The sequence below is a fragment of the Mercenaria mercenaria genome, chromosome 18 (assembly GCF_021730395.1).
Source record: "Mercenaria mercenaria strain notata chromosome 18, MADL_Memer_1, whole genome shotgun sequence".
Classification (NCBI taxonomy): Eukaryota; Metazoa; Mollusca; class Bivalvia; order Venerida; family Veneridae; genus Mercenaria; species Mercenaria mercenaria.
Window position 1 is genome coordinate 44,949,047 of NC_069378.1, and position 72,089 is coordinate 45,021,135.

A 72,089-nucleotide genomic window follows, 5' to 3' on the forward strand; every position below is an offset into this window, starting at 1 on the left:
CCTGTGACGTGGAAACAACCAAAATGGGATTACGACGGTTCTAAGCAACGTTAATAATGCGATTATATGTTCGCATTTTGATCAATAATTATGGGTAATTTACCAGTCATAAGTGATCTCCGTATCAAATCTGATATTAGACCAAAGCATTCTCTAGTTACTTGGCAAAATATCTTCTACTGTTCAGGGTTGATGTGACCATGTCCTTTGACCTACTGACCTCAGTAGGGATCATCTGGTAGTGTTGATCGAAGTCCCTTTCTAATTTCGTGATCTTAGGCCCAAGTGTTCTCAAGTTATCATCTAGAAACAGCTATACTGTTCTGGGTCAATGTTACCTTGACCATTGACCTACTGACCTGAAAATCAAGAGTCATCTGCTGGTGGTGACAAACCGCCATATCAAGTTTCGTGATCCTAGGTCCTAGCGTCCAAAATCGATTTAACTGTTCCGGTCACTGTGATCTTGAATTTTGACTTACTAATCTCAAAGTCACCATGGTTAGCTGCTGGACATTATCAACCTTCGTATCAAGTTTCGTGATCCTAGGCCTAGGTATTCTCAATTATCGTCCAGAAACCGTTAAACTTGTCTGAATTACTGTGACCTTGACCTTTGACCTACTGATCTCAAAACAAAAGAGGTAATTAGCTGGTCATGTTTACCTCCTTATCAACTTTCATGATCCAAGGCCTAAGCATTGAGAAATTATTATCTGGAAACTGTAGGCCTGTTCATGTTTCATATAACCTTGACCTTTGACCTACTGATCTCAAAATCAGTAAGGGTTATCCGTTGGTAATGGTCAACCTGTGTATCAAGTTTTAGAGACCCTAGGCTTACGCGTTCTCAGGTTATCGTTCGGAAACCGTTGATCTGTTTCGAGTCACTGTGACTTTGACATTTAACCTACTGATCTCAAAATAAGTATGGGTCATTTGCTGCTTTTGTTCAAACGTCCTACCATGTTTCATGATCCTAGGTCCAAGCGTTCTTGAGTTACAATCCGGAAACTGATTGGTCAACATAACGACCGGCAGACCGATCGGTATCTGCAAAACAATATACCCCTTCTTCGAAGGTGGGGAAGGGAGCATAAAATAGGGTTTCACAACCCATAAGCGTGTCCTGTACTACTTATAACATCGTTTTCGGAAGGATAGCCGAACAAAACTATTCAAAAAATAAACTTTGAAGGTACCACTGTAAGTGTTGTCCAATTTTTCTATAATCAGACAAATTCAAGGGCCTTAATTATCTTATATGCAGATGTTTTTCATTCCTGAGTATCCAGGCTGGTTAATAATTTCCTCCGACATTAATTTCGCATAAAATGATGGGACATTTGTATTACATATATAAGTTTATTGGGGGTTTTGTATACCAAGGCATTTTATAGATTATTTCAAGGGACATAATTCTGACCCTTATAATTTACCATAAAAGGGTGGGTAGAGATGGTATAGGTTAGGTATACGTTCTACATCTAAAATATTTCGTTATAGATAAAAGCAATGTATTAGATAAAGATCCAGACATTTCTAAAATGTGCACATTTTTTTGCGATTTTTAAGTCTTGTAGCCTCCACAATAAACACATGTATGAAATGTCGTAGGACTGAGTGCAGATACGTTAAAATAAGATGATAGCTATAGAGTAAATGTTTCCTCGGCTATAATTACCAGTAACCGAATAAAATGTTCGCTGACTAGCTTGCTTACTTACACTACTATATTTTACGTGTACAAACAACAAAATTTCTAATCGGTCAGTTTATGATGTATTACTATTTTGTTGATAATGCATGTATTCACAAGAAATTTCACATAACAACATTTGAATATTTGTGCACATGTCATGCACGTGTAATATATGCTATATTGGTCAAAACGCATAATGAGGTTACTTTGGCCGCGTGTCAGCCAAAAATAATTTAATAATTAGCAGCAGTACTTATTCAAATGTCGTTATATGAAATTCCGTCTGAATAAATGCAGTATTAACTACAAACTGACCGATTAGGAATTTTGTTGAGTGTATGCTACTAATTTACTAATGAGGGGGTTCGAATATAGAATATGTGAGCATATACAGTCTTATATGTCAAAGTAAGTAACCTGCCGCATATATCTGCATTCGCTAAGTGTTTTTTAAAGCTGAAAAGTTGTATATTAAGATTTTGTCCAGATTTGTTATATGGGTAACACAAGAAAGAACTAGGTTTTCCTTTCATACATTTCATTTATTCCACAGCTCTAAATTCTGTATTCATTTCTTAGTTTATAAGAGAAAAGATACAAAAGTAACTGTAGGTAATAATATGTTTACATGTGTATCTGATAAAGTGATCATATCCGAGGATATGTTACTTACTGAATGTCTATGTTTAAATGTCAATGTTCTACCTCGCCTTGAACAATTTTGTAACTCCTTCAATAACATTAACAAAACCCGCTTTTCGTTCATTTTTTTTTTTGTTTAGAAAAGTCTTTGTTACTATTTCACTCCAAAAAGAAAGTTCTCTCAAAAAGTTGTCGAACTTTGTTTTCAGCCGAAAATATCGCTAATGAATAAAATGATTATTAAAGACTGGACGTATTTTGGAATCTAACGGCATAGAAATCATTTAAATAATTAAGTAATAAATATAAGAACAACCAATACCTACATGTAACTTACATTGTTCAAGCAGTGACCACGCACGGTTGCAAACTAACTTAGACATGAATGAACTAGATAAATTACCATCAAACTTTGCAGAAATACTATGTCATTATTATAAAAGTTCAGTGACAAGATATTCTGCCAGACTGAACAAACATAGTTCAACTACAAACTCCGTGACAAAATACATAGTTTCTCCTGTAACATATGCATCGTTGATCGATATATGAAAAATAACATACATAAACATTTACCATTCTCTTGATATAAGCTATGTCGGCCATAACAACTATACATGTTTCATATGTATTTTTTATGTAAAGTGCTGTAAAAAAACGATATCTCATCTTTGCTTAAAGAAATCAATTTCCAAGCGCCTCGGGCTATGGAGAGAGCATCGCTCATGTACAACAATCTAAACCAAAGTGGGGTATAAATGATAATTCAGTCAATGACGACAACATGGCATTGAAATGAATTTAATTTCAATTGGCATTGATTTCTTTAAAACTGATGCAGGACAGCTGAACGTTTCGCTATAAGCATTATTACATCTATTCAAATTCTTAGTTTTAAATGTGTTAGACAAACATTTTATAGCAAGTTGTAATGTAAAGTATGTACAAAATATCTACGTTTTGTCACAAAAACATTACATAGAAATATCCTAGCAGAAAGCAGTCTATAATAATTAAATTAGATACTTGCGACATTTTCTCAGTAAAACATAAATATTTACAAAGTTTACAATATTACAATTAAACTAATTTACTTTCAATACAAAAAAAATCGAAACATATTGATATTAGTGTATTTTTGCTGAATACTGAATTACATAATTATCAAACCGTTTGTTAAATTGCAAATATCATTTAAAACCTTTCTTTCAAAGACAGAATATCAGAAAAATGTGTTAATAATATATCAATATTTCAGAATCATTGATTCATGCAATGACCTAATTTTATATTTACCACCTTTTTAAAAAGTCGAAATAAACATTAAACATTAATTTTAATTCTTTTTATTATACGACTTACAAAAATGACAATCTTTGTATGTATGTACAGCAATCCGAGATAAAATAATCAAACGACAAAAATATAACATGATCTATAAGTTTCTGACACTTTAAATTTTTCCAAATAATATCTAGGAATCGGCTTAAAATGTGCTAAATAGACATATACATTTCATTCCACCGTATTATTCACCAGTGTACTTCGGACAGTTTCTAAATGCAGCAAGCTACTGAATGACCATACCAGAAAGTGGCAGTTTTAATAATCGTCACACCACATGCACAAAGCATTGGTCCTTTACCTCTCATTCATGTGTGAAAGTTGGCAGTTACTTGCTGAGAGCAGGTTTGTACTGGTACAGAATCCAGGAACACTGGTTAGTTTAACTGCCCGCCGTTACATGACAGAAATACTGTTGAGAAACGGCGTTAAACCAAAAACAAACAAACCATATGTACAGCAATGCAATTCACTTTTATATTAAACGTAAATTTACTCGTATGTGTTGGCAGTTATTATAAAAATGATAAGAACCATCTGAATGAATATACATGTAATTTATAATAACACCAACAGTTTTTTTTTTATTTAACTTATAACATATTCATAAGTGTTATTGGTTACAACGAACTGACATCTGCAAAACAATAATTTGACAAGCACTCGATCAGCTGAAATTCATTAACAATTCTCAATATAGAACATTTCAAGAAGATATATGCGGCTTAGGTTTTGTATATCATCAGCATTACTTGCAATATCAACTGGTCATTTTCTGTATGAGATATATCATATGTCATGTATATTGTGTGATTGTTGTTTCAAATGAGCATGCTCTGTTTAAATATATGCCTTACAGTTAGTTACAATGTAGAGCTAAATATCGATCAAATTTGAATTTGTAAAAAGAATCAGGTTGCACACTATGCACCAGAAATACGAACAAGATGTTTATATAAGAATTATGCTTATATCTATTAGCGACGAACTGTTTATGAAAAATATCAACAAAAGTCACGTCGTAAATTCAACATTTTCTTTTTTGAAAGAGTGCGAACTTATTGTGAATAACGGCTATGTAAAATGAAATAATAAGCTCAAAACCCTACATTAAAGCGAATTGTCGAAACTGAATTAAGATGGCTTCATCTTATGTATGTGTATTACATAAACTCGATCATTTACATGCATTTATCAACTGTATGCTATATCAATACTATTCAATACACAATTGGGCAACTTAGAAAAAAAAAAGAGGGCCATGATGGCCCTGTGTCGCTCACCTGAGTACTATTGCTCAAAATGATATGATCGTTTCAAACCAATCTCATTAGAAGCTGCTAAGGTGTATTCATTTAGATAAATAATAAAAAAAGGTAATCTGTCATAAATTCAGTCAATATGTATCTTCACTGATTGTCCAAGTTCATCTGTTGACATAAATGAAATTTCAGATCAGTATCTTCATTAGTTACGGAGATATACCCAATTTAATTTGAAATGAAGGGAGGTAATTTGACATAAAATCAGTCCATAGTTATCTACCCTGATTGTCTCAGTCCAACTAATGACAATAATGAAATTTCAAATAAGTCCTATAAGTACCTACTGATATAAATCCATTTTGATTACAATCAGGGGAGGTAATAAGATATAACTCTGGAACATACGACTGGATCTGACAGGTTCGTCATGGAATCCAAGATATATTGTTGTTGAAGGTAGTTTGGAAGTTTGTATCAAATCAAACCATAAATGAAGTCTCTATATGGCTGCAAAAGCCAAAATAGCCAATTTTGGACATTTAAGGGGCTATAACTCTGGAACCCGTGATTGAATCTGACCAGTTCAAGAAAGGAACAAAGATCTTGTGGTGATACAAGTTGTGTGCAAGTTTGGTTAAAATTAAATCATAAATAAAGCTGCTATTGTGCAGACAAGGTCAAAATAGCTAATTCTGGCCCTTTCAGGGGCCATAACTCTGAAACCTATAATGGGATCTGGCCAGTTGAAGAAAGGAACCAAGATCGTATTGTGATACAAGTTGTGTGCAAGTTTGGTTAAAATAAAATTATAAATGAAGCTGCTATTGTGCAGACAAGGTCAAAATAGCTAATTCTGGCCCTTTCAGGGGCCATAACTCTGGAACACATAATGGGATCTGGCCAGTTCAAGAAAAGAACCAAGATCTTATGGTGACACAAGTTTTGTGCAAGTTTGATTAAATTCAAATCATAAATGAAGCTGCTATTGTGCAGACAAGGTCAAAATAGCTAATTTTGGCCCTTTCAGGGGCCATAACTCTAGAACCCATGATGGAATCTGGCCAGTTCAAGAATGGAACAAAGATCTTATGGTGACACAAGTTTTATGCAAGTTTGATTAAATTCAAATCATAAATGAAGCTGCTATTGTGCAGACAATGTCAAAATAGCTAATTCTTACCCTTTCATGGGCCATAACTCTGGAATCCATAATGGAATCTGGCCAGTTCAAGAAAGGAACCAAGATCGTATTGTGATACAAGTTGTGTGCAAGTTTGGTAAGAAATAAAATTATAAATGAAGCTGCTATTGTGCAGACAACGTCAAAATAGCTAATTCTGGCCCTTTCAGGGGCCATAACTCTGGAACCCATGATGGAATCTGGCCAGTTCAAGAAAGGAACCAAGATCTTATGGTGATACAAGTTGTGTGCAAGTGTAGTAAAAATCAAATCATAAACAAAGCTGCTATTGTGCAGACAAGGTCAAAATAGCTAATTTTGGCACTTTCAGGGACCATAACTCTAGACCTATAATGGGATCTGGCCAGTTCAAGAAAGGAACCGAGATCTTATGGTGATACAAGTTTTATGCAAGTTTGGTTAAAATAAAATCATAAATGAAACCACTATCGTGCAGACAAGAAATTGTTGACGGACGCACGCACGCACAGACGACGGACGACGGACGAGGGGTGATCACAAAAGCCCACCTTGTCACTATGTGACAGGTGAGCTAAAAACGATAAAAACAACAACAAATATCAAATAATGATACATCATATGCTTTAAACAAGACTTTAATTTTATTATCATTTTACCTGTATTCTGTATTTAACAACATAGAGATTGAAATATGACATAATTAATCTGGTGTTTCTTTCTGATACAAGCACACTCAATTCTTTACACTTATTAAACAGCCTTCGAAGTTTACGCGTACGTAAAATCGATCCCTATATATAATAAAAAGCGTCTTTCAACTGTATCTGATAAAATGTCAGCCCGTTATTTTAAACGAAAATTTTGAACTGCATGGTTGTTTAAATTGTTAGGACAACTTGCTATGGCATGCTGCCTAAGACTCTACTGTTATCTACACTCACCTTTACATATATAGAGTCGCAACCTCACTTTCATCTCTACAATGTTTATTCACACATACAGATTAAAAATACTAAAAAAAAAAACAATATATGAAGTGTCTATATAATTCATCTGATGTCAAACAAGTAGTCAAAGAGAAGATTCCTAAAATAATACAAACCGGACAAAAAACATTCATTTACATAACTCTATAAATCCCTTAAAGGCCCAGATCCGCTACGTGTAATCCCACCAAATCCAATAAACAACTCCCATCTCATATGTTGTTATCAGCAATTATGTAACAATAGCTGATTAGCGGGCAATTAGCTCAGCAGGGTCACAACTAGACCATGAAGATGAAAACCAAATGTGCAGTGGAGTTGAAAGAAATTAATATTCCTTTGATAATTGTGAAATTATAATAATAATATTATTATTATTATTATTTGTTATTATTAGCATTATTGTTATTTATTATTATTATTATTATTATTGTACAGACAATTATAATGTCATCAGACTACTGTTCTATAATACTGCAAATTAAAATGATAAAAGATATAGTAATGATATTGAAAATAAGGGTATTATAAGTGAAAAATCAATGTGTTCTTTTTGTTGACAAACAATATCTTATAATTTCATAATTATAATGAAAAAGGTCATACGGACGAAATGACCCTTCCATTATATTTATATATAAAAAAAACTTCCAAAAAGAATGGGAAAATGATTTTCTCATGTACAAGCAATCACCTTTATTTGAATATAATATTACTTAATAAAATCAAATTGTTGTGTTCTATCTATACTATCTTCGATTTCAATAATAAATTGCCCAAAGGGTACCTTTTTCAGTCTTTTCTTTATAAAACTGAAAACTGTTATTTACAATCATCTGCAAGCATTTAAACAAAAGGTAAATGTCACATTTTTCTAAAATAAAAAAAAAATGAATATGTGCACGTCTCCAGACAGAACTTGAAAAAAGCATGCTTATTTTCCCAAAAAACAGCATGAATGTTGTAACATATTTTTAAATAAGGTTCTTGTTATTTCATAATAGTTTGATCAACAAATATTTTCCTTTTCATAAAAATTGTCAAAATAAGGTATAACTTTTAAAGTTATCACTTATTTACTGTTTCGGGGCCTCCGTGGCCGAGTGGTTAGAGTTGTTGACTTCAAACCATTTGCCCCTCATCGATGTGGGTTCGAAACCTCATTTGGGGCGTAGAATTCTTCACGTGAGGAAGCCATCTAGCTGGCTTACGGAAGGTCGGTGGTTCTACCCAGGTGCTCGCTCGTGATGAAATATGCACGGAGGGGCACCTGGGGTCTTCCTCCACCATTAAAGCTGGAAAGTCGCCATATGACCTAAAATTGTGTCGGTGCGACAATAAACCCAACAAAATAAATATTTACTGTTTCCCCTTCCCACTAATTGATACATTTGTAAGATAGACTGACTTTCCAATAAACAACGGCCCTTGTTTATTGGAACCATACTGTGATAGCCATTAGCCCCCAACTGTGCAAATGAAGACAAAATCCCTAGGCTCACTGCCAAGATCTAGGCCTTTAGGTATCATTAGTATTAACTACATACAAACATACAAGTGCCTCTTGTAAGAGGGAATATATGTGCGTCTTTGCCTTTATGTACATATTTTTCCTCCATGCACGCACATATGCGTGTGTCTCCTTTTCTCCTTTTCACATAATCAAAAGCAAAACGCGCTAACTATAATTTACAGCTGTTACTTATTAGTCTGTTGTATGCAGGTTTTGAGGAAGTACCTTTTGAAAGATTGACACCAATCGTTAAAATAATATTTTACTTTTCACTTTCTGTGTCGTTAAAAGCAGAAACAACCCGATGATAGAATCGTTTAAACCTCTGGTAATCTTCATAAATTTAGTCAATATTTCACATATTCTTAAGTTTTTTTTTACTGGAGGTAAAACAAGAGAATCCGAGCTAGAATTTAAAACGTTTGGTGTTAGAATTTTTAATCTTATTACATAATTATGCCTCCATTTTTCATTTGTGCGACATTTAGATGTTTATATATAATCTGTATGCATCATTCTATTTTCCTTTTATTTTATTGTAAATATTTTGAAAGAAACCTGGTTCATCTTTAACAACCTGTTCGGCAAGTTCTTCAGAAACAGAACTTTCTTCTATACAGAAGTGCTGAACTACATCTCCATACTGAGCTTCTTTCTTGTACAGCTGAAGCTCTTTTACTCTGTCTTCAAAACCTTTTCGCTTTTGTGATAGCTCTGATTCAATGAGAAGTTCAATTTGCTGAACTAAACTCAGAGGATTTTGACGAATAGCTATTTCTTTTAGTTTATTATTACAACTTGTTATTGTTTTCATCATTTCTTGAATTTCCTTCTTTATTTTCACAATTTCCTTGTGCATCTCTTTTACAACTCCTTCCGAGTTTAGCCTTTTGCCAGTGGCCTCTTCATATTTAAGTTTCTTATCAGCAAATGATTCGAGCTTAGTTTCGATTTCAATCTCGAAGTAAAAGCTCATATTTTTATGTTGTCTCCAGTGGCATTTGTTCTGGCATTGTGTACAGTTGTCTCCAGACATTGCGCAGCAGTATTTTTTATCCTCATTATCAGAGAAGGCACAATATTTGTGACAAGTCCGATTGCATTGGAGGCAATTGGTCACAAACTGACCAGGTTCAGTATCATGTTGTTTAATGTTAGGATATTCTCTTGGGATAAGGAAGTCTTTGTTTTGTTCAATATCGAGCTTATGTTGTTTGATAAACTCAATCTGCTTTCTCATGCTAGCTAAAGTGCTGAGCCCTACGTCAACCATTGGCAGAAGGTTCTGAATTGTGGTTTCAAGATTCTGCCTTGTGTCAAGTACGTCTTTGGTTTGTTCAAGACTTGTTGTATGCATTTTACTCAGATGGTCAAAGAATGCTCGAAAACTTTTGATACCCATGTTCCAGTATATTGGGGAAAGGCTGGAGGGACCCAAATCTGTGTTTTTTGTAAAAAGGGCGGAGTTATTAAATGTAAAATGTTGACCAAATGGAAGTCCAGATTGCTTCAGTGAGGCAAGAACAGGTGGTGACTCTCCGTCAGCAAATGTAATCAATGAGCAAATGTTTTTTTCTACATTTTTGCCAAAAAGAGACATAATTGACTCAAAGATATATGTTTGGGTAGGTGTCAATCTTGCATCAGGTGCTTTAATCAAAAAACAAACAGCATCAATACCTAATACGCCTCTCACATCCCTGCAGGAAAACAGTGTATGTATCTGTTTGACCAACTGCCTGTCTCTCTTATGTCCTCTCGTATCACCAAATCCAGGAGTATCGATGATATTCAATGTGAAGTCTACCCTTCCTCCTTCCTCGGGGTACAGAGTATAGCATGTTATCCAGTCAGTCTGAGAAAGCGCCTGAAACATAATATATATATATAATTCAGCAAAGGAACGTGCTAGAGTGCCAGGTTCTTTTTTTTAAGTGGGTTCGAGCTTTTATTTATGATACATTACCCAGGCACTTATACTAATCTTGCGATTTAAATTATGTTTTCAGTATATTTATTCAGAGAAGTTTCTGCCCCTCCACACTGCCTAACGGCATTATTCATAATATATATTGCTAGACAACACAGAATCCACTACACATTCAAAGACAACATACTCAAAGTAGTTCTACTCATTTGGGTCAAAATATTTTCTACAATGTAGACTTTGATTAGTCATTATTTTTTCAAACCGCCTCGGTAGCCTAGTGGTAGAGCGTCCGCCTCGAGTGCGGGAGGTCGTGGGTTCGATCCCTGGCCGCGTCATACCAAAGACGTAAAAATGGTACTAGCAGCTTCTTCGCTTGGCGCTCAGCATTACGGGGATAGTGCTAGGACTGGTCAGCCCGGTGTCAGTATAATGTGACTGGGTGGGGTATCATGCCACGTGTCTACGGCGTGATATTCCAGTGAGGCAGCACTATAAAGTTGGGCATTGTGCTCACTGCTACAAGTAGACACCGTCGTTTATATGACTGAAAAATTGTTGAAAAAGACGTTAAACCCGAACACACACACATTATTTTTTCAAAACTTCATAATAAACTAAAATAAGTCAGCCAATAAAAACAGATAGGGCCGTGTGCTAAACTGATTTGGAAAAACATAGACATCGTGCAAGTTTTCATAATGGGTGTCTATGGAAAAATCACAATATTCATAACATAAAAATTGTCTACAATGTAAAATTTAATGAAAATTCTTACAGTTGTAAACAGACACATGGCCTATTGTCATGGTCGCTTACACATAGCATGTGCGTTGAAAACCAGTTTCTGAAAACTGTGTCAGGAAGTTGGCGCTTTGGCTCAGTGATTAGAGCATTGGACTTCGGGTTCGAATCCCCCTCAGGCATTAATGACTTTTCATCATAAAATTCTATCCACTTCAATTTCCTTTACACTCTTTAGTCTTAATGTGAGGTTCTTCTACGAAAAAGACCTTATCTCGTGCCTAATATCGCACCTCCTATGCCAAAATATAGCATATACGTCTTCATAAATGATGACTCCTTTGAAAAGGGGAAGTGTTACGGCCGTTTACACCTAACCTTTACGTTTAAACCTAATCTCTGACAACTTTGTCAGGGAGTCGACGCTTTGGTTCAGTGTTTAGAGCTAGCCTTCCATCCGTGCGACCCGGGTTTGAGTCCCACCAGAGGCATTTCGGACTTTTCATAAATCGATGTCTATCCGTTTTAGCTTCAACTTTCTTTTTTGTCCGTTTCATTTGGTATGAATATTGAGTGCTGTTGTTGTTATTTTCTCCCCATTCCCATATGTTCATGAAGCCCGACCGCTTAGCTCAGTACAGAGGGCGTTAGTGATCGCCGGATCGCAAGTTCGACTCCCGGGAGAGAGGAACGGCGAGTGATTATTCTACATAAAGAAACTGAGGATCTAAAACTGTTTTGCTGGAGCCTTGATAGCGGAGTGGTTAAGGTCACTGACTTCGAATCACTTGCTCTTCACGGCTGTTTATGCAAAACCTCGTTTGGAGAAGTAAAAAATAAATGTTTCTTTTACATCGAAAATTTAAGCTTGAAATTTTGGAAAACATTTCTGTTTTATTTGCATGATTTTGTAAATAAATCATTTCAAGCAATACGCCTTAGAAGTAACGAACGATACATCAGTCTTATGCTTCAAAAGAAAAACACATGGCATGCAAATGTTCTTGTTTGCCTGACAATTTCATAACCGATTTAAACTAAGCATGAAACTGGTGAAAAAGATCATTGCATACAGCATTATATTTCTCATCGAGTTAAAACTATATAGTATGGACTCTTCAATGCCGGATTTTTTATATTCACTTTGCTTCGTGAGATTATATGTTTCATAACTTTATAGGGTATCTGCAAAAACAAAAATTCATAAATCTGTTGGAAAATCTTAATGAAAGCAGACTCGGTTTGATCGAGTCTCTTCGCATGAGATAATGTAGTATCCAAAACACCTAACACTTCTAACATCGACTTACGTGCAGGTCGGGGTCTATTAAGTCTACTATTACGTTTCTTGATTGCGTTTTAAGGGTATTTCCAATCTGACTTAAGTACTTGACCTTATAATGCAATCAAGAAACGTAATAGTAGACTTAACTAGAGCTATCACTAAAGGTGATGAATGTACCCCCCGCATGCACTGACACAGTACATTGCAATTTGACGCACACAAGACTGCATAATTATGTGGACTGTATGTATATAGACTGTATGTATACAGTATAGTAACAAAAAACAAAGTCCCATAACTATGCAGAATATTTATCTAAAAGAATGTAACATGCACCATGCACAACTAGGGTTTGTACTGATCACTTGTGTGAAGTTTCATTAAATTGTGTGCAAGGGTTTGGTAGATTAGGCACGCACAAGATTGCATATGCAGACTGTATGTACATAGTATGTTAACAAGAAACAAAGTCCCATAACTCTGCAATTTTTGTTGCTGAAAGAACCTAACATGCCCCATGCACAACTACTGTTGTTACTGATTACTTGTGTGAAGTTTCATTAAATTGTGTCAAGGGGATGAGGAGAGATGGTGCGCACAAGATTGTGTCTATGTATATAGTATAGTAACAAAAAAACAAAGTCCCATAACTCTGCAAAAAAATTTTTCTAAAAGAACCTAACATGCCCCATGCACAACTTCTGCTGGTACTAATCACTTATGTGAAGTTTCATTAAACTGTGTCAAGGGGATGAGGAGAGATGGTGCGCACAAGATTGTGTCTATGTATATAGTATAGTAACAAAAAAACAAAGTCCCATAACTCTGCAATTTTTTTTTCTAAAAGAACCTAACATGCCCCATGCACAACTACTGTTGGTACTGATCACTTGTGTGAAGTTTCATTAAATTGTGTCAAGGGGATGAGGAGAGATGGTGCGCACAAGATTGTGTCTATGTATATAGTATAGTAACAAAAAAACAAAGTCCCATAACTCTGCAAATTTTTTTTCTAAAAGAACCTAACATGCCCCATGCACAACTACTGTTGGTACTGATCACTTGTGTGAAGTTTCATTAAATTGTGTCAAGGGGATAAGGAGAGATGGTGCCCACAAGATTGTGTCTATGTATATAGTATAGTAACAAAAAAACAAAGTCCCATAACTCTGCAATTTTTTTTTTCTAAAAGAACCTAACATGCCCCATGCACAACTACTGTTGGTACTGATCACTTGTGTGAAGTTTCATTAAATTCTGTTAAGAGGATAAGGAGAGATGGTGCGCACAAGATTGCGTCTACGGACAGACGGACAGACGGCCAGACGGAAAGACGGACAGACAGACAGACAACCTGAAACCAGTATACCCCCCCCCCCCCCCCCCTTACAACTTTGTTGTCGGGGGGTACAATCAGGAGATGTACTTTAGTCAGATTGAGGGTATTTCCTAAAGAAGCGTTGAATTTATACACTGAGTATGGGGCGATATTCTACGGCCAACACACGCTGAAGGCTGATGTTGTAATAACTGAACACGTTTTCAGTACATTCTCATAAACAAGACGACCTGACCTTGATATCATTAAGATGAATATTCAGACCAACTTTCATACAGATCCCATGAAAAATATGGCCTCTAAAGAGGTCACAAGGTTTTTTATCATTTGACCTACTGACCTACGGTAGTTATTGACGGCACGTGACCCAGTTTCAAACATGACCTAGATATCATCAAGGTGAACATTCTGACCAATTTTTATGAAGATCCATTCACAAGTATGGCCTCTAGAGAGGTCACAAGGTTTTTCTATTTTTAGACCTACTGACCTAGTTTTTGACCGCAGTTGACCCAGTTTCGAACTTGACCTAGATATCATCAAGATAAACATTCAGATTACCTTTCATACAGATCCCATGAAAAATTTGGCCTCTAGAGAGGTCATAAGGTTTTTTTTATTATTTGACCTATTGATCTAATTATTGAAGGTGCATCACCCAGTTTCACACATGACCTAAATATCATCAAGAAGATCATTCTGACCAATTTTCATGAAGATCCATTCCAAAGTATGGCCTCTAGATAGGTCAAATGGTTTTTCTATTTTTAGACCTACTGACCTAGTTTTGGGCCGCAGTTGACCAAGTTTCAAACTTAACCTAGATATCATCAAGATAAACATTCAGACCAATTTTCATATAGATCCAATGAAAAATATGGCCTAGTATAAAGTTTCATCAACGTTACAGAAAAGAAATAGATGAACTTCCCTAATAAAGTTCTTGTCTATATTACAAAGTTATTCTGATTGGCTGATATGACAATGTCAGTCGTCGTTTAACTACAAGCGTACGCTAAAATGTGTGTATGCAGCATAAATGTGCAACCCGAATCAAATTTACAATCGAATGTGTACCAGACTTTGACTTCAAATTCAAAATCAGTTCTAAGATGATTTTTATTTATCACTTCGTGTTTTATTGTATAACTGTGATTATTATGCGTTTTGTTTTTGTTTGTTTACAATTTGCCTAACATATGTACACTGCTGTGACCGCTAGAGTGGATGTTCATTAGGGAAGTTCACGCAAGTTTATCTTTTTTAACGTTGAGGAAAGCATAAAATAGTTGGAGTATCTCTGCGATACGAAATATTGCGACAATGTGACTGGTGCACGACGGAAGATAAATTACTTTGTTCAATATGCTCGGTATCCATTCATCGAACTGCGTTTGTAGGGGAGAAATGCACGACTGAAATGGGTTATTGCATTTTCTCGTTCATGACCATGGTTCTTATAGAACTCTTAGAGGTAGAATACAAAAATTACAGTGTTTTTCTTCTTATTATTTCGTTTAGGTCTGGTGCCAGTGCATTAACCAGCCGAAAGAAAATATCTAAAGTTAGAGATTTACTGATGGGTTTGACTTGCATTTTAATCCAGTTGATTTATCATATTTTTGTAATGAAAATGAATGCATGTATGTAAACGTACTGAAATACATATTTTCAATCGAAACTAATATATAATATCTTACGACTCCATACCAGTTTTGACAATAACACTTAATCGTCACTACCACTGAAATGCACTTAAACGCGGAGGAATACATGCATAATCCAAAATTCTAATCAAAATTCAAATATAATGTTGATTCATATATTTATTATTTCCTTTAGAAAAAACACCCTTAATTTTATAAAAATAGATAAATAATCTAAAAATTTCAACAGAACCTTTTTACCTCTTCTAAAATTAATGATGTCGCCTCATAACATTATAATTTGCATTGTACAGACGCTACACCACTTGCATGTATATTGTATTCTGTGTTCTGTTTTATTTTAAATTATTTTGCTTTTAGTATGCAAAACCCAGGTCTTATCTTTTAAATGAACTAATTCAACAAGACATTAGTTTTATCAAAAAAAAAAGATATTTTGACAAACGTATGTATACGTTTGTTCGCCAACCGAACTTATATATTTAATAGAAGCAAAACGTATTATTGTGTACTTATTATAGCTTATTATAAATAATGTATAAGTTACTTTGACATACATATCATTCGTACACGATGTTTGGGTACAGAATAGTGTACGGAGATCAGCATTCCATTTAGAACAGTTTTTAGGCAACACTACAAAACTATTTTAGACGAAAACATAGAAACTTTTAGATAAAATTGTATGATTTAACGGTTCACCTGGTTTTGGTGCTTCTTCTTTTCTTCATCTTCCATGTGAACAATTGTGTACCGTACTGGGTCGTCGAAGTTCACCCCAAGAACAAAGTTAACCATTCCATTAAGCATCGTACTTTTACCTGTCCCAGTTTCACCAACTAGCATTATTGTCTTTTCATTGCCCCTAAAGTTGTTTTTCATTTCACCTGATCAGGAAATAACGAAAAATTGATATGAAAGAGTTGATGAATACTACGAATCCACTGCTGAAATAATGTTCAAATTATGATTAAGTAAAACATAGACAATGTAAATTAATTTGATACAATGGCATATCCGATTTCTTTTTTTTTTAAATCTATTAAACTTACTTTGGCAGACAATTTACCTTTCTAAAACACGGGAAGACCTATTGTCTCTGCTTGTAATAATTCATATTGTAGAAATAGAATTTTGAGTGATATGAATCATATTCTGCAGCCGTATAATATTATGCAGTTATGACCTTCATTTGAGAAAGACATCTTACTTCAAAACTTAACCAAACACAACAAAGAACATACGTTTATAGAGAAGAAACAACAATTTTTAACATTTTGTCACCTTAGATGCTAGTTCGTAATATACTTATAGGAAAGATGACCTTCAGCTCTCTGTACAAGATAGTATAGTATTATACTTTCTGTTTTCTAATGAAACGTAACTCTTGCTAATATTGGTAACAGCTATTCGGATTTATTTAAGCTGTCAGAGTATCTTGATGTAAGTGCCTTGCATGAACGTAAACATACAATTTATAAACGTGCTAGAAGTACAAAAGAGATTTTGGTAAAAGCAATCTGACGTCATTTTTAATCATGAAGTTGCAGTTTCACTCGATGTCATATTGATAAATGTTTCTTTCGAGTTTACATTTAAAATGGACAAACTGAATATACGCATGCCGATTTCACTGAAACAACAGTACGATTAATGCTTATTTGCTAGCAATTCTTATCTTAAGACAACAGTATAAGTGTCTTCCATATGATACCTTGATATCATCAATAATATTGACAGAAAACAAAATGGATTCGACTTGAGGTTATTTGTTTGTATTTTCATAAGCTATGTGTGGATTCATAAATTTGATACGGATTTTTAACGACTGTCCCTAGTATTTAGACAGAGTGCAAACGTTTGTTTGTCATTTCTTGGTATATTTCTCTACAAATCATATGATGCAATTATTACAAGTTATTATGCTTCCCGGCTTCGTTAGTTCGATCCCCGGACAGAGCCTACGTTCTCCGCGATGAATTGATAAGAGATACTGTGTCTGAAATCATTCGTCCTCCGCATGTGATTCATATAGGGAAGTTGTCAGTTACATGCTGAAAACACGTTTGTATTGGTACAGAATCTAGGAACACTAGTTAATTTAACTGCGTCACATCACTGAAATACAGCTGAAAAACGGTGCTTACCCCGAAAAAAATAACAACAAATCTTCGAAGCAACAATCACTGAACAAGCGGATTTACAGTTGGAGGTTGTTCAGTAGAGTTACGTTTTTTTTTTCATTGTAAACTTAATTAGTATTTTACGTGTCCACTGCCATACTCGTAAATGATAGGTTTTGTTTGTTTGTTTGTTTTGGGTTTAACGCCGTTTTACACAGTATTTCAGTAATGTAACGGAGGGAAGTTAACCTAACCGGTGTTCCTGGATTGTGTACCAGTACAAACCTGTTCTCCGCAACTAACTACCAACTTCCCCAAATGAAACAGAGATGGAGGAAGAATGATTTCAGACACAATGTCTTTTATCAAATCGTCACGGAGAACATACGCCTCGCCCAGGGCTCGAACTCACAACCCCGAGATCCGTAGATCTGCGCTCTCCCTATTGAGCTAAGCGGGCGGGCTCGTTAATGATAGGTAGTTTAGCAGTCGTACGAGTGTTCTTATCCGAACATTAAATCTTTTACACCCACTTGTAAGCGTTTAGTCCTAATAACAACACGTACCAAATTCAAACTTCTGAGTCATGGCTTCGCTATTCCTTGATTCACGAACTTGTGTAATAGGAAGGGAACGCGTTTCTGGAACCTTATTCTTTTCGACTACAACAGCAAAATCTTTTATTCTGATGGCTGGTGTCTGCTTTGTTTGAACTCGGTCGCTAGGTGGACTGTAAGGACCCTCTTCCTCGTCGAATAACACACGAACTCGAAATGTAAACGGTGTGTTTGACTTCAAGTCAGTCAATGTTGCCTTGTTAGTTTTGAATTCTTGAACGTATGGCTTCCATTTGCTTGAGGGATCATCGGTAAATTTAAAGCTTAGCTGATACGTATCATCTTTCCCAAATAAATGTGGTTTCTCCCAGCTTAAACTGATTGTATCTGCAGTGACATGTTGTATTTCTGGTTTCCCAGGCGTTCTCTGAAATATCAATAGAATTTGCTAAAATATAATCATACAATAAATGTTATCAAAGCATGATTTATATAACTCGCTTCACCATTGTTTGGTCTATAAAACATGATTATATCATTTTATGTTTGCTGGACTATATGTCAAAACATTTTAGATAAATCTGTGAAATTAATATGTCGGTTACTATCATTAATTTACTTTCAATTACAAATTACTGGCTGACAAACCGTAAGTATATAATATAGCTACGGCCGTCTAACGCCTAATGACATTTAATAATGTTTATTTATATCCCTAAAACATTGAGCCTGATTCTGACGCTAAATGCTTTGTTCGGAAAACATACAAACCTTGGATGGCACAGCTTACATGTGGACTGGACAGGGCGATATTAAGTAGAGACCATGTATTTAGATTTGCATATATATTTGTGATATGCGCGGGCACCTGTTCGTTTATGCTATCGGTTATATTTGTGTCAAGCACAAACTAGATTTCTATGATAGAAGAGTCAGTCATTGACCTTAGAGACAAGTATTCCGGTGTGTGCGCATCTTGTAATCGATTAAATTTAAGTTAACCTTTAATTAAAGAAAACATCATGTATATGTATCACTTACTTGGACATCTCTTTTTAGCTACGAGCCTGAATTTTAGTTTTGTATGATGAATAATAGGTCAAAGTAGTATTTAAACCTACTGGTGGCAGAACTATCGACTAGACATGAAGACATACCCAGCAAGATTGACAAAGTGTTAACATTTTGAAAGTGTGACAAAGTTTTAGACGCTGGTATAGATCATGCGCATGGCACGCTGTTTTATGATTTGGGCTATGTGTGTCTAGTAATATTAAAATTCATTGATTGACCTCCAAATAACTGTTTGTTTATGAAATATAATAAACGGACGAAAAGACATATGGAAAACGGAGGAAGAACAAATACATATATTTAAATACAACTCTTTAAAACTAGTAAAACATTTTTCTTTGAATTATGAAACTACACTACACGTGGAGGCTGACAATTCTCTAGACTCTTAAACTTAGGATAAATGACCTTTTGCACAATTTTTTGGAGGACACCGTCATTCGACGGTTCACTCGCAACTCAAAATGATTTGAGCAATACCTTTAAGTTCCAAAATTGCACAATGACTCAGTGCTTAGAAAAGGAGCTAAATTTCCTACTGGAGTTATTATTAAAAATGATTAATTTCGTTTCAATTAAATGATTTGTCAGAATTAGATTTATCCGTATAAGTATGAGAATGCAAGTAAAAAGACGGTAGTTATCTAAATTTATTTTAACTTAACTAAAAATTGATCCTGTAGCAAAGTTTACTTTCAAATGTTATTGTGTTAAAGTGCCACAAAATCCCTCGCATACTTTGATGATATACCACGGCAATGGCACCAAACCAGAAAAAAAATGCCACTGTACATGTTATACACTACCCCTGGGTATACTACTAGTATAAGAACCAAGATCATGAACGGGAAAAAATATTTGTTTATGTTTACTATAGATATTTATATTCCATTGTGTACCTGTTACATTTCTTCAATATTTCTTATCTCATAGAAACAACGCGTAGTAAGTTCATAGTTTCAAGAACGTTACATAACAATCTTGGAACTTTGAAAACGTATATCAGTCGTCGTGTAGCTACACGTTTACGCTACAATGTGTATATGTAGCATAAATTTACAGTGTGAATTAAAGAAACAAGACAAATGTATACCAACTCAAAATCATTTCTAAGATAAATATTCATTCATCATTTCGAGTTTGTTTTCTTGTATAACTGTGAATATTTTGCATTCTGCTTTGTGTTTGTTTACATTGCGCCAACCGTGTGCACACTGCTGTGACTTCTAGACCGGATGGCCTGTAGGGAAGTTCACACAAGATTTTTCAAAAGCATAATATATGTGGAGTATCTGTGCAATATAAAATATTGAGACAATGTGACTGGTACACAATGGAAGATCAATTATAGCAAGTTCAATATGCTTGGTATCCATTTATCCAACAACGCGTATTAGGTGAGAAATACACAATTGAATTGAGTTATTGCATTTTCACGTTCATTACCATTGTTCTTATAGTATACCTTTGTTGTTTTTGTTGTTTTTTTCTTTCCGTCTAGTGCCAGTTACCAGGTGTGCGTAAATGCTATAAAGGGGATTAAAAAGTAAGGCCATGTAGAGTTATGATTTTGTGCATTGCAATATCCTTTGATGTCCTGTACCTTTGTATTCAGTTCGAATGAATACACTTCAGCATTTCAAAACTGTGCATTACATATTAAATAAATTATCTAATCAAGGAGGATAACTGAAAACGTCAGCAAGAGATAATTGTAAGTTGCACTTGCTCGGAATATCATGTATCGTAGTGCAGAAACTCCTGGAATAGTTTTGGAATTGTAATTCATATTAAAATTTATAAGGAGATCCTTCGGAAGCATAGAATGCAACCAATCAAAATAATAGTAGACACGGTTTGATTTAATATGTGAGTGAGCGGTAACAGAATGAGCAAAACTCCTCACATCCACTAGCACCAGTTTAAGCGGAATACTATTACACAGATATTAAATGGACTCCAAGATTCTAAAAGACATAAAAAACACTAAATCCATGTACAGGGAGACTGGTTCTGGTCACCACATGACACATACAATTTGCTGTAGTGAAAGGTACTACTTTTTAGTATATTTTGACCCTTTCAGAAATAATTTCACGCAAGTTTCATTTCATGGTAATATGGATCGCGGGGTCTGTAGTTTGATCCCCAGACTGGGCGTATGTTCTCCGTGACGATTTGAAAGAAGAGACTGCGCCTGAAATCATTCGTCCTCAGCCTCTGACTCACGTTGGAAAGTTTGCATTTACTTGCTCAGAACGGAATTGTACTTGTGCAGAATGCAGGAATACTGGTTAAGTTAACTGCCCGTCGTTACATAACTAACTTTAAAGATATCATTGCAAGAAAAAAAAAACAACGTTAAACCCAAAATAAAAAAAGAACTTTTTAATACTCTTACCATTTGCCTTCCAGCTTGTGGTTGTCCTATATTCACTTGTATTTGGAACTGTTCTGGCATTTGTTGTGCTGAACCTTGGATTGATATTTTCCTGAAATGAATAATAGTGTCTTTTACAATTTTTGATGTTTTTAAAATCTAAATACTTTTAGTCTCGAAAAAGATAATGTGAAAAAGATAAATCTGTGTATATACGTATATGTAATTGAGAAATAAACTAACAAAAACATTTGTTGTGGGTATCTAAATACTTTAGTTCATAAATTGTATTCAAAATAGAAGTAAAGCTGACGAGACACTCCTCAGATCGATTCAGTTGCAAACTTATCAGTTATATTCGATTAAGTGAGGCCTATATGTCGCTGTGTTTTTGCCTCTTACTCATTTTTATTTCTCCAACAATATCAAGATATAAATATCAATGTTTTAAATAAAGACAATACAACTTTGTTTCATATTTCTATACACTGGGTTAAAAATCTAAGCATATAAGATTACTCAACTCGTTAGTTAGACCTTTTAAAACATTCAAACGTAAACAGCGATATCTTGAAAAAAAAAATGCTATCTTGTATTTGATACTGTAAGTGTAGAAATATTCGCGGGCTTCAAATTTTTGCGATAATCGCGGTGAACGGCAGTCCGCGAATTCATGATTACCGCAATTATTTCATCATAATTTTTTACTAATAAGTTATATTTCGGCGCAAATACGAACCATTTCAATCTAGTCTGTAGAAGTATGCATGACGTGTCATTATGCATTTGTATTTTCATGTACCTTCATGAATATAATGAATATAAACAACTTATTAGTTATTGTATTTTATTCAATTATTGAAAAACAAAATTGTGTTTTGTGTTATGTTTTACTAAAACACTTGTAAACACTTGCAAACATGCACAAATAAAAAGTGTCAAACGCGGCAATTTAAACCATTAAAACAAATCTTGTTAAGAAACGATTAAATGATCATTAGACCACTTTCTATCAGCTGTAAAAACATTCGCTATTGAGATAAAATTTCTATTGTTGATTTAATCGGTTTTCAATTCAGTCCTTTTATAAACAGCCCAAGTACATTTTATGATGCTCAACAGATGATGACTATAATCAATACCATTTTGATTGTTTGTATTGTCCAATTTATTTGACCTCTCAAAATATGGACCGGGCTTTCATTATATTCTGTTCGAGCCTATACAAAATTAACATGAAAGCTGGGAACATGTTTTAACAGGTCAATTAAATAGTACAATATATGTAGGTGCTGATTGAAAAACAATTTCAATGTCTATAAACTATTAGAGGCATATAGCGTGTCAAGGTTTATGAACCTATGACTGATCCGTGACGTAGTTCCAATTCGTCCGTGTTTTATACAAGTTAAACTCTTGTAGTAGCCTCCCTTGAATAAATATTTGCCGTGCGTGAATTCATGATTTTAAGCCTAGGTCTCCACGAATTCAAAATTGCCCGAATATATCTACGATGCCGAAAATGTGTCGTTCGCAAAATTTGTCTCCGTTAATTCATATACACTTACAGTAGGCCATTTCTTGCTTTTTAAAGTGAATTTTACCTCTGATAAGAATGCTACAGGGTTAGACGTATTTGAAAATATTGAGATACTTGCGGTAAAAGTATATTATTTTGCCTTTATTATTATTTCACATAGTGTGGAAGAAATGTAGGTAGGTTTTACATCTGCTCCAAGGTCATTATTGAATGTAGGGAGCAGAATTTAAAACAAACTCACAGGACTCGGCCATATCTGCTCATAGTTTGAGCTAAATTTCTCACCGATTAAATCATTTTACTTGAGGCTTCCTAGAACAATGTTCTCGACATATTTATTTTGTGTTTTATAACTGTTTACTAATATTTTGAGGTTTCTTGTGTCAAAATTACTTGTTTAATGAATTCTCTGCGAACGTTTTGTACAGTGGTTATCACTTTGAAATGTATCTGTACTTGAGGAAATATCATAAATTATACAGCATTTTAAAAAAGCGACACAGTAAAAGTTGTTTAAAAATTACAACACTGCGAAACAATGTTACCTGTAAGACTGTATCAAGATAATTCATTTTTCAAACATTACTATAAAGGGTCTACCGGCTTGATAACCTAACGAATTATAAAACCGTCAGTATATTTTTTCACAGTGACCACATCATAACCGTTCCAGTAATGTATAGTACAATGTGACATTTTATTAGACCCATACAATTATTTTAAAAATCTTTTAGGATCCTAGGCTCAATCGTCAAGCAACAGAGACCAGAAGTCCTATAAAAATGATAAATTGCTCATTTATTTTACCATTTTGTCAAAAAGTATGAAATTATGTGATGGACACTAAATAAACATGTACGCTATATGTAATACGTGCGCACATAATTATTATAATATGATAATAGTAAAATACACATATATATCATCTCCTCTTTGCCACCGAATTTACATCATAGATATGCTAGAACAGTTTGCAAATATGTTTTACGCTCCTTTGAAGGCATGAACTTAAATTAGTTCTGACAATAAACGCTTTGGCTAGCCACTATCATCTGTAGTAACATTTATAGACAATTATAATTCATTCAGCTGTGTTCAAAAATGCATAAATAAGGCAAACTTACTTACATAATTTTGACTCGTCTTCAAAGTTTTGTGTGTTGGTGAGAAAAGGTATTATTAGGTCATCGTATACCTGTTGGGTTAATGTGTTCCGGTCATCCGTGATCGAGCAATCACAGGTAGAACAATATGTATTTAAAAGGAATTTTGAAGGTACATGAAGATAAGCTTTGCGCGAATAGCTATTTGAGCTTTTCCAGTTAGACGAAACGAAACTGGAATTTATACAAAGTGTATTAATATCCTTCAGAAAAAAATATCCCTATAACAAAATGCTTACCTCTGCTCTTCATTTAACTGAATTCCTTCAGACACAGAAACGGTTACATGGTTTCTTGTAAATCGGACAACTTTATGATCATCAAGGTGACGTTGACAAAGGTACTCATTGCATTCCTTGCAATAGCAGACTGAACTGGAGGAAGAGGTTTCTTCTTGGCATGCATTGCAGTTCATAGTTTTGCCTTCCCTGTCTATCGTAAGAGGCTGTTTAATAATTATTATTAGAAATTAATAATCTAACAGCAAGAATCAAGAACCATAGCATTGTCATGTAACAAGGTTTTCAACATTTGACAGTTACCTTAGCGACCCTAAATACAATTCCATGGACGACATTTAAGCTTGCTATACACCATGTTGGATACACCATGTTGGTGACAATTTGTCAGTTCGGATTAGTTATTCATCCAACGTTTGTCTAGTTCTAGAAATTGTGAGCTTGACCTTGTCCTATGACCTACAAAGACATTTATTAGCTAAAGGAAATAAAACATCAATCAATTAGCCATTTGAAACTTTTTAAAGGTTGGATTGGAAAGGGACAATATTATTATAGCACAAACTTGAGTAATGATAACCTTGGCCATGCTTGTTAGTTTAGGTCACGTAAAGATGCATGTAAAGAACCACTGAATTCTAATATTGAATATCTCAAGATCTCTAGAATATATCCGCATGCATAACAATATATAACATATCGATTCCTCTTTGTTCTGTCACTGGCAAGGGAATCTGCGACAACTTACTATGCTGAGGTGAACATTAGGCTGAACGTTCAAAGGTAAAATGTCAGATGATATTTTAGTATGAAGAGTAAATAAATATAAAGCATGACACACATTACTCCAGTTTTCATAAAATGAAAGTAGCTGTGCAATATGGAATATTGAGACAAATGTCAAAGAGCGGTCTGAATATTCGCAGTTACAAATTTTGTTTTGTAATTCATATTTTATTTCCAGAGAAACTCCTTTTACATGTTCACATAATATAGCATAAATCTTTCAGTAAATCGATAGCATGATATGTTGAATTACAAACAGATAACTGCACATAGTACATAGTGACAAAGTCAGTGAATAACAACAACAACAGTCGTGAATATTCTATTGCCAGCAAAGATATCATCTAATATTATAGATATTCCTACTTATAGACAGAACAAGATAACTGAAGGGAGATATAAGCTGTTATTAATGATACATACTTTCTGACTAAGTTGTTTCCCTTTGTAGGGCTGTGTTAAAAAGCTAAAAAAATTATAAAAAAAAGTTATTTTTATTCTTTAAAATTTTAAATTATCTTTATAGTAATATTTCTTATTCTTAATAACAATTTAATCAAGTCTTTTCTAATTTACCTAACCCATTGTAGGACTATGTATTAAGAAAAAATATTTTGCCAGTGGTTAGGTTATAAAGTACAGTGAATATCAGTATCTTCAGTTTGTTTAAGACAATAAAAATATTCATCGAGTTAAAGAGAGAGAAAGAAAAAAGACAGCAAAAGGTAACAGAATCTAGTTCTAGTTTGTAAGACAAGGTTGTTAGTTGATACTGTAATATCTTGAACACAATACAATAGGAGTACTCAAGGAAAAACAACAACAACAACAACAAAAATAAAAGAAAGGAAAAGAAAATAGAAAGGCAAGGGGGTTTAGCGCGTGAGTCTTCTATCTGTGTGACCGGGTGTTTATTTGGAGGGAGTGGGCAACCTATTTTTAAACTGAAACAAACAATATAGAAGCGCTTTAACTTTCAATCTTTTGATATAAGCGCATAAAAGGTAGAAAGAAGGAGCATTTATATAAATCTGGTATAATAGTACCCACAATAATATCTTTTCAAAGAATTTCTAATCTATCAACAGGAGGAAATGTCTCTATTGACTTTCGAAATTTAACTACATTGTATTTTTTTACTTTAAATAAGTATTTAATACTATTTTTCAGTCCTTCCAGGTTTGGCAAAGCACTTTTCATTTTACACGAATAAATATATGATTTACATGAGATAAGGGCAAGGTTAAGTACATCTGAAAACAGTCTGTTACCAAATAAAATATCAGTACTTGTCCAGTTTGCACATAATGTAATTGACACTTACTTTGAATCCATTTTCTATTATTCAACCAGAATGTGGTTATAAATGGACATTCGTAAAACAGATGTAAAATAGTTTCTGAAGCTCTATGACAAAAGGAGCATTGGTTATCATGTACAATACCCATTTTGAAACAAAGATGATTAGTTACTAAGCTTCTGAGATTGATTCTGTACTGTAACTACTGTAGTTTTGGATCTGTTGTAACTTTAAAAGGTAGACTATTCATCTTTTGCCAATTAAAGTTAATTATATTTATCACATTTATCCATTTTTGCTGAGATATAGGTTTGGGTTTTGTTACCACAAGTGAGTCGTACATAAACCTACATCCCTGTTTTTTGTTTAAGAATAACTGTAGACAAAAGAGGTTATAACGGAAAGTGTTTTTTCTTCGCCTTATGTGAAACATGCAAGGTTTGTAAGCTCGGATTGCCAATACAATATTATTATATAACAAGAAATTGTTTCCTTCTATTTCATATATTTCTTGAAACAAATCAAATGATAGCAGATTTCCGTCTTTGCACATAAAGTCAATTAATAAAAAGGCACCTTTACAAATAAAATTTCTAAAACAGAAAAGCTTTCTGCCTATATGAAATTTATGACCATTAAAAATGGGTTCTGAAAGAAAATCTTCCCAATTTGCTGGAGTCTTTACAAAAAGCAATTGGTGTATTCCTGAGAAATGGATTTTTAACTTCTGAAAATTTCTTTTGTAAAAAATGTGTGCCATATTTTTCAATAGAATGAATCCATGGATACATGCTACTAACTAAATCATAATAAGAGGAGTTACTGGTCAAATACCTTCTAAACCATGAACATTTCATGACTATTATGAACTTTTCAACATCAATTACTCTTAAGCCTCCCCCTTTAAAGTCTTGTTTTACTGTATCTCGTTTTACCTTATCTGGGTTTTTATTCCACAAAAACTTAAAGAACATATTTTCTATATCTTTTATTATATCACGTGAGGGGGTAGGAAGACTAGCAAAAAAATGATTAATTTTTGGTAGTGCTAATATTTTCAAAACTACATTTTTTTCCAGTAGGAGTTAAAATCCTTTTAGACCAAATTGTCAATAGAGTTTTAATTTCTTCAATTTTTGGGCCAAAATTCAATTGTACAATCTCTTCTAAGGCTGTTGTAAAATTTACTCCCAGCAACTTAAAGGTACTTTCCCACTGCAACAATAAATCTGGACAAATACAGATAATTACTGTTCCTTAAAGCACCAATCCAGACTGCTTTAGTTTTATCTACATTTACATGTAGTCCTGAAATTTCTGCATAGAACTTTAACATGTTTACAGTATTTCTCAGTGACTTTGCCGAACCATCTAACAAAACTGTAGTGTCATCGGCATATTGTGATCATACCTGATCAAATATATTAATTCCTTTTATGTTCAAAAGAAAGATTCATTATATTGCCTTGAATGTTTCGTGTCAACAAACTTGCAGTTTATGCCCCAAAGACATGGAATGTCAGAAATCAGCCTCCATGATTATATTTTTTCTTTTAGGTGTTTGTATATCAGGCGTTAATTTATTTATTCTGATCTTTGGATTGCCTATTTATATTAAATGTACAAATATCAATGCAATTATGCAATGTTAATCGATATCAGAGCCAGAGCCTTAATTTGGCGTATGTATTTACTCTGGTGGAAAATAGCGTTCTTGCAACATCATTATATTTACAAAAACGTTTTAGATCATATTGCAGTTATTTTGCAAGATTGTCAGTATTGCCATAAACATAAACCTCTCGCTCTTTTAGAGATCCCCTGCTTATAGCTATACACTGTGCTGCCATAAGGTAGACCTGTACGTTGGAATAAAAGTGAGACACTTATAACGTGGTTGATCACAAATTCAAAGATCAATGTTTTAGTGACAAATAACGAAAAGAAGAATAGCCAATGACGATTTCGAGGCTTTTTATGGATTTTTTTTCTATTGGTTAAAAGAGAATACTTATTATTTGACAACAATTTATCATTATAGCAGTCCACATAAACAAGAGACGCGATTTTAAAGTGAAACCACCTTTTTAATTTTCGGTGACTGACAAATAATAAAAGATATTTAGTTGTTTGCAAAAAAATCACGTAAATTCACACTCAAACTTTTCTTCACCCATCAGATCACATTCTGGTGCCACAAAAATGAGTTTTGTGCCCTCGTTACCAACAACTAACTAACATAACAGAAATTATCATGTAACTTCAATGAGCTCAACAAAATAATTTCTAGCACAACTATTGTTATGAAATGTGTTATTATGTTACATACTACAACGTGCAAAAGCAAGGAATATGACGAATTGAGACATGTTATTATAATAAGCTAATTTGAAAAGATAACAATCTAATAACAATATGTGACAGGTGGTAAATGACTCATAACCTAATCAAAAGTATGCTGTTATTTCTACCGTCCAGTTCGATTTTCTTTAAAAAACGCTTTCCTGTACTCTGATTTATAAGTTATAAGTTAAAACGAAAAAAGAACTAACATGTAACCTACAGCCTTTTTCTCCATCCAAATCCTGTAAGCAGTCCCTTTGTTTCAATCAACTTACACTAATTAGAGCCATTCACAATAACAAGTCAATAGATAAATTGAATAATCCTAAAATATTTTAATCCTGGCATGTCGTTAAGTAGGCAATATCATAGAAAAATTACACAATATTCACTTGAGAATAAATCGATTACCTTACTGAAGATATTTAGCTTTAACCTAAAACAAAAGCTATATTTCTTCTAGGAATGAAGTCTATATGTAGCATTGGGTATTGCAAAAATAGGCAGGCGCGAAGATATTTGAAGGCCAGAACAATTGTGCGTAGTCTTGTGTTAAAATACTTTTTTAAAATGTTCTTCACTTACATGAATAGATCAGCATCTGTATCATCATATACTATGACACCATAAAACAAGGTATTGCATGTACATCTTTCAAATGAAAAATAATGATGCGAGGGTGCTTTAAAAAGTTCTGTTACTGATATACGTCCAAATATAAGTACATTATTTAATGTTTCATTTTTAAAAGCAGGTAATTTAAAAGCGGTATTTAACACAAGAGCTGTCGGAAGACATTAACGCTCGACTATTCAACAATTTTGTCAATTGAATAAATACAAGAGTCAAAAAAGGGGCATAATTTTGTAAAAATGCAAAACAGGGTTATGGAACTCATACAGTGCATATCAACTCATGACAGTGGACAAGTGTGTGAAGTTTCAATCCATTCCCATAAGTGGGTTCTGAGATACCAGCTTACATATAAGAATTTACCATAAAATGCTAAATTGAAAAAGGGGCATAACTTTGTAAAATGCAAAGTAGAGTTATTGAATCTTTGCACTGCTTGTCAAAATTATGACAGTGAACAAGTGTGTGAATTATACACACTTTCCCCTTAATGAATACTGAGATATCATCTTACATGCAAAAACTTAACAGAAAACAGCTATTTTCGAAAAAGTGGCATAATTTTGAGAAAATGCAAAGTGGAGTTATGGGACCTGCACAGTGCATGTTAGATCATAACAGTGAACATGTGTGTGAAGTTTTATCCATTCCAATTGATTGATATTGAAATACCAGCTGACATACAAAAACTGCCTAGTGGAAAAATGGGCATAATTTAAAATAAAAAAACGAAGAAGAGTTATGGGACCTGCTTAGTGCGTGTCATTCAATTTATCCCCGTTAGTGAGTACTGAGATACCAGCTTACAAACAAAACCTTAACCAAACATTTCTAAGTCGAATAAGGGGCACAATTTTGTAAAAAGGCAATAAAGAGTACGGAACCAGGCACCTCTCTACACTTTACAAAATTATGCCCCTTCTTCAACTTTTTGGTTAAATTCTTATATGTAATCTGAAACCTGTACAGTTTGTCAGTTCATCACAGTGAATAACTATGTGAAGTTTCAATTCATTCCCACAAGTGGTACCAGCTTACATACAAAAACTCAACCAAATCCGACGCACGGGCGAGTCCAATAGCTCTTCTTTTCTGTGAATAGTCGAGCTAAAGATTAAGTCCGGTTTTCATGACCCTGAGATGCTTGTCGTAAAGGTCAGCCTAAGACATCGTTTACTTCCAAGAACAGGATAGGGATTTCAGAAGGAACATTTAAAACTGTTCTGACAAAGCATTTAGGTATGGTCTTAGATAGGTCTGTTCTGGAGGGATCTCTCTTTGATTGATTCCTGATCAGAAAAAGAATAAAGCTAGATTACAATTTCTAGAGACCTGCTAAAACAATTTCAAAATTGCAACGCTAACAAATATCTAACTTTCAAACAGAAGACGGAACTTGGGTGTTTATGTTAGAACTCCGAAAACGATCTAACAAGAATCAATGGAGAATAGGAAATGAAACACGGCCTTTAATATCAGTGTCAGGGAAGCGCTAAAAGTCTTTTTGTGTACAATTTTCTGTAAGTATTGTGACCCAGTTGTGAGATTCCTTGTCAAACAGGAAAATATATTACAGTGCTCCAACTCTACGGCGGTCCTCTGAACAACAATTCCCACTTTGCAACAACACTCACTACTGACTCCAAAATATGCTTATTGAAATTTACTTTACCTCTCTACATTAACACAATAATCAGCTCCCTCCGAACAACAATCACATTTTCCGTCTCTCAAAGGGTGTTGTTGTAGACTGGGAGAACAGTACCTTTTTTGTTTGTGTTTGGTTTTACGTCATACCGATACAATTACAGATCATATGGTGATTTTCAAGCTTTTCATAGTGGAGGAAGAACCCGGGTGCCTTTCCGTGCATTATTTCATTATGAGCGAGCACCTTGGTAGAACTACCGACCTTCCGTAATTTCAGCTGGTGTTATCATTATGTTGAATTATACGCCCGAAGTGAGACTCAAACCCACACTAGTGAGGGGCAAGTGATTTGAAGTCGATGATTTTAGCCACCCGGCAACGGAGGCACCTACAATACTAGCAGTTTCTACAAGAACACGGTACTTAATACCATTAAGAATTTCCATGAGAAAACTAGTTTGAAATGCATTTTCCTCTTCCATGACAATGATACAAGCCAAATAAAAGTAGTGTCGTCATTAATTTTCTGCACACCCATAAGGTAAATATACATCAACACCCACCACATTATTCCGATTTATGTTCATGCGACTTTTGTCTATTTCTTCTTGAAACAAATACTAATGGCAAACTACTCTGACTATTTTAGCAAAAATGAACAGAAACTTCCAATTTCAAAAATTTAAATTGTTTATTGTTAGTTCCTCTCGCAACTTTATTATATTGTAATATTTGTTGAACATTCATATTACCAGTAGAAGGGGTTATAAACCAATATATACCGTGAGTTTTCATGAGTTTAAATCTTTGTCCAAGTTCCCCAAAGCCGAGTATCTACACATACCATATGGATGCATGATGATCGGACTTTGACCTTGGACGCGTTCCATGACTAAGTTTTACAAAACAATGTTCGGTCTCCGCTGGGTTTTAGATTGACATTTTGACAGCCGGTTTTAATGATACTTAAAGATTAAATTCCAGTTGAGACTGATAATCCATACTGAGTAGTCACTTTAAGATAGTAAATTTAAAACTTAACTTTTAACATGCAATTCTGATATCAGATTTAATTATTATGAAAATTCAAAGTGGCTATTTCCATTTTTCTTATTTCCAAACATGCTGATACATAACTAGTTCAGGATGATTTAGTTGAAATATGGTACGTATGTATCGGATCTCGTTTCGACGGGGTTGAAAGATACATGTATGAGGACTTCCTGTATGTTTAGACAAAGTGTTGAACTAAATCATTCAAGATATTTTAGTAAAACTTCTATTTTATCGAACATTAGATACAATTATCAAAATTAATGAGAAACAATGACCTTTTTCGTACAGAAGTCTTCGAGAAAACGGTATTTATACTATGCAACAAAAATTAAACGGACTTTCATTTCATTCAGAATGTTTTATTAGTTTTTCACAATTATATTTTGTACTGCGTTTTTTTTTCTTATTTTGTTGCTAGGAAAAACTAGTGTAGGAATTGTACGGACGGACACATATTAAAACCAGGAATCGCCGATATCTTCAAATCCATGTTTCAAGTTGTATTTTTAATACATGAACATATTATGGTAAAGTATTATCGTAGTACAGTGGGTTCGAAACTTCACATGTCATGTCTTTGGATCCGCGCGGAGGTTAAGTCACGTCAGAAATGTGTTAAAATATAAAAACGAAATGTTAAAGCATACGGATAATTGAAGAACCTGCTTAACGCAAGTAAAATGGGACAGAGTATTTAGATGACATCTGAAAATTGCGATTACATGTTTTAAATGTAGCCTGTTCACTATCCATATATTTTCTAACGTATGTATTGTATTATAGCAGATAATTATATCACAATACACTAATTTGTACAATGAAGGCAAAAGTTACTACACATATAGGTAAAAGAAACATATATACCCGAAATCTTTTTCCTTTTTTGCGAACCTTTAAATATTTTGAGAAAACCCCTACTGTAAGTACGCAGTCCGCTGTCCGCAGTCCGCGTCGAAGTAAGTTGAAAATCTCTCTGGTGGGTATTTAAGTCAAATAAAACAGAAAATGACTTCAGTCTTCAAAATGTTTCAGATTTGAAGAAATTATCCGATTGGGCACCTTTAATCCCCATGCTTTTTCCATGCAATAACCGTACATTCCTTTCAGCGGGAAGTATGACACTTTATGTAAATATTAAGCAGTTACACGTTTTGTGATTACAAGTCGAAATAGGCGATCTCGCTAGAAAAGGTCAGAGTTAACATGTAGAAGTTTTGGATGTACGATTTCCACAGTATAATAATATTCTGAATGTTTCGTAATGTGCGCAATACTATCTCATTTCCGAGTCTTCAACTGTGAATGGTTTGACTTGATCCACCCAAAACATATTAAGCCATGTAAAGGTGGTGTAACATTATATTTAGATCCCAACAGTAATTTACAAAGGCGTCATGTTACGACGTTGAAAATTGACTTCATGGGTGATTTTAACGTTATACCACTATTACATGAGAGAACCACATAAAACATTAACAACCAGGTCAGTACTGCAACTCAAACCAACGGCCCCAAATCGATGAGAGCTTTTGAATTTAACGTTAAAATATGACCCGACTGTAGTTGATCAGTTTTCAGACATCCTGTCCATGGATACATAACACATATAGTCACCAATTTTACATAAAGATGTACAGCTAGGATTTTATTTCTATATCTGACCAGTATCTGCAGAGTTATGGCCGATGAATTTGCAAATAATTAGATGTGGCGCGCTCGAATGTATAACTAAACGTTTATTGCTTACAGTCCTGAAAACTACAGAAATGTTAATATGTGCTGTATCGTAACAGGCAAATTGCGTAAGGTTATTGGGATCAGTTTTCGACCTGACTATAGGTGATCAATTTTCAACGAGGGTCAAATTTTCACGCTTGTATGGATCATTAAATAACGGGCGGGGTCAATTTTCAACGTTGAAAATTGATCAGTCATCCGTTGAAAAAGGACCCATGGGGTCAATTTTCAACGGGGTCAATATATAATGTTACACTGTAACTAAGCGTAAAATGTGTTAACTAAAACGAGGCAACAGTAGCATATCGAACTTATCAACCGAATTTGTTCCCAAGGTTACGTAGTAATGTATCCAATTGATCTTTCATCGGAACATTTATGTGTACTTCTTTTACTTAACTATTATTATTATTATTATTATTATAATTTAATTGATCATAATATATATATACAAAATAACCTAGCCTACAACAATCTACGCGTCTACAAAGAAACCTGATAAAAATAGATTAGTGATCTTAAACCAGAAAATAACTTCAGACGACCTTCAGCTTTTCCCAGAAGAACTGAAAATGAAAATACACAGGCTAAACTTGAAAACGAAACTCGCATGAATTCTTGGAAGAAATTTTAGTTTCGTTTTCTATTACGGCTAGATATAATTCTCCATGTTTTAGGACATACTTTACATTTAAAAGATGATAAAACAAGATATCGAGTTGGCATGTGATTAGTATTCAACGCTTTGTTTTGTATTTTACTGCTTAATGATTATATTCATTCAAATTACGTAAATAAATGTATGATCTTTCAATTATGTGACAATGTATGATCTTTCAATTATATGACAAAAGTCATAATATGTCAACTGCGTTTCAAATGTATCTTAGCTGCAGATCTAATGCTTGGGAAAACCGGAAGTTTTAAACAGTTTTATATTATGTAGTGCAAGTATAGTTTCGTGGATGAGATTTTTTTTTTTTTTTAACTTTTAAAGGCACTGACTTTCAGATCGCACAACAAAGAAATAAAATGATTTTGAATATCAGGAATGTAATGCTATATTTCTTAGAAGTTCAACTAAGTTACTGACAGAATATAAATTATGGAATCACATAAGAATTGGCGGTTTTTACTAATTTTACAATTCAAAATTGAAAAGCGTTTAAACAGGGTATCGGAGGTACATTGCCTTTATTATATCGCTTTATATCTAACTACCGTCAAGTACGTATTCCTGCGCAGTGTATTTGTCAAGACCGCAGGTAAATGTTTATTGCCGTGCAAACATGGGTTTAATTCCCGGCCTTCTTTTAGTAATCTCATGAACATGATGAACAGACTGTATCAAACCGAGTCTACTATTATTCTAGTTGGTTGCAATCTATGCTTTCAAATGATCTTTTTACATATCTTATTACAAATCTGCGTGACTCAGTACAATTTATATCGGAGAAATGATTCATTTTAACAGCAAAAACTGTATCGCTTCAGTAGCCGTGAATAGGTGTAGAGGCATTGTAACTATTATTATTATTTTGTACTTTCATCTAGTACACCATCGTAGTTATTTATATTTTAAGAGGTTAGAGAACGGCCAAGTTCTTGTAGTAATTTCTTCTTTTAAATTTCAACTTTAACCCAGTGTTATCTAATATCATTGCTTTGTAGATCGAGATAGGATCATTTTCAAACAAAAAAAGTAAAGTGTAAATTATCCGGAAGCACAATGATCCCCAAATAATCGTTTTATTTAAATGGGTACTGTACAAAACTATGAGGATGATAACATACACCTGATACCTTATCATATTGTCTACCATACAAAAGTATAACTCATCCATTAAACTAACTTATCAAAATAATACGATAACAACCAGTCGTATTATATATTTAAAGAAACAGTACTTTGAAAATACAATTATGAAGAATCGAAACATGTTTATGACGAAAATGCACACGTAAATAAGAGTAGTAATAGTAAATAATAGTGCAGTAAATTAAGAGTTCGCCTTTTGTGTTAAGCAATGGAATTACAAGACACATAATAACGCACACCTGTTCAAAGGCTTTCATTCTAAACATTATGTTTCGCTAAAATATATATATATTCCTAGCGTGAAATAAGTCCGTTTTCCAAAATAATGATCATAGTGTTACAAACAATTGTACATATCTATTTTATATACATGTAACAAGGTTTTCGTTGCAAATACATCTGTTTATACTTGTATGTATTTGTAAAAATACTAAAAATAAACTTTTAAAAAATGAACCTCAAGATAATTGTATAATTTAAAAGAAAATATAAAAAGATTTATCGTTTCATTATTGTTAATAGATATGCATTGCTCATAAACACTTGCTTGGTTATCGTGGGTGTCCAGTGTGGGTCATTGTCGCATATATGGAGCACAAAAGAACAAAATGATGATACTACAATGTCAAGAAAAGTCTCAATGAAACTACGACTTTTTGATAGGTTGATATATCAAAACAATGACACTTCGATGGTGAAAGGTCAAAATTATCCATCATTAAAAAAAATAGGAAACTCCACAGGTCGCTAAACGCAACAAAAAAGAAAATGTTTCAGGCTTGGTTTCATTGATCCTGTTCGTGGACATACCCAAAGGATGATTATACAATACCCAAAGCTATGAAAGCGGGAGTACTGGAACCACCCAGGCCGAAATGGTCATGTTGAGAAACTAAACAGTACCAGTAACACGACATAAGAGTCGTGCTGAACGATCTGAGAAGATCGGAATGTAACAGCCCTGATTATATAAAGCCATAGTTCATATTTTAGTAATTCATGTAGTTCAATATGGCTGAAATATATAATGGAAAAAGACTCCAACCAAAATCCTTTCTTTTGTAACTAAGAAGTTAATGATAGACCTGTTTATTGGATTATATGGGAGACCCTTATTTAGAAGTTGATCAGTTAAATTACAACATTTCACTATATGAATCACTGTGTTTCGAATTTATCTTCGAAGATTTATATTTTAGTGGCAAATAACAAAAAGAATATCCAATGGCGTTTTTACGAAATATTTTCTTATTGATTATAATGAATATATACTAATTTGAGAAGCATTCAATACAAATAAGGGAGGCGATTTATACCTGAGTTGAAGGTGATACCATGTTTTGATATTCCAGTGAATGACAGATAACAAAAGATAATAACTAATATTTGTCTTCACCCATCAGAGAGGAACCAATCCTATGCATTAAGAATGAGTTCTGGTGCCCTCATCACCAACAATTTACTTATCAATTAAAACTTCAAGTGACTTTAATAAGCTGAACAAAACCATTTCTAGCACTAACATTGTTACGAAATTAATTGTGATATTACATATGTCTCCCCCTATGTATTATATATTTAGCTCTGGTGGCCATTTTGTGCAGTGAAGGGGAACGTGCCAGCGACTTTCACAAATGGGGTTAGTACTGATCACTCCTGTTAAGTTTTGTCGAAATCCAACATGCATTTTGACCTATGAAAGCCGAACAAGACCTTTCTACCTTTAGTTCTGGTGGCCATTTTGTGCAGCGACACGAAACGTGTCGGCAGTATGCACAACTAGGCTTGGTACTAATCACTCTTGTGAAGTTTCGTTGAAATCTGTCAAGCAGTTTGACCTGTGAAAGTCTGACGAGATTTGCCTACATTTAGATCTGGTGGCCATTTTGTGTAGCCAAAAGTTCAAATGTAAAATGTATGATGATATTTATGATGAAGAGGACTTGAACTTAAAACACCACACGTCTTACTCCAATGTCAGTTTTCATGAAATTAAGGTAGCTATCTGTATTTAATGTGTTAAGTAATCAAAATGTCAAAGTGTGATCTGAACATTATAATGATATTTCGTGTAATACAAGGAATGGCAGGCCTCGAATTTCTGACATGGATCACCTGTAATAAACTGATAAATTCAACTGCGTGTGGGAATATCAGGTCATGATCATTAGTTTGAAGGTAGCCCCAAACTAATAAAGTACATGGGCGACAAGCAAATACAACCATCCATCAGACAAATGCACATTAAAAAAATAAACAGCATTCATTCAAAAACATTTCACTTGAAACATGTTTATACGTGCACACCAATTGTCCACGAGCATTTATAAACAAAAATGAATACGATCATAGAATAAAGTAGTATCAAACAGACGGCTAATAAAATTTCGCACCAGCAATAGATAGACTGATGGTCCTTTCAATAGAAACAATTTTTTGCTACTTGAAAGACATTTTGTCAGCTTAGGTGAAATCGGTAGGTCAGCAGCACTTAAATACCGAAATGTCTCTCATCTTATACAGCCACTTTAAAGCAACATCAAAAATGACCCTTTGAACAAGTTGACGAAGTTCCAGCAATTTCCGTATCTCTTTGTTTATCTATGGACCCCGTACTTTCCTCAGTTTTTTCATAGGTCGTGCCCAATCCCTGATATTTCTAGAGTGCAAGAAATTGCTAAATATTGGCTCCTCGGTCATTAGCAAAAACGATCAAGTACACATATAATATATGTGTACTAAAAGTATATTATACGTTTAAAGAGGACCACTGTGTGTGAAACCTGAATCAAATGCGAGTTTCGTTTTCAAGTTTACCCTGTGTATTTTGATTTTCAGTTCTTCTGGGAAAAGCTGAAGTTCGTCTGAAGTTATTTTCTAGTAAAAGGGCACTAATCAAATTCTTCTTTGTTTAATATAAAAAACAACTTTTGTTTAATTTACATCAGTTTTTCATACACCCATTTTTTGAAAGTTCTTTAATAAATTAACGAAAAAAATGAAACGAAAATAGTGAGTTGAATAGTTTTTAATGAAATAACAGTCAGTGATGGTCTGCTACCCTAAAATGGCACACACGTGTGCTCTTGTCCGCACTATAAACAGCTACTTTCGGTTTCGCTCTGCAAAACTTGCCATCGTTTGAATACAAACATGACAACCGTCTGATGTCATGCAGAATGTATTCTAGCAGTGAAAATTTGTGGTTAGAGTACACGTTCTATTTACTTTATATCTTTTTTTTACCACGGAAGTACATTTTCGACCGAATTACTGACCTTATTCCTATATTAGCATAAGTGTGCCTTGTCAGATTGTATGAAAATATGACCGGTGTATAGGTTGTCTGATAGTAACAAACTAATCTAATTCATATCAACAATCAAGCACTCCGATCTTTAAAACTGTTTATTTTAATAATTAAAAATGTTATGTTACAAACAAGCTTAAAACGTTAGCAAACGTGTTCTTGTTTTTGGTAAGAAAATGAGAGACATGATAAAAGCAAGATAGCTATGAATAGGAAAATGAACACTGACTCTGGAATTATACATTCTGGCCAAGGTTTTTAATTATTATAGCAAACCATGATTCTTTACGTTCTGGTGCAAATAAGAAAAGCGCTATCACACTTAATATAGAGTTTCATGTGAATGGCTGTTTTAGCTCGTTATCAAATTAAATACTGCGCAAAAACTGTTTTCTGATCAGGAGTTGTTTATTTATAGTAAACAATTTAAATCGCAGAAAAAATATATAGTGTGACAAGATAAAACTGCCATTTTGTGACAATCCTGTATATTAATTAGATAATAATGAAAATCTTACCTTATAACTCAAGACAGAATAAGAATAGAGCCGTAACTAGGCGTAAAATATTTTAACCAGAACGAGGCAACAGTAGCGTATCAAACTGATCCAGCGTTGGATATTGAGCTGACGTAGAAATGTTATTGTATCAAATGATCTTTATCGAAGCATTTAGGTGAACTTAATTTATTTCATTATTATTATCATATTATCATTATTATATAATGTAATTGAATAAATATAATATACATTCCTAAATAATAAATATGTGTATTTGAAAATAAATAACTTAGCCTACAAACATCGACGCGTCTGCAAAGAAACTGTGCAGTGTTTAAGGATAAAAATAGACTGTATTCCTGGAAGAAAGGCTAGTTTTGTTTTCTGTTACAGTTAGGTATTTTCAATATTCAAGGACATACTAAACATTCAAAATATCAAAACAAGCTATTTATTTGGCCGTCTATGTAATGCAGAATTAGTTTCAAGGTTAGACATGCTTTTGTAAAATTAAAGGCACTCCTCCAGATCGTACGACATAATTTTATTTTTATTACAAATCAGAAAACTATTGCTATATTTTTGAAGGCCTTAAAACTTAAAAATGGCGTGGTATTTGAACGCATTGGCCGAGAGGGCTAGGACGCTTTCCTGTGGAGGTGAAGGCCCCGGGTTCGATTCCTGGCTACTCCCATAGCGGTGTATCCTTGGGCAAGACACTTTGTCATGATGCCCCAGTCGACCCAGCTGTAAATGGGCACCAAATTTCTGGGGGTAAGTTATAATTGGTTTTAACTGTTCTTAAAGTAGGGTCGCTCAAAATCTCTACATAGCTCATGTTCATTGTTTCACAAAGCGACGGTCAATATAATTTACCTTTACCTCCTACCTTTAAAGATTAACTACTGAGACATAATAATCAGTTGTTTTGTTTTTATTTTAGTTATTTTTGCACCCAAAGTTAACACGGGGTACCGGGGGTAACTACTTTAGTTATTATGTCTGATATTTAACTACCGTCAAGTACGGGCTCCTGCGTTGTGTATTGGTCAATACCTCAAATAATGTTTCTTGCTGCAGCGAGCCAGGTTTGGTTCCCGACCCAGGCATCCTTTTTTCTTGATTTTGGCATATTGAAGATGGTTTAGACAAAAAAGAATATTATTATGTTCAAATTATGACCAAACTTCTGAAGGTAAGTGACTATACCAGACCTGGGGTAATTAAAGATGCAATTGTAATTAATTGCAATTAAATTATATTTCCTCAGTAATTGAATGTAATTTGTAATTAGGTCATTTATCAATTACATGTAATTGTAATTTAATTAATTACAGAGCAGTTTTAGGGTGCAATTGATAATTACATTTCAATTACTTTCCAATTACATGGCACATGCTAATCCAGTTTGTTGAACAAATAACATATATATGTTTATTACCAGTGACACTTCACTTTAACATGCTAATTAAATTAATCAAATGATGCAGGCAAGTAGTGTGTGCATTTCAACCTGATGTGATCTTTTTTTCAACTTGACTTATTCACGCGAGTTGTGTTTACATTTCACCATGACTTTCTCGTGAGATCTAAACTCTTCCACAGCTACTTTATAATGAATAAGAGAACATAACTGAAAACACACAACTTGCTAAGGATCTAAACCTACGACATTTTTATAGAATTAATATTTCCAACCCTATTGAGCAAATTCATCGGGATGGATAAGTAACTCTAACCCAAGAAAAGTTCCTTGAAAATATGCTATATTGTTTATTTTTTTCTTTATGGATTGTAAGCATGGCAAATTACTCACATGTATAAATGTAAGACAAATAATACCTTTTAAGTCTTCCTTTAATTTCCAACATGCGACATATACGTAATAGATAAATGTATGCAAACGTAAGTCGAGAAATATTATTGTTATATATACTCTAATGTCAATTCTTGATTTTGGCTAACATTTCTCAGATATTTGTTTTCAAACAGCATGGCGTTTTTTCGAAATAAAGTTTGAATCTTCGTTGCCGCTACTTCTACGTGCTTCTTAGTTGTTGTTTATTTGTTCGTTTACATGTAATTTATTTTTTCAAATATATGATATTTTGCATAACAAATTAATCTTTTGAATTCAACATGAACACTATTTTATTTATATTTAGTTAAGTTTTGTTTGCTTTAGATTGGATTTTTAAAAGATTTTCAGTCATATGAACCTAACCAGTGTTCAAGGATACAAACTTTAGGAGTCAGTGTTAGGAGAAAATGCCGTTTTAAGGGCAAATAACTCTTTTTAAATGCTAATGACCTATGACTTTATTGCCCTTCAATATCCAAGATTTGAAGAAATTATACTGGAACAAAAATCGCCAATCTTTTCAACAGAGACTATAGAGTATGCCTTTAAGTTCAGCTAGTCTAAGATACTAGGTATTGAAAACCAACCAACCTATAACAAAACGTGATTCAAGGTTATAGCGATATTTGCGATTGATTTATCAGATTGAAAAGAACCCATGTAGCCTAGGTTTGTTATTATATAAACGCACATGAATAAGTAGTTCAATCCCTCTAAGCAAATAAAAAATATTGCGGCAGCAATTACGAAAATATAGCAACGTTTGGGTTTATCTGGTCATCAATAATTATTCTGAATCTTGCCGTGGTGACTGGTGAACCTGGTGATACTGCTTTTTGTAAATTTGTTTTCCTTTTTAAAAACGATTGTTGCCTAATAATTATATACATAAATAATAAAATGAAACTGAAATTAGATATCAATTCAGATATCATTTCATGAGAGAATTAACATTACTATGCATAAGTAATCGATCTGTCTGTGAAATATAGTTTGCTTTTCTTGATATAGAAAGGGATGGAAATGTATAATTTTGACCACTTGTCTCTTCATACATATTATATACAGAGACAGCTTATTTTTAGTTTTTAGTTTTTATCTGGGTATAAAGTCGCAAGCTGATATGGCTATTTCCCAGCCTTGATGGTTAAGGAAGATCCAGATTCCCCTCCGTGCATTATTTCACGGTCAGGTATAAAGATAACTGTTACAGTAGTTCTTTTCGTGTGATAAAAATATAGTGATTTATCAGGATAACGTATTATAATACCTGGATGCGGCGTACAGAAACTTTATGAATAAATGGTAAGTAAATGTATTACAACGGCAACGTAACTTTATTTCTAAAGTTATAATCAGATGTTAAAACATCTAACATGTTAAACGATTCGAAAAGAAATTTTAGAATCTGCTTGAAATGCGAGGGTCACTTTAATATTGGGTGCTTATCTCAAAAATAAGCACACGGACCTATACATTTCATTTCACCATATTATAGGCCATATATTTGTTTACGACTGTGAAAAGATTCAGTCTAATCTACACTAAAGAAAAAAAATATATTCGCGAAAATATTATCAAAATTGTGATTTTCCAATAGACTACCATTATGAAAACGTATGTGAGGTCCAAGTCTTTCAAATCAGTGTTACAGTTACGGCAGCAAATATCAAACACACGACTCTTTAACTTTTGCCTAATTTTCTAAGTATATTCTGAAGTTTTGAAAAATCAATGTTAAATCAAAATTCGCATTATAGAAAGATTTTTTTGATTCGAACTTTCACAATTGCATTAAGGTAAGAACCACCAACATTCCCTAAGCCAGCTAGAAAGCTTCGTGAAAATTCAGCGCTTCGAGTGAGGCTCTAACTCACATCGATTGAATTCAGGGACCATAACCACATTACATTATAGGGCGTTGGTGCAAAACTTTCGCCATGATCTCTTCAGTAAGTGCATAGGTATTGCCATTTATAGCTATACTTACATTTTGCGACAATTAACAAATCATAAAAGGAAGATGTTGTTTCCCCATAAAGTTGGACAACATATTAAACATTTATATTACTCTACACAACGATTGTCAATTAAGTCATACATACATTCTGGAAAAGAACTGCATTAAGGGTTATCTTTTGGGACAGTTAAACGCCTTTAAAAACTCAACATTTTCAAAAAACTTTTACGTAGTTTTGTTCTGACGCACTTGCAAAATACGTTCCGGTGGTACTAAAATTTCAAATAACTAGAAGGAACGTAGATTTTTATTTCTTTACAAATGGCATTCATTTTGAAAGGTGATATTTTTTTTTTAGAATATTTAAAGTATCGATGTTACGAGAGAGTACGACAGGACATGTAATATTAGGGTATACTGTTGGTAAATATGTTGTTTCTTTATACAAGAGGGTCATAATGATCCTGAACCGCTCACCTCAGTTGTATGAGCTGCATGCAATAAATGTCAAACTGATGCTAAAATATTAAGAAAAGTAGGTCAGTAAGTCATATTCATGGTCACTGAGAGTCAGTTTTAAAATCATTGTGCAAAACTGCATATGTCACCCAAATTTCAAGGCTGTATCTTAAAAAAGACCTCTTTTCATCCCAGGGTCATTATTCGAAAAATCTTGTTAGAGATCATCTAGGCAATGATACATACCAAATATTAAAGGCCTAGGCCTTGAACTTTCAGACCAGAAGATTTTTTAATTGTTTTCCTATATAAGTATATGTAAAACTCTGGACCAACAGGTAAGGGCCTTTGAACAATCTTTATAGAGGACTATAAGGTAATGCCATATACAAAACATCAAAGTCCCAGGTCTTGTGGTTTAAGACAAGAAGATTTTTATATTTTTTCCTATACAAGTCTCTATAAACCATGTTACCCGGGCCTGGACGAGGCAATATTTTACCCTCAGGGCATAAATTAACAAAGTTGGTAACAGACCATTAGATGATGCTACATACCAATTATCAAAGCCATAGGCCTAGCGCTTTTGGACTGGAAGATTTCCAAAGATTTTCCTTAAATTAGTATATTATAAACATGTGACCCCTTGGGCAGGGCCATATTTGACCCTATGGGGATACTTTGAACAAACTTGATGGAGGACATTTTGATGCTGGCACATACCAAATATCAAATTCCTATGCTCTGTGGATTTGGACAAGAAGATTTATATTTTTCCCTATATAAGTCTCTATAAACCATGTGACCCCCGGGGCGGAGCCATATTTAACCCTAGGGGGATAATTTGAACTAACTTAGTAGTGGACCACTAGATGATGTAACATACAAAATATCAAAGACCTAAGCCCTTCGGTTTGGGACAAGACGATTTTCAAAGTTTTTCCTGTATATGTCTATGTAAACCATATGAGCCGCTGGAGGGCCATTTTGGACCCTAGTGGGAGATAATTTGAACTAACTTGCACTACTGGATGCACATACCATTAAACATGGTTTAAAACCCTGTAAAATACCCATTAAAATAGGAAAAACCGTTAATTAACCCCATTAATTCTTGCATCACTTTATTTAACAGGTTTCACAATATTAATGGGTTACATGTTAAAATACCATTAAAACACCCATTTTTGACCATGAATCATACCATTGAAAAAATAGTTTGGTAGCTAAAATATTTAATGGCTTTAAAAAAATAGTGAAATTCTGTATATTTTGAATTCAACAGGATTATTTATGGCCCTTAAATTCGATTTAAAGCCCATTAAATGTTCAGGTTCTGTACGATTTCATTTAAGGGTAAACTTAATGGCCTTTAACAGCGATGTGATGCCCGTTAAATCATATATATTGTAAAATGTGTATCGTATATTTTCTTCTTTTTTTTTTGGCTTTCGGCTTGCACTCCTATTGAATGCTTATAATTCCAGTCCCATATTGTTCTAAAATGGACTTTAATCACAATAAATACATACTACACACACAACGTCTATAATATATCATGATGTTATATTTAGTTGCATTAAAATTATTTCCCCTTGATGCAGTAACGCCATTTTTTTCAAGTGTTTGCCAAATTGTGTTCTTGCAAAAAATCGGATTTATTTCAATGAAAGTCGGATGAAAACAAATTAATTTATTTGATAACATCAATTTACAATATTTTGATAAGGGTAAATATGTATTGTTGCATGCTACTTTTTCTGGTTTTTTTTGTCTTGTCCAAATAATCAGCATTTGTATAAGAAAATGGGTGGGGTAAGGAATTTACATTTTAAAATGTCTTCAGACTAGTTAAGATTTTCAAATTTTCCAATCCTTGAGTAGAAATTAAGGTTTATAGAGAAGTGAACAGTACACATGATTGTGAAGATTTGCAGTCTGATTTAAATTCATTTGGTGCATGGGCAGATCAATTACTTCTTCGTTTCAATGAATCAAAGAGTGTGGTAAGCTTCACTGCGGATGAGGGAAGCTACTTGTGATGCAATCCCTCAAACATTTGCTCTTAGCTGTTTAAGTGCATGCACCTGAGCACAAAGTACTGAGGTAGAGCTAAATTATGATTGCCCATTGTGCACTGACATTGTCATCAACAGTTGCTTTTGGAATACACCTGATGCCTGATGTCTGTACCAATAAAAATCTTGGTCAGAATGTTTGTCAATATTATTATGTTGAATATTTAAAACTACCCACATGGTCACTTGATCTATTAAACCGTACCTGTAAACCCTTCTCAGTACAACACAATACAATACAATATCCATTTATTTTCTAATTTCATATGAACATATGACAGAATAAGGATACAAAAAAGACAAACGTTTGTACGAGGCTGTTACATGTGTTTGCATTATGAAATAATAAGAGAGAAAAAGAAGAAACAAATATTCTTCTAGCATTTTACTAAACAGTACATATGTATAGATACTATTACATGTGTAGTAATAAGTAGTTTAAATCAATACGGCAAATATCAATATGAAGTTGATCATCTTAAGATGTCTAATTCTGATGGCAGTTTTCATGGCCCTTAATTTGATATACCATTAAAATATTACGAACCCATTAAAATTGAATCTGACATATTTAATGAGATCATTAATCAATTTTTTAATAATTAACGGCCATTAATAGAGTATTAAAAGAATTAATGGTCCAGTTAGTTCTTACTATTTAATGTGGAATTAAGGGGTAAGTTTTTAATGGCACATTAATTTCATGCCAAATTTTCATGGAGTTTTAAGGAGCCTGTTTACTTACTTTAATGGTTTATTTCAAGCAGCTTTTCATGTCCATCAAAGTAATTTTAACAAGGTATATTTTACCAGGGTTTTAATATACTTATTTCATGGCTTTTTAATGTATGGCATTAAAACTATGGTCATGAAAAGCCCATTAAATAGTAAGAAATAATGGGTGAATTTTAATGGTGACCTGTTAAAACTCTGTTTAAAACGTTTGAAAAAATTAAGGCCAAATTCATGACCCTTTTAATGGCATGTGCGTCCAGTAGTGTTGGTAGATGACTATCAGATAATGCTACATACCAAATATTAAAGCCCTAGTGTTTGTTGTTTTGGACAAGAAGGTTTTTAAAGATTGTCCTTTCCGTTGCCATGGCAACCAGAGTTCTGCATGGATTTCAATCGGGCAATTTTGGTACGGACACCCAAAGATAATTTCTGTGAAGTTTAGTGTAAATCTGCACAGTGGTTTTGAAGAAGGTTTTTTAAATTTACAATATAGCCATATAGTGAAAATAAGCCCTATCCCCCTGGCGGCCATGTTTTTTACTGAAACAAAATGGCTTAAGCAATTTTGGTAAAGTGTCACCTAGAGATCATTTCTACAAAATATTTTTGTAATCCGACTAACAGTTTCTGAGAAGAAGATTTTCAAAGTTTTTCCTTTCGGTTGTCATGGCAACCAGAGTCCCGCATGGAAGTAATTGTTTTGGGCAATTTAGAAAAGGGGTCACCCAAGGACAATTCCTGTGAAGGTTGGTGTAAATCTGCCCAGTGGTTCTGAAGAAGAAGATTTTTTTACAAATTCTTGAAACACGACGGACGACATCGAGCAGTCAGAAAAGCTCACCTTAACATTTTTAGGTAGCCTCAAGTAAAAGGATTTAATCAAACATATATTTAGCTCCAAGACTGAAATATAATTACCGAGTCCTGTGAGACTGTTTTGAATTTGCTATATACATTCGAAATTAACCATGGGGCAGAAGTAAAATCTACCTACATTTCTTCCACAATAAGTAAACGAAAGAGTAAAGGCGATATATAGAAATTTTACCGATGTGACTCAGTATTTTCAAAGATGTATAAACCTGCACCCTTCTGCATCAGGGGTAAAATTCACTTTCAACAGCAGGAAATGGACTATCAAATGAAATAAAAATCAATGACACGTCTTGAAAAACTGTATAACTAAACTAGAAAACAAATATAAAGAAAAACAATTGGTCCTGGTGCGATTTGAACATAAGCTCTCCTGAAAACATTAGTCTTTAAAAGGAGGTACTCTATTATGAGTCTATTAACCTAACAGGGTTGTTTTGACATGCTTGTCATTTCGATCTTCGATCAAAGTGGATTAATAATTCATATGGAAGAATTTGTGGCGTTTGTATTTTTTTGTAATTTATCATTGTCATCAGTTTTCTGTTAAATAAAAGGTCCTGTCATTGAATATTAGTATGTGGAGCATTTCGGGGTTAAAATTACTTTAGTCGACCCATTCAAAAAATGAATTTATTAGAAAAGGTTTTAAAGAAAAGAAATAAAACTAGAGAAAAGTATTAATCTGACCATTTAATAAACAAAAACTATATAGCTGAAGCCATTTTTTTTAACATTGAAATATCCATAGTTTTCATATATGGACAGAACCATTTATCGTAAATCAATAAAAACAACTAAGAGTTTTAACTAAGAGTTTTAATGTAATACATAATGCCTTGGATAAAAAATGTCCTCATTTAAACGTTTTAACATGACTTTGACAAAATACCATTTTCTTTTTGTAATGCTCTAACACGGAAAGGACGTCGTTGGCGTCACTCTGTCCATAATAACCGAGGTACCATTAACATATATAATGTAGTCATTTAAATAGATATATTGAATAATATTGCATTTTACCCTTTGAAAAACTGTCTATCTGATATCATGAAAAAATGTTTACATAAAGCTTTTTCAGTACACCGGATATTGAAATCATATACCCGCATATAAGATGTTAATTAAAGAATAAAAATAATCGGAGCTAACGTTATAATACAAAACATGCATTCAATGTGTAATATATAAGGTTACGTTAGTTGTAAACGATTTATTGAAAAAAGAATTGTTTACATGTTGCGACCCAATGAATGTACATGTCATTATCTTTTAGAAGAGAACAATGATAGTTGTTTTGTTTAATTGTATCTTATGTCCTTGACTTTGGAAGCGAACAAAATCTAACAATTTATCTAGGTACGTTTATCGACGAATATAGAACATACTTTTGCAGACGCGTAGATGTTTGTGGGCTACGTGATTCTCTCGTAGCAATGTATTAAAATACATATTTTGGTGCTATTCAGACACCTAATACGTTTGCTCTTATAACTCAGGAATAATTACCGCTTAATAAAAAACAAAACAAGTCCAAAGGAGAAATAATAATAAATTTCGTATCTGGATTTATGAAGAGTTTGATACAAAAGCAATTACACCGGACCAGTTAAATACGCTAATGTAGCCTCGTTTGGGTTACAAAATGTTTTCCTAGTTACGACAATCCTTCTGGTCGCCATGAATTAAGGTAAGATTTTCTTTGTCTGTGAGTTTGGTATATTATCCATGTTACATGACTGTAATACTGTTGGAAAAACGGCGTTAAAACCAAAACAAACATTTTTTTTTACGTTTTGATTACACATTTTCTGTGTTTATTTGTTTGACATGAGCAGCGCAAAAAAAAGACAATTTCGGACAGTTGCAATTATCAGCTAAATCATTTCATAAAGCAATCATGATATATTATAGCCATTAACATAAAGCTTTCATCTTGATTCTTGATTATATGAATTGTATAAATTGTTTTTCTTCCAATTAAGTTATCAGTATTTCTTTTTTTGTATTTTCGTGATGAATACGCCGCACAACGGCGGAAACATGGCAAGGTCATTTATCCGCTGTAAATGCATTCATTTACTACTCGCATAAATAGAATTTTATGTTGTGAGTCAATTTGTTTATAGTATTTAAAAGTTTCTTTGTAAGTTATACAATTTGTAGAAGTTTAGAGAAATTATTAATATTCCAGTCACTAAAAGGGGCATATTCGGTTAATGCAATTTTATTTCGAAGCTTGTATAATTTTTTAGATAGTAATTATAAATACAAAGTAAGCGTTAAGTAAATAAGAGATCTGTAAATATTACGTTTTTTTATTCGTTTAAGTACACATATCTTATACAACACACCACCGGAACCAAACATCTAGTTAGGGTCTCCTTAGATTTCTTTTTTTTTTGTATAAGAGAGATTTCAAGGGAGACAATTCATTTAGTGTATAAGTTAATCGATTTTTGGAACTTTCTTTTTTCTCAACAGCACCATTGCAAGGTAGACGTCAACTATTATTTAATTTGTTTTACATTGTACGTTTAATTATTATTTACTAAAGAAAAATAACTAAAATAATGATTTTGTTATCTATAAATATTTAAAGACTAAATTAAATATGAAATAATCTCTAGGAACAATTTCTGCTGTAATTTTTATTCCGAAGCATATGGGGGCTGCATTTTGATCATCGCCATGTTGATTTTTGTTTTAATTTATTTTCTTTAACAATCATACATCCTAAAACTGTTCTGGGATTAAACTACTTGATGTGAGATGACACTTGTATAATTTAGTTTTTCCCAGATTATTTAGATCTAGACGAAGAGGACACATTTATGTTAGACGAACACATGGTATTGCATCATTTCTATTTTGGACCAATAATCTTTCATGAAATATAAAACGACAACAAAATCCTATGTATTGATAAATTTATCTCGATATAAATTTACCCGAACGACTTTACAGTCAAGCGAAAGTAGCTACATTTTAAATGACGTAATGTGACTACTGTGTTGATGCAAGGGGTGGAACAGTACGTTTAAACAAAAAATGTAACTAAAGGGTGTTCCCAAATGTAAAGTTACCAAAACTTTTTATATTCATTTTTACTAATTTGATATTCACATACCTTTATTTTTTTTCTGTTTGTAACTCAAATGATATACAAATTTTTGAAAGGGTACACATAGGCATGTTATACATTGGCAAATATATGCTGTAAAATACTAGCAACACACCAGGTAATCTTCTGCATGCCCTTCTCGCGGCGCGCACTCCACTAGCGATGAGGATGTAATTGTTTTCTTTTTTGTTTTTACAACTTTTTGTATTTCTTATATATTTTTCATTTCTTTATTTTTTCATCTTCTTCTGTGCGTTTTTATTTATTTCGTTTAGACACATACTAAATGTAACACGCATACATTACTTCATGTTCTTCCGTCTATGAAAACTGAATTGAAGATTATTCTTTGCGGCGGACTAAGCCTAAACACCACATAAAATAGGCAATATGTGCACAGCAGTTAATCTGATCCTGACTATAGTTTTATCCAACAGAAATAACGCTTGGCATTGATATGCATGTGATGCAAAGGTCAAGAACAGTAGCTTCATGGCAGGTCATATCAGTGACGGTTTCACATTCAGTGTGATGCCACGAAAGTGATGTGTCAAGTCGTTTTCCTTTCAGATTTCATATACAAATACGGCCAGACGCGAAAACTAACTAAAAGGCCCAGCCGAGTTTCAGGTGGATTTTTTTGCAGCGACCTGCTTCTACTTTAGCCCTACAAATGACAAACTTCGAATGTGTTTTGCCCACAACTTCAGCCCTGATCAGACAACATTATATTTAGATGGCTTGTTATCAGACTTATCCCGATTAAGCTTTTCCAATACAGCTTTCTTAGGCAAACCCCACAAAGAACTGTCATTTCGGATACATTTTTATTACACGTTTAAGCCAAATGAGACGTGCAATGAGAAAACCAACATAGTGGCTTTGCGACTAGCATGGATCCAGACCAGCCTACGCATCTGCGCAGTCTGGTCAGGATCCATGCTGTTCGCTTTCTTCAAAGCCTATTGGAATTTTACAAACCGTTAGCGATCAGCATGGATCCTGACTATACTAAGCAGATGTGCAGACTTGTCTGGATCCATGTTGGTCGCAATTGCACTATGTTGGTTTTCTCATGGCGCGGCTCAAATATTTTCTGTGCCACTGGTACTTATCCCAAGCAAGAACCCACCCTACGGCCTTGATACGATGACTGCCTTTCCTTAGTATTAGCATTATACAGCACACAAATATCTGCCATCACTTACAACAGGGCTTTACAGATATTGACATGTACTTAAATAACAACCTGAACCACTGTAATAAAACTGATCGGTCAGTAATACATGTATACCTATTTACATATGTAATGCATCAATAACTTTACATTACGAGCAGTGTATAGATAAATCAAGCAGAGGTTGTTTGCAAAAATATCGGCCTTCGTTTTTATTTATTTATAGGATTTTAATCTTAAAATGTTATGTTTTCCTTAAATAAACAGATTTTGTCACTTTATTCGACTGGAATTCATATATTTAAAACTTCAGTAAAGTGATGACTTTATAGTTTTATGGAAATAAACATTTTATTTTTTTCAAGAAAATATACCCTGGCCTAGATAGAATAAGAAAAACATCTTGATAGAAACAGATACAAACCAGTTTCTGCTATAATAAATTAACTAACACACTGGTTTATCATTGACTCGAAACGATTTGGAAATTGTGAAAATACTTAATGAGAAATTTGTCTTCGAAATGTAGGCTAGAACCATATGATAGTGTGCAAAGTCATTTCACAAATCAATAGTAAACTACAAATAATTATATATTAAACTAGATTTTGATAAAAATATTTCAATTTTTACTGACAATTATTTTATTCTTTTTCATATTGGACTATGCCAAAATCACGCAAAAACAAACAGAAGCCACGTCGGCGGGACGCGGACGGAAGAAGGGATTCCCATCAACCTGCCATGGGTCAGGACCAGCCAGCATTCCAACACGGTACCAAACATGTTATAATTTAAACAATAAATGTTTCTATGCGGTCAAGTAGTGTATTTTCATACGAAAATGCACCAATCTATATATTGATAAGATGAAACCACACAATTCCAATCTATGCGTCCTATAAGGCCTTCTATAAGTTTCAGAACAGGCTATCAAGCACAGTATCCCAGACCATTATTCGGACAGACTACTCAAAATAGGTTTATATGACCTAGGAGCTTCATCAATTAATATCGATGCTCTTGCGAAAAGACACAACTTATTCAATATCCAAATAAACACGACTCCGACTACCTTTTACATGGTTTCACTACAGGTTTTAAGCATGAATATATGGGTCCGCGTCCTTCAGTATTTTCAAAAAATCTTAAATCTGCAATAAGTCAGAAAGAAATTCTTTCTTCTAAACTTTATAAATATTTTCTCCACTCTTGAATCTTAGAATCAATTCGGCAGGTCTTGTTCCAAAACAACACCGGAGGCTGGAGGTTAATTAACCATCTTTCATTCTCGACCGGGAACAATATAAATGATTTCATTTGACAACAGTTTCTGTCACGTGCAATTTTTGCAGTTCGAATGGTCAAAGGATTAGGACAACCCGTATTCATAACAAAAGCTGATATCTCGTCTACATTCAATGTATGCCCAATCTGGCTCGGGATTTCGAACATCTGCCATTAATTCGGATGAAGGCTTTCGGTACATAAGATGCTTCTTCAAGGGGCATCTTATTCATGTTTAATCTTCGGAAAAAAAAATCAAATTTTCTGCAATAGTTAGTTTGCAAAGAAGCAGATTAAGGTGGGCCGGGCACGTTAAAGAACCAGACTGTCTATTCGAAAAGAGCTAGGCTAAGTAAGCCGGACACGTCTATATCTGAAAAGTTCTCTCTGTCTGTTCTGGGGGCTTTATTTCACTCTGTCCCTCTGGTCAGATCGCTCTGTGTCTGTACTAGTAGAGTAGCAGATGATTTCGCGCCCTCTGTGGCTGCAGTTGCTGTAAAGCGCCTTTGAACGTGTTTATCATGAAAAGGGCGCTATATAAATCTGGTATAATAATAATAATATTTTTTTTTTTTTTACCATCTGCTCGATTACTATTTATGGCTTCCGGAAGGCCTTTCGATGAATGTCTTTCTCTAATGCAAACATTCTATACAACATGCAAGGAGCTAAACGTACCACTAAGCTCTAAAAAGGTGGGGTAAGTATAACATATTTAGGTTTATACTTCAAATAGACTCTGGTCACCGGACTGTCCGGTATCCAATAAAAAAAAAACAGAAAGCACAACAATGTCTTTTTACAGCTCATTTACGCTGAGAAATTTATGTTGAAAGACTTACAGTCGATGGTCGGACTCTTAACTTTTATTTCTTTGGCGTTACCTTCAGGAAGAGCATTCGACCGGCGCTTCTACGACGGAATGACCTATGCAAAAATAACATATCATTTCGTACGCATCAGCAAAGGTATGAAATATGATGCAAATGTTTTGTTATGTAAACAATTTCTTGGAGAATTTAATGGTTATTGCATATAAAGCGAACAAGAATGAACTGACAGTACTCAGCTAGAAATGTACACAGATTCCTCGGGCAACTCAAATTTAGGATATGAGGCTTATTTCGATGGAAACTAGACTGTTTGGTAATTTTTTTGGGGGGAAAACTATATATACAAAGAAATCATATACCTGGAACTTATACCTATTAACATAGCATTTTATATTTAGGGTAAAAAAAAGACTGCAACAAGAAAATTATACTTCGGTCCGATAACAGTGCCGTAGTAGAACTTATCAATAAAAAGTAATCCAAAAACAAAGCTGTCATTAATTTGATCCGCTACTAATTTTTCAGAACTGTTTCAAGTGTATTATTAGTCGCGTCAGTTATACGGCCGTCTATTTCATGCTTTTTAACCTAAGTTACTATGACTTTAAATATGTTGTTTATTATTATCCCGTGACGAAGGCGTGAAGCCTAAACGATTGAAATAAACCGTTTGTTTAGATTTTATCTGGCACACAATTGAAATAATATGTTAATGTAATTCAAGTTTAGATAGATACGACTACAAAAGGCAATATCAACAAGGCTTACAGCTTTAATGTATTTGATATAGAGTTCTCAATCCATATTTTAGGTTATTGCCATTCAGCGCTGCATTTGGACGAGTACCAATTCCGATAGGCATGCTTAGTTTGTTTTCCGGATGGGTACGGGTGCAGATATATCTTGTAATGTACAGAATTATGTTAAACTTGTTGATATATATGATTATTTTTCTCAGCAAAAATAATCAGACAAATTAAATCTATAATCCCAAAACACTGCGTCAAAAGTTTATTGCGAATTTATTACTGCGATCGTACATCGGTCAATGTTTTTTACCGTTAAGTTGACATGGTGATTTCAAGCACAATTATTGCATCGTGCAATACGGAATAAAGTCTAACCTGTTTAAATCGGTGATTGAAACGTTTAAGATGTAGGAGATCGAAACAATCTATTCACTCGGAACTAATAGGAGCAGTTCCCTTTTCAAAGCATATGATGAATTCGTATTCCCTTTCTTCAGGAATGAACAATTTCGCGTAAATGATGGTAGCATTCGATTCGAATTTTACAATCTATACCTGTTTATAACAGATATAATATCAAATTCATAAATTTACTTTGGGAATGTTTCAACTATTATATTTGCCTACCATAATCAATGTACAAAATGTTTCAAATCGTGGTAGTTTTTTGCTGATTAGGCATGTTCAAGTCAACACATTTACTCTTGATAGTGCAGCTATACAGTAGAACTAAAGACGCATTGTTATTGTAACGAATCATGCAGACATTTCTACTGGCTGCTGATCACGTTACACAGGGTCACGGTATAAAAGAGCCATTATATAGGGAATAGATTTCAACGGTCGGAACAGAAGGCGGCCGTTCTAAGTGGGGTCACACCATATATATGTGAACGATAGTGCATGTTAGACTGTATATTGCATCCAATACGGAAATATATTGTACATAATTTACACAGGTCTATGTCTACAGTAAGGCTTAATACTTTTCTTGAGATACAAAAGTAGTCTAAAACAGTACTGAGATTGTCTTATAATTGGTTGTGACCATAAACAATATAATATCTGTAACAAACAGAACAGTAAACAAGAGGGCCATGGTGGCCTATATATCGCTTACCAGAGTTGATCTGGCCTACTGACCTAGTTTTTGACCCCATATGACCAATAGTAAAACATGACTTAAAGATCATCAAGAAAAAACATTCTGATTAAATTTCATTAAGATTTGGTTACAACTGTGGCCTCTAGAGATTTCACAAGCTTTTCCTTTGATTTGACCGGGTGACCTAGTTTTTTACCCTACATGACCCAGATCTGAACTTGACCTACAAATTATCAAAACAAACATTCTGACTGATTCTCAGTTTCAAAATTAAATTGTGGTCTCTACAGTATTTTCATTTCACCGGGCCTAGTGACCTAGATTTTGATCCTACATAACCTTAAGTTCAAACATAACCTAGGAAGGATTAAGACAAACATTCTGACCCAGTTTCATAAGGATTGAGTTACAACTGTGGTTTCTAGAGTGTTCGCAAGCTTTTCCTTTGATCTGACCTACTGACCTAGCTTTTTACCCATATGACCCAGTTCCAAACATGACCTAAAAATCACGAAGACTTACATTCTGACCAAGTTTCATAAAAATTGTTTCAAAAATGTGATCTCTAGAGTGTTCACAAGGTTTTCCATTGATCTGACGTACTGACCTAGTTCTTGATCCAACATAATCTCGGTTCAAACTTGACCTAGAAATCATCAAGACTAACATTCTGACCAAGTTTCATAAAGACTGGGTCACAAATGTGGTCTCTAATGTGTTCACAAGGTTTTCCATTGAATTGACGTACTGACATAGTTTTTGATCCTACAATATCTCGGTTCAAACTTGACCAAGAGTTCATCAAGACTATTATTCTGACCAAGTTGCATAAAGATTGGGGCACAAATATGGTCTGTAGAGTGCTCACAAGCTTTCCCTTTGGTCTGATTTACTGACCTACATTTTGAATCCACAAGACCCAGTTCAAACTTGAACCAGAAATTATCAAGACGAACATTCTGACCAAGTTTCATAACGATTGGGTCAAAAATGTGATCTATAGAATGTTCACAGTGTTTCTCTTTGATCTGTCCTACTGACCTAGTTTTTGACCCCACTTAACCCAATTTCAAATCTGACCTAGAAAGCAACAATGCTAACATTCTTTTCAAATTTCGTAAAGATTGAGTCAAAAATGTGGTCTCTAGAGTGTTCACAAGCTTTTCCTTTGATCTGACCTACTGACCTAGTTTTTAACTAAACCTAACCAAGTTTCGAACTTGACCTACAAATCATAATGACTAACATGTTGACTAAGTTTGTCAAAGATTTGGTCAAAAATATTGTCTCTACGGTGTTTACAAGCTTTTCCTTTGATCTGACCTACTGACCTGACCTAGTTTTTATCCCAACATGACCCAGTTTCAGACTTCACATAGAAATTATCAAGACTAATATTTTAATCAAGTCTCATAAAGTTTTAGTCAAAAATGTGGTCTCTAGAGTGTTCACAGGCTTTTCCTTTGATCTGACCTATGTCGACATTTTTGACCCCACAGTTTCAAAGGTGACCTAGAGATTATCAGGACTTACATTCTGACCAAGTTTCATAAAGATTGGGTCAAAAATGTGATCTCTAGAGTGCTCACAATCTTTTCCTTTGATCTGACCTACTGATCTAGTTTTTGACCCACTTGAACCAGTTTCGAATTTGACCTAGAAATCAACAAGGCTAACATTCTGATCAAGTTTCATAAAGATTGAGTCAAAAATGTGGTCTCTAGAGTGTTCACAAGCTTTTCCTTTGATCTGACCTACTGACCTAGTTTTTGACTCCACATGACTTAGTTTCGAACTTGATCTAAGATCATCAAGACTAATATTCTGATCAAGTTTCATAAGGATTGGGTCAAAGTGTGATCTCGAGAGTGTTTACAAGTTTTTCCTTTGATCTGACCTACTTGCCTAGTTTTTGACTCCACATGACCCAGTTTAAACATAGAAATTATCATGACTAACATTCTGATCAAGTTTCATAAAGATTAAGTAAAATATGTGGTATCTAGAGTGTTCACAATCTTTTTTTTTATCTAACCTACTGACCTTACTAGTATTTTTGGCCCCACAGTTTCAAAAGTGACCTAGAGATTATCAGGACTTACATTCTGACCAAGTTTCATAAAGATTGGGTCAAAATGTGATCTCTAGAGTGCTCACAATCCTTTCCTTTGATCTGACCTACTGACCTAGTTTTTGACCCCACATGACCCAGTTTCAAACTTTACCTGTTGATGGATAATGACCGGTCACAATAGCTCATCTTGAGCACGGTGTGCTCTGGTGAGGTGAAAACCGAAATAAGTGTGACTATTTTACTCAACGTGACCATCATGTGATGTCCCAGTTTTATACCTTTCAAATAATAAAAAAAAAATTTAATGCAACATCATCTGGAATTTTAAGAGCTGAAGTGTAATAAAATACCAATTCAATACTGCATTTCATTTGCATTAAGGTATCTTACTGAGTGCAGCATTATGTGTTTTACCAATTTACCAAAATAATTAATATATATGTTGATAGTATTTATTGGTTTAGAATAAGTGTATGATAATATGTTTATGTAGGTAGTATACCTTGTTAGCAGGTAAAATCTAATTAGTGAAACCAAAGCTGCTGTAGATTGTACTTTGTGTAATTTAATGTTTTAGCTGCTTCAAGTTCGTTTATCTCTGTCCCTTCAAGTATAGAAAAATACGGTTATTTAACACTTATCAGTTTATTTCAGTTTCAATGTTATCCGTAGAAGTCTGCAAAGTTGAAAATTTTATTAGTATGCATGTATGCGTGTTGGCTTTCTAATATGTCGCGGGAATTCCGTGTTTCGTTGGTCTCATCTTTAAACAACTATGTATAATAACCGCTTTTTTTTCCGACGGCTTTAGTGCTATACACGGAATATCGAGGTACTATTAATAGCAGAATACTTAACACTTTGCATGGTACACTTCTATCTTAACATTTAAAGTAACCATGCCAACAGAGATGTTTGAAATATCTTATATCTACCATTTTATCATTATGTATAAATAATGTTTTAGAAAAATATCTTTCTTGTTTAATGTAGCTTCAAAACATTTTTTTTCTAATGTAAGTAATAAGTTCATATTGTGTGCATTCATTTAAGCAAATTCCAACTGTAGTACTCATCGTCTGACATTTGGAAAAATCATTGTGCTTGAAATTATTCACGGTAAGTTTTGACATACAAGTAATAAGCTGAAGTTGTGTTCCTTAAATAGACCAGTGTCAACGTCTTTGAATTACATTTAATATATATATAGGTTACGGGATTCGTTAAAAATGGTTCAAATAACATACTTTCAACATTAAAGCTATTAATTCTGAGCAGTAACTGACACGTCAAGTCATGACATCGATGGCGTCCTTTTATGAGAACAATGCTTTGTAGCGTTTCTGTGGAAATTCATTCATAGTTTTAACATTGATAAACCATTAAGCATCAGATTAGAGACAGTTTAATATATTTTTACTGCAGAGTCATCACAAGTAATATTAAAATCCGGGAAACACTGTGAGAGTTGCACAGATGGTAAAGCTACGTCAACTGCAGTATGCTTCTGCAATGATTGCAGGGAATATTTGTGTCAGAAACATTTAGATTGTCACAAAGGTGTGACGGTAACAAGACATCACACAATTCTTCCTTTGGGAGATAATGTCTACCTTGCTCATGGGTAAGCCAGAAATATATTTGTACCATTTTCATGCGTTTCTTTGGATTTCGCAGACACTGTTGTTATCACTATTGATCCTATTGATTCTTTATAAACTTTGTTGTTTAACGCTTTGATTAAGACGCATAACAGCAATACAAATGTTGCCTCCTCATTTCGATTTTTTTTTTGTAAAATATTGTATAATTTAATACATATAATTATGTCAGGTAAAAAGGTTTCCTTTTGCAAGGTACTTTAAGCCACTTTATAAGTCGACTCTTTTTATAATCGAAAGATATCGACCGATTGAAATCATATGCATTAAAGTCGACAACCGCGTAATATTTGTAACTCTTCTGCTATTGCATTATGTTGGAGAGAGACACATATTTCCATAATTCACAGCCATAAAAATAAAAAGATTTTGGCCCATGAAACAAGGACCTATACAGATACAGATACAGATACCCATGTTACTATTTTGTTCACGGATAAGGCCATGTATTAAATAAAAGATAAAGTATTGGGGAACTTTTTCCTCCTTGGCGTGTTCCGTGTAGGATGTTGAACCATTCTGATAATAAGTTCCTATTGTGCAAACAACTGTACATTTGAAAAAAGCAAAGAAAGGAGTTACCGACAGGTAGTTTAATTTTGTTATGCTTTTCTATTAGGAAGGAATCGACAGAAAGTACAACGAACACAGCAGAGGGCAAAGATGTTGGATGCTCATCTGACGGCATGGAAAATGCAAATATTTTACCACATATCGTTTGTTCAAATATAATAGAGCATCGATTATCACACGACTTAAACAACGCGCAGCAGGTACGTGAGTTAGTACATATTAAACACAGGCCTCAGTTACAGAACTAATGAACCAAATTACTTACATCACATGAACAAGTTTCCCTATATACGGAAAATCAGATACATTTTGGCATTATGTAAAGAATATGTTTGGTAGAAAACTGATAAATATGTATAAATTGCATAATTTATTCTAGAATGCATTTCCTGTAGGATTTTTGATACTAGTAGTTACTTTATTCCTAATTATATTCAATTTCTCTTCCTTTAGGGTTGCTTTAAAAACTGAAATTTGATTATTTGAGATCGTATCTTATGTGTCCAAGAAAACCTTAGTTAAATACTGGTAATAACGAAGCTTATGTGTTTTTCCGTTATCAAAACCGCCAGCGGACAAGAGAAGAACAATTAAACACAGGAACATTTTAACAATAGCTTTATTATAAATGTATTTGGTTTGTTAATAATGTTTCCTATTCTGACAAAAAGAAACAACATCAAAGCATAATTCTTAACGGTTAATTAACATATATAAATTCATCCAGATTCTAAGATTCTATCTGCAATTTTAGTATGCCTAAATGTGATGGCCTTTACAAATTTTACCTCCATTATTTCTTTCAAAGTCAATAAATCAATTTTTTATATAAATATTCATCCGGACATTGAAGAAGCCTGCTATGGATACTCAAAAAGACAAACATAAAGAAAGGGAAGAGGAAAATCAGAAAAATAATGACGAACAGGTAACTTTTTTCTTGGTTATGTCTAGAAAGAGCATTGGTATTTGAAAATTTGCCTTTCCCCATCAGAAATAAAAACAAACTTCAACTGAACTTCCCAGAAACCTCCGTTGTTGTGTCTGCGCCTGTAGATTTTACCATTCACTTTGCAAATTATTCCTAGTTTGAATGTGAACATGTTTTTTTTAAACCTTATATCTATTCCCAAGGTTAAGGTCAAGCAACATTTGTTATAATTATAATAACATTATAGAGTTTTATTATCTAAGCAAGAGTTTCCTTCTTTATCTTTCATACTAATTTTTTTAAAATGAAAATACGTTTTTAGAAAGTGACCATTTGTTTCAGTGAAAGTCACACACTGAAGAACAAAATTACTACTTAAAAAAAAATGAAATTCTATATATAATCTGGAAGGAATTTATTTTAAATTAAATAATTGTTGTTGTTATCTAAAAAGCCGATATTGCCAGCATCGGAAGAATGCCTAGAAAACATTGAAGAAGGCAAAAATCAAAGCCAGGATCAGATGGAAGAGGTAATTATTTATCATTTAATAAACAGCCAGACATTCGTAGGTGATATATTATACATTAGTTGACCTATTTTAACTTCTTAGTTCATTTTGTAAACATTTTAGTTCGAATAAGATTAATAAAGATACAATGAACATTCATGTGGACATTTAGCGACTTTGTTTTCCTTGGCAACCAACAAAAAATGTATTCCTTATCTCATATTTAAAGAAGTCATTTAAAAGCATAATCGGATACCGTAATTGAAAATTAGAAGATGAAATACACAGCGACACTGGAAAGGTAATCATGGGTTTGCTCAAATCCAGACATAGTATACGTATATCATTACAGAAATTTCTGCAATTAAAAGTGAAATATTTAGTCTGCTAGTGGTTGAAATCCAGTTTTGTAGACTATAAGGACAGCGTTTTTTGTCCGTCCGGCATTCGCTCCGACCGTCATCTTTTTCCTCTTCGATCCATAACTCTGTTATCCATCAAGAAATTTCAATACAACTTTCCACAAATGTCCCACATAACACGATAATGTGTCACGCATAACAGCTAGACCACTTGCTTTAAGATCAAAGTTTCCTGTTAACATAATATAAACAAACTCTGTTTCCTGTCCTGTCGTAAATGTGCAATCCATTTAGGGATTATAACATAAAATGACGTGTCCTGCGTAATGTCCAGACCAACATCGCAAATTTGAGGGTCAATTATGTTAAAACCCCTGTCCGTTCAATACGTCTATCATTTATCCATCAAGGGATTTTAATTATACCTAGCAAAAATTCTGTCCAATTTGTTACATCAAGGAATCTAAATGTCAGGACTTGCAATATAACTTTGCACAAATATTACCCTTAGCAAGACAAAGGCCACCTGTTTAGCCTAGAACTAACTGCAGTGCGTCATGTGCAACTTCCAAATACCTCGTTCAAGGTCATTGTATACTTTGAGGTTTCGAGGCATCAGCGTCTGTTTTTACTACATATCTATGGCATCCATCAAGATATTTTAATGTTACTTTTCTAAAGCTTTCCGATAATTAAGTGATATCCTTATGCAACTCAAATAAGCCCTGTATCAAATGTCAATGCCACTTATACAGGTTAAACGAAAACAGGGTATGTTCCAAGTTCGCACTATAACTCAGCTATCCGTCAAGAAATTGTACAATTATTAATAACTGACGCACATACTCCTCATAATGAGATATTATGTCATGTGGAATATATAGATCCCTAGCTCAAAGGTTATATTCTAGGTCAATTATTTTTGGTCATTTTTTTCTTCTCCTATTTGTCATTTCTCTTACATGTTTGTGTATTTAAATACTTTTCTCTTTATATTTATATACTGAGCTGTTCTACTATACGTAAGTAGCTGAAAAATATTGATGAAAGTTCTTAATCATCCGTAAATCAGTTCATAACTCAAAGAATTTTAATACTTTTGGCTAAAATGTTTCAAATCATAAGGTGACATATCGTGGCCAAGTTGGAAAGTCTCCATATGACCGATATTTGTTTTTTTTTTTGTTTTGGGTTTAACGCCGTTTTTCAACAGTATTTCAGTCATGTAACGGCGGGCAGTTAACCTCACCAGTGTTCCTGGATTCTGTACCAGTACAAACCTGTTCTCTGCAAGTAACTGCCAACTTCCCCACATGAATCAGAGGTGGAGGACTAATGATTTCAGACACAATGTCGTTTATCAAATAGTCACAGAGAACATACGCCCCGCCCGAGGATCGAACTCGCGACCCCGCGATCCGTAGACCGACGCTCTACCTACTGGGCTAAGCGGGCGGGTTGACCGATATTTGTGTTGGTGCGACGTTAAATCAAACAAAAAATACATAAAGATTATTTTTAGCTCACCTGTCACAAAGTGACAAGGTGAGCTTTTGTGATCACGCAGCGTCCGTCGTCCGTCCGTGTGTCCGTCCGTGCGTCCGTGCGTGCGTAAACTTTTGATTGTGACCACTCTAGAGGTCAAATTTTTTCATGGGATGTTTATGAAAGTTAGTCAAAATGTTCAACTTGATGATATCTAGGTCAAGTTCGAAAATGGGTCACGTGCGGTCATAAAAAGGTCAGTAGGTCTAAAAATAGATAAAAACATTGTGACCTCTCTAGAGGCCATATTTTTCATGAGATCTTCATGAAAATTGGTCAGAATGTTCAGCTTGATGATATCTAGGATAAGTTCGAAACTGGGTCACGTCCCGTTACCTCCATTATTTCTTTCAAAGTCAATAAATCAATTTTTTACATAAATATTCATCCGGACATTGAAGAAGCCTGCTATGGATACTCAAAAAGACAAACATAAAGAAAGGGAAGAGGAAAATCAGAAAAATAATGAAGAACAGGTAACGTTTTTCTTGGTTATGTCTAGAAAGAGCATTGGTATTTGAAAATTTGCCTTTCTCCATTAGAAATAAAAACAAACTTCAATTGAACCTCCCAGACACCTCCGTTGTTGTGTCTGCGCCTGTAGATTTTACCATTCACTTTGCAAATTATTCCTAGTTTGAATGTGAACATATTTTTTTTTAAACCTTATATCTATTCCCAAGGTTAAGGTCAAGCAACATTTGTTATATTTATGGTAACATTATAGAGTTTTATTATCTAAGCAAGAGTTTCTTTCTTTATTTTTCATTCTAATTTTTTTAAAATGAAAATACGTTGTTAGAAAGTGACCATTTGTTTCAGTGAAAGTTACACATTGAAGAACAAAATTACTACATAAATTAAAATTGTATATTTAACCTGGAAGGAATTTATTTTAAATCAAATAATTGTTGTTGTTATCTAATAAGCCGATATTGCCAGCATCGGAAGAATGTCTAGAAAACATTGAAGAAGGCAAAAGTCAAAGCCATGGTCAGATGGAAGAGGTAATTATTTATCATTTAATAAACAGCCAGACATTCGTAGGTGATATATTATACATTAGTTGACCTATTTTAACTTCTTAGTTCATTTTGTAAACATTTTAGTTCGAATAAGATTAATATAAATACAATGAACATTTATGTGGACAATTAGCGAATTTGTTTTCCTTGGCAACCAAGAAAAAATGTATTCCTTATCTCATATTTTAAGAAGTCATCTAAAAGCATAATCGGATAACGTAATTGAAAATCAGAAGATGAAATACACAGCGACACTGGAAAGGTAATCATGGGTTTGCTCAATTCCAGACATAGTATACGTATATCATTACAGGAATTTCTGCAATTAAAAGTGAAATATTTAGTCTGCTAGTGGTTGAAATCCGGTTTTGTAGACTATAAGGACAGCGTTTTTTGTCCGTCCGGCATTCGCTCCGACCGTCAACTTTTTCCTCTTCGATCCATAACTCTGTTATTCATCAAGAAATTTCAATACAACTTTCCACAAATGTCCCACATAACACGATAATGTGTCACGCATAACAGCTAGACCACTTGTTTTAAGATCAAAGTTTCCTGTTAACATAATATAAACAAACTCCGTTTCCTGTCCTGTCGTAAATGTGCAATCCATTTAGGGATTATAACATAAAATGACGTGTCCTGCGTAATGTCCAGACCAACATCGCAAATGTGAGGGTCAGTTATGTTAAAACCCCTGTCCGTTCAATACGTCTATCATTTATCCATCAAGGGATTTTAATTATACCTAGTAAAAATGATTCCGGAAATGAGATGATGTGTCATAGTCAAAACCCAGACTCCTTGCTAAAACCTCAATGTCACACTAGGACATTAAATGACAATAAACATGTTTTTCTGATCGATTCATCACTCTTTTATCCATTCTTGGAATGTTGATATAACCGGTCACAAATCTTCCCCATAACGAGGCAATATGTCTCTTAGAGTATTCAGCGCTCTAGATAAAAAATTAAGGTCATCTGTCAACATGGATATTTTTCTGTCCAATCTGTTACATCAAGGAATCTAAATGTCAGGACTTGCAATATAACTTTGCACAAATATTACCCTTAGCAAGACAAAGGCCACCTGTTTAGCCTAGAACTAACTGCAGTGCGTCATGTGAAACTTACAAATACCTCGTTCAAGGTCATTGTATACTTTGAGGTTTCGAGGCATCAGCTTCTGTTTTGTTACATATCTATGACATCCATCAAGATATTTTAATGTTACTTTTCTAAAGCTTTTCCGATAATTAAGTGATATCCTTATGCAACTCAAATAAGCCCTGTATCAAATGTCAATGGCACTTATACAGGTTAAATGAAAACAGGGTATGTTCCAAGTTCGCACTATAACTCAGCTATCCGTCAAGAAATTGTACAATTAATAACTGACGCACATACGCCTCATAATGAGATATTATGTCATGTGGAATACATAGATCCCTAGCTCAAAAGTTACATTCTAGGTCAATTATGTTTGGTCATTTTTTCTTCTCCTATTTGTCATTTCTCTTACATGTTTGTGTATTTAAATACTTTTCTCTTTATATTTATATACTGAGCTGTTCTACTATACGTAAGTAGCTGAAAAATATTGATGAAAGTTCTTAAGCATCCGTAAATCAGTTCATAACTCAAAGAATGTTAATACTTTTTGGCTAAAATGTTTCAAATCATAAGGCGACATATCGTGGGCAAACATATACTCCTTGCTGAAAGTTCAATGAAACATCAAAGTCAGTAGCATTGCTTCTCTGTCTCAGTCATATCTCTTTCATCCATCCAGATATTTTGATATTACTTACCACAAGTCTTCGCCATATCGAGGCAATATGTCTTGTAGAGCATCAAGATCTCTAGTTTAAAGTCAGGGTCAATTTCTCAACATGGATTGTTTGTTACATCAAGGAATCTTAATATTAGGGTTATAATATTACTTTGCACAGATATTACCCATAACGAGACAAAAGCCACATATTTAGCTTTGAAGTAAAAGTAGATCTTACTTTGATGTAAATGTTTACATAGTATTAAAAGTGTCTGTCTCGTTTCTGGTAGATAAAACTCAAGGGGTGATAATATCATTTGGTACAAATGTTTCGAATAATCAGACGAAATGTCATGCTCAAACTGAAAGGACACAGTTACACTTGTAGGGTAAATGTCAATAAGATATTGTTTCCTGTCAGCTTATTCAAAAGGTGTACCCAGGTGCCAGCCCGTGGTGCAGTAATGCAGTAATGCAGCCAAAGTTGGAAAGTCTCCATATGACCGATATTTGTGTTGGTGCGACGTTAAATCAAACAAAAAATACATAAAGATTGTTTTTAGCTCACCTGTCACAAAGTGACAAGGTGAGCTTTTGTGATCACGCAGCGTCCGTCGTCCGTCCGTGCGTCCGTGCGTGAGTAAACTTTTGCTTTTGACCATTCTAGAGGTCAAATTTTTCATGGGATCTTTATGAAAGTTGGTCAAAGTATTCACCTTGATGATATCTAGGTCAAGTTCGAAACTGGGTCACGTGCGGTCAAAAACTAGGTCAGTAGGTCTAAAAATAAAAAAACATTTTGACCTTTCTAGAGGCCATATTTTTCATAAGATCTTCATCAAAATTGGGCAGAATGTTTATCTTGACGATATCTAGAAAAAGTTTGAATCTGGGCTACGTGCGGTCAAAAACTAGGTCAGTATGTCTAAAAATATAAAAACATAGTGACCTCTCTAGAGGCCATATTTTTCACAAGACCTTCATGAAAATTGGTCAGAATGTTCATCTTGATGATATCTAGGTCAAATTCGAAATTGGGTCATGTGCCTTCAAAAACTAGTTCAGTAGGTCTAAAAATAGAAAAACATTGTGACCTCACTGGAGGCCATATTTTTCATAAGATCTTCATAAAAATTGGTCAGAATGTTCACCTTGTTGATATCTAGGTCAAGTTTGAAACTGGGTCATGTGCCTTCAAAAACTAGGTCAGGAGGTCAAATGATATAAAAACCTTGTGACCTAAATAAAGGCCATATTTTTCACAAGATCTTCATGAAAATTAGTCAGAATATTCAACTTGATGATATCTAGGTCAAGTTCGAAACCGGGTCACGTGCATTCAAAAACTAGGTCAGTAGATCTAAAAATAGAAAAACCTTGTGACCTCTCTAGAGGCCATATTTTTCATAAGATCTTCATGAAAATTGGTCAGAATGTTCAGCTTGATGATATCTAGGTTAAGTTCGAAACTGGGTCACGTCCCTTTACCTCCATTATTTATTTCAAAGTCAATAAATCAATGTTTTACATAGATATTCATCCGGACATTGAAGAAGCCTGCTATGGATACTCAAAAAGACAAACATAAAGAAAGGGAAGAGGAAAATCAGAAAAATAATGACGAACAGGTAACTTTTTTCTTGGTTATGTCTAGAAAGAGCATTGGTATTTGAAAATTTGCCTTTCTTCATTAGAAATAAAACAAACTTCAATTGAACTTCCCAGACACCTCCGTTGTTGTGTCTGCGCCTGTAGATTTTACCATTCACTTTGCAACTTTTCCCTAGTTTGAATGTGAACATGTTTTTTTTAAACCTTATATCTATTCCCAATGTTAAGGTCAAGCAACATTTGTTATATTTATGATAACATTATAGAGTTTTATTATCTAAGCAAGAGTTTCTTTCTTTATCTTTTATACTAATTTTTTTAAAATGAAAATACGTTGTTAGAAAGTGATCATTCGTTTCAGTGAAACTCACACATTGAAGAACAAAATTACTACATAAAATAAAATTGTATATTTAATCTGGAAGAAATTTATTTTAAATCAAATAATTGTTGTTATCTAATAAGCCGATATTGCCAGCATCGGAAAAATGTCTAGGAAACATTGAAGAGGGCAAAAATCAAAGCCAGGGTCAGATGGAAGAGGTAATTATTTATCATTTAATAAACAGACAGACATTCGTAGGTGATATATTATACATTATTTGACCTATTTTAACTTCTTAGTTCATTTTGTAAACATTTTAGTTCGAATAAGATTAATATAGATACAATGAACATTCATGTGGACATTTAGCGAATTTGTTTTCCTTGGCAACCAATAAAAAAAGTATTCCCTATCTCATATTTTAAGAAGTCATCTAAAAGCATAATCGGATAACGTAATTGAAAATCAGAAGATGAAATACACAGCGACACTGGAAAGGTAATCATCGGTTTGCTCAATTCCAGACATAGTATACGTATATCATTACAGAAATTTCTGCAATTAAAAGTGAAATATTTAGTCTGCTAGTGGTTGAAATCCAGTTTTGCAGACTATAAGGACAGCGTTTTTTGTCCGTCCGGCATTCGCTCCAACTGTCAACTTTTTCCTCTTCGATCCATAACTCTGTTATCCATCAAGAAATTTCAATACAACTTTCCACAAATGTCCCACATAACACGATAATGTGTCACGCATAACAGCTAGACCACTTGCTTTAAGATCAAAGCTTCCTGTTAACATAATATAAACAAACTCTGTTTCCTGTCCTGTCGTAAATGTGCAATCCGTTTAGGGATTATAACATAAAATGACGTGTCCTGCGTAATGTCCAGACCAACATCGCAAATTTGAGGGTCAATTATGTTAAAACCCCTGTCCGTTCAATACGTCTATCATTTATCCATCAAGGGATTTTAATTATACCTAGCAAAAATGATCCCGGAAATGAGATGATGTGTCATAGTCAAAACCCAGACTCCTTGCTAAAACCTCAATGTCACACTAGGACATTAAATGACAATAAACATGTTTTTCTGATCGATTCATCACTCTTTTATCCATTCTTGGAATGTTGATATAACCGGTCACAAGTCTTCCCCATAATGAGGCAATATGTCTCTTAGAGCATCCAGCTCTCTAGATAAAAGATTAAGGTCATTTGTCTACATGGATATTTTTCTGTCCAATCTGTTGCATCAAGGAATCTAAATGTCAGGACTTGCAATATAACTTTGCACAAATATTACCCTTAGCAAGTCAAAGGCCACCTGTTTAGCCTAGAACTAACTGCAGTGCGTCATGTGCAACTTAAAAATACCTCGTTCAAGGTCATTGTATACTTTGAGGTTTCGAGGCATTAGCGTCTGTTTTTTTTACTACATATCTGTGGCATCCATCAAGATATTTTAATGTTACTTTTCTAAAGCTTTTCCGATAATTAAGTGATATCCTTATGCAACTCAAATAAGCCCTGTATCAAATGTCAATGGCACTTATACAGGTTAAATGAAAACAGGGTATGTTCCAAGTTCGCACTATAACTCAGCTATCCGTCAAGAAATTGTACAATTATTAATAACTGACGCACATACTCCTCATAATGAGATATTATGTCATGTGGAATACATAGATCCCTAGCTCAAAGATTACATTTTAGGTCAATTATTTTTGGTCATTTTTTCTTCTCCTATTTGTCATTTCTCTTACATGTTTGTGTATTTAAATATTTTTCTCTTTATATTTATATACTGAGCTGTTCTACTATACGTAAGTAGCTGAAAAATATTGATGAAAGTTCTTAAGCATCCGTAAATCAGTTCATAACTCAAAGAATTTTAATACTTTTTGGCTAAAATGTTTCAAATCATAAGGCGACATATCGTGGGCAAACATATACCCCTTGCTGAAAGCTCAATGAAACATCAAAGTCAGTAGCATTGCTTTTCTGTCTCAGTCATATCTTTTTCATCCATCCAGATATTTTGATATTACTGACCACAAGTCTTCACCATATCGAGGCAATATGTCTTGTAGAGCATCCAGATCTCTAGTTTAAAGTCAGGGTGAATTTCTCAACATGGATAGTTTGTTACATCAAGGAATCTTAATATTAGGATTATAATATTACTTTGCACATATATTACCCATAACGAGACAAAAGCCACACACTGAGCTTTGAAGTAAAAGTAGATCTTACTTTGATGTAAATATTTACATAGTATTAAAAGTGTCTGTCTCGTCTGGTCGATAACTCAAGGGGTGATTATATCATTTGGTACAAATGTTTCGAATAATCAGACGAAATGTCATGCTCAAACTGAAAGGACACAGTTACACTTGTAGGGTAAATGTCAATAAGATGTTGTTTCCTGTCTGCTTATTCAAAAGGTGTACCCAGGTGCCAGCCCGTGGTGCAGTAAGGCAGTAATGCAGCCAAAGTTGGAAAGTCTCCATATGACCGATATTTGTGTTGGTGCGACGTTAAAACAAACAAAAAATACATAAAGATTATTTTTAGCTCACCTGTCACAAAGTGACAAGGTGAGCTTTTGTGATCACGCAGCGTCCGTCGTCCGTCCGTGCGTCCGTGCGTGCGTAAACTTTTGCTTGTGACCACTCTAGAGGACACATTTTTCATGGGATCTTTATGAAAGTTGGTCAGAGTGTTCATCTTGATGATATCTAGGTCAAGTTCGAAACTGGTTTACGTGCGGTCAAAAACTAGGTCAGTAGGTCTAAAAATATAAAAACCTTGTGACCTCTCTAGAGGCCATTTTTTTCACAAGATCTTCATGAAAATTGGTCAGATTGTTGACCTTCATGACGTCTAGGTCAAGTTCGAAACTGGGTCACGTGCGGTCAAAAACTAGGTCAGTATGTCTAAAAATATAAAAACCTTGTGACCTCTCTAGAGGCCATATATTTGACAAGACCTTCAAGAAAATTAGTCAGAATGTTTATCTTGATGATATCTAGGTCAAGTTTGAAACTGAGTCATGTGCCTTCAAAAACTAGTTCAGTAGGTCTAAAAGTTGAAAAACCTGATGACCTCTCTAAAGGCCATATATTTCAAAAGATCTTCATAAAAATTAGTCAGAATGTTCAACTTGATGATATCTAGGTCAAGTTCGAAACTGGGTCAGGTGCCTTCAAAAACTAGGTCAGGAGGTCAAATAATAGAAAAACCTTGTGACCTCTCTAAAGGCCATATTTTACATAAGAACTTCATGAAAATTGGAGGGAATGTTCATCTTGATGATATCTAGGTCAAGTTTGAAACTGGATCATGTGCGGTCAGAAACTAGGTCAGTAGGTCTAAAAATACGAAAACCTTATGACCTCTCTAGAGGCCATAATTTTCATAAGATCTTCATGAAAATTGGTCAGAATGTTCTCCTGGATGATATCTAGGTCAAGTTCGAAACTGGTTTATGTGCCTCAAAAACTAGGTCAGGAGGTCAAATACAGTGGCGCCTGCATGTTTGTTCCCTGAGTTTGCGGGATAACGCGAGCAACTCGCGTGTTGAAGGCGAAAAGTGAAACGTGTTGCACGGTTAGAAACGCGTGCATAAACGAGAAATAGTTATTGCGCATGCTCAGCGTGC

The 72,089-nt window shown here is 34.0% G+C and overlaps 2 protein-coding genes across 4 annotated transcripts in view; one reads left to right on the forward strand and one right to left on the reverse strand.

Moving 5' to 3' along the window:
- Positions 1–2,223: 2,223 nt before the first annotated feature.
- LOC128550842 (uncharacterized) lies at positions 2,224–40,108 on the reverse strand. The gene is made up of 6 exons (XM_053530688.1): positions 39,805–40,108; positions 24,653–24,858; positions 21,732–21,822; positions 18,266–18,683; positions 16,279–16,463; positions 2,224–10,481 (listed from the first exon to the last, which is right to left on the reverse strand). Exons 2-6 carry the CDS (start codon positions 24,826–24,828, stop codon positions 9,132–9,134), a joined length of 2,220 nt encoding a protein of 739 aa, XP_053386663.1. The 5' UTR covers positions 24,829–24,858; positions 39,805–40,108; the 3' UTR covers positions 2,224–9,131.
- Positions 40,109–49,230: 9,122 nt separating this feature from the next.
- The window catches only part of LOC128550844 (tripartite motif-containing protein 44-like), a 23,825-nt gene continuing 966 nt past the window's right edge, over positions 49,231–72,089 (forward strand). The window contains exons 1-10 of one of the 3 annotated variants that reach the window (XM_053530691.1): positions 49,406–52,831; positions 54,234–54,311; positions 59,530–59,728; positions 60,385–60,538; positions 61,192–61,266; positions 61,724–61,801; positions 64,089–64,163; positions 64,617–64,694; positions 68,021–68,116; positions 68,565–68,642. In XM_053530691.1, the coding sequence (XP_053386666.1) occupies positions 52,723–52,831; positions 54,234–54,311; positions 59,530–59,728; positions 60,385–60,538; positions 61,192–61,266; positions 61,724–61,801; positions 64,089–64,163; positions 64,617–64,694; positions 68,021–68,116; positions 68,565–68,642 (1,020 nt within the window). In that variant the 5' untranslated portion in view covers positions 49,406–52,722. Of the gene's footprint in view, positions 52,832–54,233; positions 54,312–59,529; positions 59,729–60,384; positions 60,539–61,191; positions 61,267–61,723; positions 61,802–64,088; positions 64,164–64,616; positions 64,695–68,020; positions 68,117–68,564; positions 68,643–72,089 lie in introns of all 3 variants that reach the window. The other 2 variants (XM_053530693.1, XM_053530692.1) reach the window with 2 other exon arrangements.

Excerpts from the sequence above, each read along its gene's own strand:
- LOC128550842 (XM_053530688.1), bottom strand. The coding sequence starts at position 24,828 with ATGAACTGCAATGCATGCCAAGAAGAAACCTCTTCCTCCAGTTCAGTC. Across the intron at positions 21,823-24,652 it reads CAGTTAAATGAAGAGCAGAG|GAAAATATCAATCCAAGGTT; the intron begins GTAAGCATTTTG and ends TATTCATTTCAG. Across the intron at positions 18,684-21,731 it reads CACAAGCTGGAAGGCAAATG|AGAACGCCTGGGAAACCAGA; the intron begins GTAAGAGTATTA and ends TTGATATTTCAG.